Source organism: Mustela lutreola, chromosome 1 (genome assembly GCF_030435805.1).
Source record: "Mustela lutreola isolate mMusLut2 chromosome 1, mMusLut2.pri, whole genome shotgun sequence".
Classification (NCBI taxonomy): Eukaryota; Metazoa; Chordata; class Mammalia; order Carnivora; family Mustelidae; genus Mustela; species Mustela lutreola.
Window position 1 is genome coordinate 159,287,088 of NC_081290.1, and position 72,089 is coordinate 159,359,176.

Below are 72,089 nucleotides of genomic sequence, written 5' to 3' on the forward strand. Positions count from 1 at the left end.
GTGAAGATAAAAAAGGGACAAGGCTAATATAATAAAAATCAACAAATTTTCTTCCTTTTTTTGTTGAAGTATAGTTGATGTACAATTTTATTTTATTTAATTAATTAATTAATTAATTACAGATTTTATTTGTTTCACAGAGAGAGATCACAAGTAGGCAGAGAGGCAGGAAGAAAGGGGGAAGCAGCCTCCTTGTTAACAGAGAGCATGATGTAGGGCTCAATCCCAGAACCCTGAGATTGTGATCTGAGCTGAAGGCAGATGCTCTAACCTACTGAACCAGCCAGGCACCCGCTACAATTTAATTTTAGTGTCACGTGTACAACTTAGTGATTTAAGAATTCTATAGATTATGCTATGCCCACCATGATAAGCATTGTTACCATCTGTTACCATACAATGTTATTGCAATATATTAAATATATTCCTTATGGTATACTTGCCATCCTCTTGATTATTTATAACTATAAGTTTGTACATCTCAATCCCCTTCACCTATTTCTCCCCTTCTCCCAGCCCTCTCTCCCCTCTGACAATAACCAGTTTGTTCTCTATATTTATGATTCTGTTTTTGGTTTTTGTTTATTTGCATATGTTCTTTTGTTTTGTTTTTAGATCCTACATTTAAGTAGAATCATGTAGTATTTGTTTTTATCTGTATGACTTATTAAATCAATAGGGTTTTTTAGTAGAGTTTATAGAGTTTTCTATATATAATATCATGTTACCTGCAAATAGTGGTAGTTTTACTACTTCTTTACCAATTTGGATGTCTTTTATTTATTTATCCTATCTTATAGCTGCAGCTAGAACTTTCAGGACTATGTTGATTAAAAGTGGTTAGAGTTGGGGCACCTGGGTGGCTCAGTGAGTTAAGCCTCTGCCTTTGCCTCAGGTCATGATTCCAGCGTCCTAGGATTGAACCCCGCATTGGGCTCTCTAATCAGCAGGGAGCCTGCTTCCACTCCTATCTCTGCCTGCCTCTCTGCCTACTGTGATCTTTCTCTGTCAAATAAATAAATAAAATATCTAATCTTAGAGGTTTTTCACCATGGAATATGATGTTAGCTGCAGGTTTATTATATATGGTCTTCATTATGTTGAAGTATGTTTCCTCTGAAAACAGTTTCTTACGAATTTTTATTAACATACTGAATTTTGTCAAATGCTTTTTCTGCATCTATTGAGATGCTCATATGGTTCATATTATCCTTCATTTTGTTAATATGATGAATCATAATAATTAATTTGCAGATATTGAAACAACCTTTCATTCTCAAAATAAACCCTACTTGATCAGTGAATGATTATTTTAATGTATCACTGAATTCAGTCCGTTAATATTTTGTTAGAATTTTTACATTTATGGTGACCAGAAATATTAGCTTGTAGTTTTCTATTTTTTGTAGTGTCTTTGTTTTGGTATCAGGTTAATGCTGACCTCATAGATTAAATATGTAAGATTTTCTTTTCTCTCCTCTTCCTTTTCTTTTTTTTTTTTTCTCCTCCCTCCCTTCCTCCCTCCCTCCCTTCCTTCCTTCCTACCTTCCTTCCTTTCCTCCTTCCCGGAATAGTTTGAGGAGAATAGATATTTCATTCTTTCCGTGTTTGGTAGAATTCATCTGTGAACCCATGTGGTCCTGGGCTTTTGGAGTTCCTTGATTACCGATTCAATTTTGTTACCAGTAATTGATCTGCTCAGATTTTCTGTTTATTTCTATTTGGAAGAGTGTATGATTCTAAGAATTTATCCATTTCTTGTAGGTTGTCCAGTTGTTGGTATATATTTTTTTGTAGTTGTCTCTCATAATCCTTTGTGTTCTGTGATATCAGTTTTTACATCTTCTACTTAATTTCTGATTTTATATATTGAGTTCTCTTTTTTCTTTTGGTCTGGCCAAAGGTCCTTTTAAAGAATCAGCTCTTGGATTCATTGATATTTTCCATTTTTACTTTTTTTCAGTCTCTATTTCATTTATTTTCACTCTGATCTTTATTATTTTATGCCTTCTATTAACTTTGGGCTTTGTTTGTCCTTCTTTTTCTAGTTAATTTAGGTGTAATGTTAGATTGTTATTTGAAACTGAGATTTTATGTATAGTTTAGAAACTGACCATTTATTATTTAGATTGGCAATACAATTTTACATTCTTGTCAAAAATGTGTGAGTGATCCAGTTTCTCCACATCTTTGCCAACACTGTTAATGTCACTTTTTAAATATGTTTTCAATCTGATAGAAGTGTAGTAATATATCATTATGACCTCAAATTATATTTCTCTTATAGTTAATGATGATGAACATCTTTTGACATGCTTACTTTTAATTGGTGTATTCTCTTCAGTAAAAGAAGGCATGCTTCTGTCTTTTGCCAATTTTTAGTTAGATTGTTTATTTTGTTAATGATCAGGTTTGAGAATTCTTTATATATTTTGGATTCTAGACCTGTGTCAGATATATAATTTTTTAAAAGATTTTTTAAAATTTACTTGACAGAGAGAGACACAGTGAGAGAAGGAACATAACAAGGTGAGTGGGAGATGGAAAAGCAGATTTCCCGCTGAGCAAGGAGCCCAATGGTGGGGCTCCATCCCAAGACCCTGAGATTATGACCTGAGCCAAATGCAGATGCTTAATGACTGAGCCACCCAGGTGCCCCAGAAATATAATTTTTAAATGTGTTTCTCCTAGTCTGTAGTTTGTCATTTCATCCCTTTACTAGTCTTTTGCACAGAAAAGTCTTTAGTTTTAATGGTGTTCAATGACCTCTTTTTCAACAAAATGTTGACCATTTCTTTATTGAGTGTTAGAGTTCTTTAGGGATGAATCTAAAGTATATTTTTTCTGAAAATTTTCCTAAAAGTTTTAGTTTTACACTTAAGTCCATGATCCATTTTGAATTAATGTTTATGTAATATACGAGATTTGGGTTGATTTTATTCATTAATTAATTTTTTGTTATGGATGTTCAATTGTGTCAGCATATTTTTTTTTTAAAGTTTATACTTCTTTCATTGAATTGCTCTTACTCTTTTGCCAAAAATAATTTGGGTATACTCTGTGAATGTATTTCTGGATTCTCTATTCTGTACCATTGGTTTATGTGTCTATCCCCCTGCCAATACCATACTACCACAACTATTATACTATATATGACCATGTATATACTATACATTACTATAGTATGTGATTATATACAATTCTATTATAAGCCATAAGTTTGGGTAGAGTGACACTTCCCACTTTTTCTTTTCAATAATATTTTGACATTAGGGATAATGCTTTTCTATATACATTGTAGAATAAGCTTGTCTATGTCAACATAAAACATAATAGTAATTACTTTATACTTACAGATGAATTTGCAGGAAATTGATATTTTTACTATGTTGAGTCTTCAATCCATGAACATATTATTTATTTTCATTCATTTAGGTCTTCTTTCATTTTTTTAATGAATACTTTATAAATTTCAGTATTAAGTCCTATACATTTCTTGTTAAGTATACATCTAAGTATTTCATTTGCATGAGAACACTTGTACCTGATATGTGTTTTTTTTTAATTTAATTTAATTTAATTTTTTTCAGTATTCCAAAATTCATCGTTTATGTACCACACCCAGTGCTCCATGCAGTACATACCCTCCATATATCCCCCACCAGGCTCACCCAACCCCCTCCCCAATCCCCTCCCAAACCTTCAGTTTATTTCTCAGAGTCCACAGTCTCTCATGGTTAGTCTCCCCCTCTGATTTCCCCCAATTCTCTTCTCCTCTTCATCTCCCAATGTCCTCTGTATTATTCCTTATGCTCCACAAGTAAGTGAAACCATATGATACTTGACTCTCTCTGCTTGACTTATTTCACTCAGCATAATCTCTTCCATTTCATCCATGTTGATATAAAAGTTGGGTATTCATCCTTTCTGATGGAAGCATAATACTCCATTATATATATAGATCATATCTTCTTTATCCATTTGTCCATTGAAGGGCATCTTGGTTCTTTCCACAGTTTGGCGACTGTGGCCATTGAATCAACAACAAAGTAAGCCAACCCCATACACAAGCAGGGAAATAATCAGGATTAGAGCAGAGTTCAATGAGTGAGAAACTAAATATATGTTAGAACACATCAATGAAACTAGAAACTGGTTTTTTAAAGAATCAGTAAAATCAATAAACCTTTGGTCAAATTAATCCAAAGAAAAGAGAGAGGGCCCAAATTAATAAAATTATGAATAAAAAGGAAGAGATCACAACTAACACCAAGGAAATAGAAACAATCATCAAAAATTATTACCAACAGTTATATGCCAATAAGTTAAGCAACCTAGATGAAATGGATGCATTCCTGGAAACCTATAGATTTCCAAAACTGAATCAGGAGGAAACTGACAACCTGAATAGACCAATATCTAATAATGAGAGTGAAGCAGTGATTAAAATCCTCCCAAAAAACAAGAACCCAGGACCTGACAGATTCCCTGAAGAATTCTACCAATATCCCAAGAAGAAATAATACCTATTCTCCTGAAGCCATTTCAAAAAATAGAAACAGAAGGAAAACTTCCAGACTCTTTTTATGAAGCCAGCATTACCCTGATCCCCAAACCAGGCACAGACCCTATCAAAAAGGAGAAATTCAGACCAACACCACTGATGAATATGGATGCAAAGATTCTCAACAAGATCCTAGCTAATAGGACCCAACAGTGCATTAAAAAGATTGTCCACCATGACCAGGTGGCATTTATCCATAGGATGCAATGGTGATTCAGCATTCACAAATCAATGTGATAGAACAAATCAGTAAGAGAAGAGAAGAACCACATGGTCCTCTCAATGGATGCAGAAAAAGTATTTGACAAGATACAGCATCTGTTCCTGATTAAAACCCTTCAAAGTACAGGGATAGAGGGAACATTCCTCAAATTCATAAAATCTATCTATGAAAACCCCACAGCAAATATCATTCTCAATAGAGAAAGGCTGACAGTCTTCCCTTTGAGATCAGGAATGTTACAAGGATGTCCACTCTTGCCACGGTTGTTCAACATAGTACTAGAAGTCCTAGCAACAGCAATCAGACAACAAAAAGAAATAAAAGGTATTCAAATTGGCAGTGAAGAAGTCAAACTCTCTCTCTTTGCAGACGACATGATACTTTTTGGAAAACCCAAAAGACTCCACCACCAAAGTACTAGAACTCAGAGAGCAATTCAGTAATGTGGCAGGATACAAAATCAATATACAGTAATCAGTTGCTTTCTTATACACTAATGATGAAAAAATATAGAAAAGGAAAATAGAGAATTGAATCCATTTACTATAGCACCAAGAATGATAAGATACCTGGGAATAAACCTAACCAAAGAGGTAAAGGGTCTGTACTCAAGGAGCTACAGAATACTCATGAAGGAAATTGAAGAAGACACAAAAAGATGGAAGACCATTCCATGCTCATGGATTGGAAGAATAAACATTGTTAAAATGTCTATACTGCCTAGAGCCATCTATAGTTTCCATGTCATCCCAATCAAAATTCCACCAGCATTTTTCAAAGTTCTGGAACAAATAACCCTAAAATTTGTATGGAACCAGAAGAGACCCTGAATTGCTAAGGAAATGTTGAAAAAGAAAAACAAAATTGGGGGCATCAGGTTGCCTGATTTCAATCCTTACTACAAAGCTGTGATCACCAAGACAGCATGGTACTAGTATTGTGTTTTTAAATCAGTTTCCATGTTTTCTTTTGGTATATAGTAATAAAATCGATTTATTTGTGTTGATCTTTTATCCTGCAACCTGGTGGTCTTGTTTCTTAGTTCTGGACTTTTGTTGTTGTTGTTATTGATTCTTTAGTCTATTATATTCCTTAGCATGTTTCATACTTGACCATGAAGACATCTGCAAATAGGGACATTTTCATTTCTGTTTTTCAAAACTGCATGACTTTTATTTCTTCATGTCTATTATAATGAATAAGACTTTTAGTTCTATGTTGAATAAATATGTGAGAGTGGACATATCATAGGACTGAGTTACACAGTTTTCTACCATTACAATGATGTTAGCTACAGAATTTTTGTGAGTGCCTTTTATTAAGTTTAGGTAATTCTCTTTTATTCCTAACTTGTCGAGATTTATTTATTTTTTTAAATCATGATGGGTTTTACATTTTGCCAAATATTTCTTATGCATGAACTAATTTGTTCGAGTTTTTCTTTCTTAGCTTGCTAGAAATGACATGATGTTCATATCATTAACAGTAAGGTGATAGTTGGCGTGATTGATTTAAAATACTAATGTAGACCTGAATACCTGTAATAATTGCATTTGACTTGAGTACATAATTATTTATATACATTTTGATTGTTATTGGAGTATTTTGTTGGGGATGTTTGTGCCTAAGCATATGAAAGATACTACTCTATAATATTTTCTTTTTACATTCATTGTCTGAATTTGGTATTAGATTAAAACTGACCGCATAAATTGAATTGTATGGTTTCTCTCACCTTAAAGAGATTGTGTAAAATTGGTGTAAATTTTTCTTCACATATTTTGTAGAAATCACCAATGAAATGATCTAAGCCTGAATCTCTTAAATTGTATTAAATTTAATTAATGGGTGTTGGAACTATTCTCTTAGATTGTCTCTTCCATATTGGCTGAATTTTGGTAGTGTGGTTTTCAAAGATTTATTAGTTTATGAGTATAAAGATGTTCATTAAATTTCTTTTTTATCCTTTTGACCATTGTGGTGTCTGTAATGATATCACCTCTTTAATTCTTGATATAGATCATTTCTGTTTTCTCTTTTATATTGTTGTCATACTTGCTAAAGATTCATTAATTTTATTGATAGTTTTCAAGACCAAGCTTTTATTTCATTGATTTTCCTTAATTGTTTTTTTCTGTTTTTAATTTTTTTTTTTTCTGCCACTGTCTCCATTATTTTTTTCCTTCTGCTTTCTTTGGATGTATTTATTTATTTATTTTTTTCCCCTAGGTTCTTGGGATAGGAACTTAAATTTAACACAGTTTTTGTACTAATGTATAAACTTAGTGCTACTGTTTTCCTTTTAGCACTATTCTAGCTATGATTAGCTACCTCATATGTTTTGATAGGGTACATTTTTATACGTATTTAGTTCTATACTTTTTTTTTTTTTTTTGAGACATTCTCTTAGACTCATGACTCAATTATTTAGTTTTCTCATTTGGAGATTTTGTTATTGCCTTTCTCTTACTGGTTTCTTATTTGATTCCACTAGGCTCAGAGAACACACTTAGTATGATTCTGACTTTTATAAACTTGTTATTTGTATTATGGCCTAAGATATGATTTTCTTGGTGACTATTATATAAGAACTTATTTTTTTTTCTTCTGCCTTTGTTTGATTAAGTACTCTATATGTGTCAATTAGATCTTGTTGCCTGGTTGTGTTATTCAGATCTTTTATATCTGCTTTTTTGTGTGTAGTAATTCTATCAGTTGCTGAGAGGCAAATATTCATATTCAATCATAATTGTACATTTATATATTTCTCCTTTCAGCTCTACTTTTTTTTTTTTTTTTCCGTTTGAACCTTGAGACTATTGTTTAATGTGTCCACACTCAGGATTGTATAACTTTCTGGTGAACTGATTCTTTCATCATTATTTCATTTTCCACTTTGTGAATATAAATGTTCTTTCCTCTAAACTCTACTTCATCGGTTAGTAATAAGACTGCTTCTTTTATTTTTTTATTAATATTAATATTATTTTTTCCAGACTTTTATTTCAACATACCTATGCTATTGAGTATGAAGTGAATTTTTACCAACATAGAGTTGGATCATATTTTTGTACCTATTCTGCCAATCTCTGTCTTTGGTGTATGTAGAGTTTTACATTTAAGGTAATTATTGGTATTATAGTACTTAAAGTCTGCCATTTTTATTAGTATTGTTTTCTATTTGCTTCTTCTCTATTTTTGTTCCTCTGTTAGTGGGATTCTCTATCTATTGCCCTTGACAATGGTGCCAAACTCATCTTATGATTTTCAGAGTACTCCCATTTAGTCTGAGGAGGAATGAACCTATCTGTGATGCATTCCAATCCTAGGATGGGAAATGCCAGACCTGGGTCATGTTCTTTTGTTCAGTGGGGAAATTTAAGACATGTAGCTGCAATGATGTTCCTCTCTTCCTGGCTTCTCTAGTCAATTTACTTCCTCTTCCTACCTTTACAAGCTTCCCTTTTGCTGTCTCTTGTGTTGTTCTATGGTTTTTAGAGACACTTAATAAGGAAGAGCAGCAAGAAAAGAAGAGAAGCAAAGAATATCTTGTCTCGATTAGAATTTTTCCTTGGTCTCTTCTAATTTACTTTTCGCACAAATATTTCTTGAGAAATCTGCTGTGAATTATATATTTTGTTAGACATTAAAAATACATAAATTAAGCCAACTCTCTTCCTTTAAAGAATTTTTAAATTCTTTAAAGGAAGAATTTCTAATATAAAGAGACCCAGATATAATATATTCATTTTACCCTGCTGATATGAAGAAATATTAAAGTCACCCATCTCAGGTCAAAAGTTTTTAATAGATGAATTTGAAACATAGACATATGTAATCCTTTATAAGTTTAATATGATATTAAAGTGAATGAATAGCTAAAGCTGAGGAAATCATTAGTGTCGAAATAAGTCAGTCCTTGAGAGAGCTTGACATATTTGAGGTGTAAAAATGAGCTCAGTATGGCCAAGTACAAAGCAAGTGGGACATTCTGCTAATTGAGAGTGAGCAGATGCTAGGACCAGTTTATGAATAGCCAGAGGGATATTTTAAACTGTAAAGTAGCATTAATTCATTAGTACAATAATGTGGAACACTTTATGATATATGAATGTATGTTCCGTTATAGTAAGCTGGTTTCCAATCCTGTACCCTCTTTATCATTTAGTCCCCAGTGCTTCAAGGTGTGTGACTGCTAGCTTTTTGGGAGAAACAGTCCTTCTTTGTGGGACGGTCTTGATCAATAAACAGTGAATTGCATCTTTAGACACTGCACAGAAAAAATGCCAGTATTTCAAATCAGTTACTGTGACAACAACTGAAAAGGTCCCTAATATAACCAAATGTCTCCTGGGGAGATAATACAGCTTGCAGTTGAGAATGATTTACAATAAGCCATGGGCTGGTGGTTGGTAAAATCAGGACTTTCACAAAAATCCCTAGATGGCAGAAACTAGAGTAAAAAGAAATAATATCCTATCATTGAAAGCCAAGGAAATGGAAAGGATGACTGGAGAGATTTCAGAAAGTCAGCAATGAGACATAGTTTATGGAATATGGAATATATTTTCTACCTCAAGCCCAATTCATAAGACTGAGAGGAATTTGAAGAGAAAAAGGCTTTTCTCTCCTTAAGTTTTAGATTCTGAAACTTCTCAATGTATTTCTATCAAACCAACATGTCTTATGAAATTTGTAGCAGGAATCAGGAGAAAGAGTTGCTATTTAGTTACACTGATTGCCTCCAGTTCCTGTGTAGGAGAGGGCCCAGAAATTCCATCATGCCCTTGTAGCAAGGCAAATTTAATTGTGAATCTGGCCAGAGAGCTTGTCAGAAAAGTAAAAGTTGCTTTCCATTTCAAAAGGTTTTATAAGAAGTAAATGTATTAATAAAGTTTAAATTTAAAAAAAACTCTGCTCATAATATATATAATGCATATTATTTCTCATTACTATTGACTATCTACTTTGTGTTTAACATTCTTGTAAATATCTATACAAAAAATATATTTCTTAGAGAACCTAAATTGAATCTAGTTTAAAGTTGTGTAAGAAAGAATTGTCTTGGGGCCCCTGGGTTGCTCATTGGATGAAGCCTCTGGCTTTGGCTCAGGTCATGATCTCAGGGTCCTAGAATGGAGCCCCACATTGGGCTCTCTGCTCATAGGTAGCCTGCTTCCCTCTCTCTCTGCCTTACTCTCTGCCTACTCATGATCTCTCTCTCTACCAAATAAATAAATAAAATCTTTAAAAAAAGAAAGAATTGTCTTTCTCCTTTCAATTATATAAATAATTCATAATGCTTCCATATATTGCAAACAGACTAGATATTTACTTTCATTTCAATTACAGTCCTAGAGACTTGGCTTGGTAGATATTAATATCAGTCATCATTGATAATTCTTGTTAACTTTACAGTTACCACATCAGTTAGACTTAGCCTATGCTGTGCATTAGATAAACCCTAAAATAAGAATAATTATAGAATATATTTGTTCATGTAGAAGTATGGAAATAGGCATACTGGAGCAGGCTAATCAGCTCTGTTCCAAGAAATCCTCAACTCTAGGCTTCTTTCCCCTTTCATTAGATCCTTTCTAATGTGTGGCATTTATCCTCATGGCCCAGTGTAACAGCATTCATGTTCTAGAAAATAGAACAAAGAAAGAGGAAGAAGAAGAAAGACTTCTGCCAAATACAACTGATGGAAGGCTCAATGACAAAACCACATGAGATCCTATTGGCCAAGACTTAGTCACATGGACATACTTACCTGAAAAAGAGGCTGCAAAATGCTAACTGACCATGTGCCCCCCAAGAATGATATTCCTATAGAGAAAAGAAACAAATGACATTGAGAGGCAATGAGAAGTCCTTACAAGACTTAACAAAGTTTTTATTGAAAAAAAATATATGAAGAATAAACCTTTAACTTCAAAGTATTAAAGAATGATTTAAAAATATTATCCTTGGGGTGCCTGGGTGGCTCAGTGGGTGCCTGGGATGGAGCCCCACATCAGGCTCTCTGCTCAGTGGGGAGCCTGCTTCCCCCTCTCTCTCTGCCTACTTGTGATCTCTCTCTGTCAAATAAATAAATAAAATCTTAAAAATATTATCCTCAAAGTTATATATAAATTATATATTTCCCAGATTTTTGCATATTGTTTCTAATTCAGGTCAAGGGAATTTGGAACTCAGAAAACATTTTAAGGCAGATTGTCCCTTGGATCATCTTATCCTGGTGATCCTTTATCATTCACAAATTACAGTGGGTAAAGTGAAAATTGAGCCTCATAAAAGTAATTTTATATATTGACTAGAAAAGTCAACCCTAATTTCATTCATGAACCCTAAGTTCATTCAACGAAGACACAAAAGTTTACAGGCATAAAGGTATGAAATAAAGTAAATAAGATTGTTATTAAATTTAACTCATAGAAATTAATCAATATCTGCCCTTAATAAACATGGACTAGAGATTTTTAGTATTAAAAATGATTTTTAGTTCACATGTAGAATCTTAGAAATGAATTATTTTGTTAACTATTGCACATAAGTGTACCTTTCAGCCTAATCATCTTTAAGTCCTGAAAGTGTAAGGGCCTGCTTCCATTTTGTTGTTTATGCAGTAAACTTAGATTGACCCTGCCCCTCCAAAGGAGCTTACTTAGAAACAAGTCTGGGAAACCAATAAAATATGACTGACCAGCCCGTGATAACAGAGCCCATATACCAGGATGTGTCAGGTCAGGGGGAGGTAACAGAGCCCAAAATACAAGGATGAGTCAAGCCAGATGGAGACATCCAATCAGGAAAATACCTCCCTAACCACCCAAGAATGTGGGCCCTGCTTTTTGGGTGCCAATTCTGACCAGAGTGATAGGTTAGTTCAAATAACTACTATAGGGTAAATTGTAATTCAATTGGCCAACTGTGTGTGGCCAGGCTCAACCACAAGGCCTTTTTTCTATAAAAGTTAGTCTGTGAGACTGGGAGGGGTCGCCTCTTTGCAAGAGATGGCCCTTGCCCCTCAGTTTGATTCTCAATGCTTGGCGCAAAATAAAGCTTTGCTTGACCTTTGCTTTGTATCAGTCTCGCTCCTTTGACCATGGACCCAATAAAAGGAAATGAATTTATTTTTCTATTGCAAAGATCTTGCATTTCTTAAGATAATAATGTTTATAAAACAATTTCTAAAAGAAATTGTAGATTATTACATCATTAAAGAATTGACATTCTTTACTTGCTATTGGGATTTGAGAAACTGGCAGATTGACTTACTAACATTCCATATAAATAAGTCAAGGATTTTAAGTAAAATATAAAGCTATTGACAATGTGAAAATGCTACTGATAAGATTGGAGAATATTTTATGACAGGAATAGTACCCTAAGATAACTATTTGCTGATAAATTCCAGAAAGATTCCTTCTGAAAATCTAAGACCATGAAAACAATTGACTAAGAAACAGCATTTTGGTGAGATTACAGCTTTTAAGTCAAACATATATTACATACAATGGGGATATTATGTCAGTTAATATAACATACAAAATTGGTCACTCAGAACAAAAATGGGGTTAACTGCCCAATAAAGAAGTTTCTCAATCATTTGAGAGACCAAAATCACCTAGATGCAGGCAGATTATAGCTACCAGAAGTACATCGAGGAAAGATAAACGTTTTAAGTGACTATTTAATTTAATATGAAAATCTTTACAGTGTTGCATGAAAAATAATAAAGAGCTCTTATGCCCAGAGCAACATTTCTTAATTTGTTAATGAGTAGTATCTAGTAGAGAGCTATTTGGACTACCGAATATGTGGTGGTGCAACACAGATGTTAGCAGTAGTAACACATTTCCTTTTAGTCATCTTTACATAAAAAACTAAAAGGAAGGACTCAGTCTGCGGAAAGTGCTATTGTCATGCTATTGTTAATGGACAGGAAAATACATGTTTCTTCCCCTCCTCACTGTAAATATTCACTCTGTTGAAGTTCGAATCTTAGCCATGGATCATTGTATGGAAACTATGGAATATATTATTTAGGGTTCAATTGGGAAGTAAAACTACTGTGAAGAATGGTGAATACAAAACTTAATTGTGAGATTGGACCTAACACAACTATGGGAGCTGATAAAGACTTGGCAAAGCTGAAGCAAGACCTTCTGCTCCAGGAGCAAGAGCTGCTGTGCCATGCCTACAAAGTGAGCCAGTAGAACAGCAGAAACCGCAAGTGAGCTGTAGCACTCATGTTCTACCCTGGATTCCACAGGGAGGTGGTTGTTGCTCCAGTGTCACCTTCCAAATCTCATACTCCTTTCTTCAGTGGCCAAGCCCAAGAACCACAAAGGAAAGGAAATGTTGGCAGTCTCAGCTTAGCCAAGTTCAACCAGTATAAAATCACTGCATCATTATATTTTCTGAGCCTCCATTTTGTATTGTCTAAAAAAAAGTGGGAAAAATATTTCCCTGAGTTAATGTGTGTTTGAAAATACATATGTTGAAAAGTATGCTAGTTCAACTCACTACCATATGGTTATGTGTCTTTCTTCCTCTGCCAGAACTACCACACCTGTGAAAAGCACTTTGTCATAAAAGGTAGAATTACAAAGACCATAAGAAGTCCTCCTCCTGCTTCTCTCAGAAGTACATCAATTTGCAACTCTTATTTCGAGAAACAGCCACATGGAGACGTGCTGAAATGTTTTTTCAATCTTCCAGGCTGTGTGTTCAAAGCATATTCCCAGAGAAATAATGCTATAAAAGATGGGTTAGGACAAAATCACAGATTTTTGATTCAGAAAGATTTGTAAAAGGACTCTGCTTCCTATTTAAAGTATCTTGATTTTCCACTAAATAGATAATAATATCAATATGTAATAATTATTGCCACCTACAGTTCTTTTCTGAGGACTAATAAAATTCCTAGAACATCTAAAACAATGCTATGAACAGTGTGCTTTTAACAACCAATATTTTGTTGTCTTTTCCATCCCCATGGACCAAACAGATGTTGGTAGACCTGCATGGAATGAACTCCCATTTATTTCATTGCTCTTATAGAAGACCTGCTCATTGAGTTGAAAATAATCTACTGCCAAGTAAATTTTTAAAGGTAAAAGTAAAGAAAATATCTGCTTATATTTAAAGGTTAAGAGGAAATAGAACAGACTTCTCCAAAAGATGCAAATGAACAACATGGATGGAACTAGAGCGTATCATGCTTAGCGAAATAAGTCAAGCAGAGAAAGACAACTATCATATGATCTCCCTGATATGAGGAAGTGGTGATGCAACATGGGGGCTTAAGTGGGTAGAAGAAGAATCAATGAAACAAGATGGAATTGGGAGGGAGACAAACCATAACTGACTCTTAATCTCACAAAACAAACTGAGGGTTGCTGGGGGAAGGGGGGTTGAGAGAAGGGGGTGGGATTATGGACATTGGGGAGGGTATGTGCTTTGGTGAGTGCTGTGAAGTGTGTAAACCTGGTGATTCACAGACCTGTACCCCTGGGGATAAAAATGTATGTTTATAAAAAATAAAAAATAAAAAAAAAAGAAAGATGCAAATGAGCTAGTTAGAAAATCAGAAAAGAAAAAACAAAACTAAAAAGACTTTTATAGTCTTTTATATGATTCATTCTTCTGCTTGTCAAGAAATGGTATCAGTCTTTGAGATAATTCTTTATCTCCATATCTAGCTTCCATTTGTAATGTTATAATTAGAATTTGAATCCTTCACTCTTCTTTCAAAATGGGGAGCAAGTAAGTGATTTTATAACAAGCTATCAGGTATTAGAGGTAAGCACTAAAAGCAGTATAATGGATTACACCTCATGGAATATTACAAAATCATTTTTGAACAGAAAACTATTTTAGCTAGTACTCATAAAGATTTAGACAAACAGATAGTATAGCTTTTAAATTAAGTACAAGAAGTGAAATTTTATGCTAATAGGTCATTAACTGGAACTAGCCTGAAATACTTACATGTAAAGAAATGACTTCAGGAGCAGATAAGCGGTGTAAAAAATTTCTTCTAAAAACAAATTTTAGGGCGCCTGGGTGGCTCAGTGGGTTAAGCCGCTGCCTTCGGCTCAGGTCATGATCTCAGGGTCCTGGGATCGAGTCCCGCATCGGGCTCTCTGCTCAGCAGGGAGCCTGCTTCCTTCTCTCTCTGCCTGCCTCTCAGTGTACTTGTAATTTCTCTCTGTCAAATAAATAAATAAAATCTTTAAAAAAAAAAAAAAAAAAAAAAAACAAATTTTATATCCTATGAAAGATAAATGAAACTTATAGAGTAGGTTTGGTATAATCAAATAATTAATAATTTCTCTTGGCTTAAGAGGATTGAAAATTATTATTAAAATTTATAGTCAGAGCTGATAAAGCTGGGTCAAAGGGAAATTAATTTCATGCTATCTTTTTCTTAAATCACCTATTTCAATGTCTCTTCCAAGAGAACTAGCATGCCTATTTATATCAGGGACCTAGTTTCTCTCTTGGATTATAACTTGTTGTTAAGCTACAGTGTTGGATCAGTTATTTGTATCATATTCAGTTCTTAATTTAAAGTTTTAAACCTTAGCTTACTATTATTTATACTTCATTTGTTGAATAGTTTTGACCATTGCTATGAGTTAGAGCTTTTTTCTTTTTCTCTTTTCTTTTCTTTCCTTTCCTTTCTATTCTGTTATTTCTTCTTTTCTTTCCTTTTCTTTTCTTTTCTTTTTTTGGCACATTGTTTTCCCAAGATTAAACACACAGTGTCACATAGTTAAGAGCTTGGTGTTTGGAAAGTTCTTTGCCACATTCAGATTGTGACATCCAGGGTCAGTTATGTAACTTTTCTCAGCCTGTCTCCCCACCTGTAAAAGGAGGATGAAAACACTTAACCTTATAGAATTGTAAAGATTAAACAACATCATGTACATAAGATTATGTAGTATGGTGCTTGGTATATATTGAACTGTGATATCATTATTATTTCTAGATTGCATGAAATTTCAACAGCACTTCATTCTGATTTATAAAATCAACTCTGTTTAAAGTGACTTTCTGCAAGGTATTTTATCTGTGTCTTCTTTTCTCAATGGAGTAACAGGGGACTGTACTTCACATCTCCTTTAAAACTGTCCTTTACTGCACTTAGCCTAGTACTAAGTGCACCTTGAACAAGTCTTGCCCCTTATAGATATTCAAACTTTTTCCCAAATGCCTGATGACAACTAGTATCCTTTCTCCCCTTATACTCATCTTGTATATTTAGCGCAACATAACAATAGCAATGCCCCCCTATAAACCACCAGGCAAGACAACTGACAAACTATTTTCTTCATTCATATCACAGCTGAGTTGATTGCACTAATATTCCTCCTGAGTATCCAGTACAGTAAGAATCTAGGGAAAAAACAGAATATTATTTGGCACATTGATGAAAACTGGAAGAACGAACATTAGTGACATTTTACTAAATACCTATCTTCAAGAGATAGTAGGTAAGATGGCAACAGCTTTGTAGTTTTTCAAAACCATTCACAAAATCTGGTTAAGAAACAACCCAGAAACACACAGAAAACATTTAAAACAAAACTAAATGTCAAGGAGACATCTTGAAGCCCAAAATATGACAAACCACCAAAAGCAGCAATAATACACTCTGAGAAAGTCTGCACAAAAACAACAACAAACAAACAAACAAAAAAGGAGGTGAGGGGATGCACTAAAAGCCTGAGAATCCTGAACTTGCCAAAATTTACTAACAAGAAATGTCATCAGGGCAATCCAAGCACAGCAGCTAAAATTAGGAGCAATGATTTTTTCAGGCACAAATTTACAGGTGAATGTAATTGTATTTCTATGTTTGATTATGCTCAAGTAGCTTGGACCCCACAAATTCTAGAAATTAACCATCTGAAACCCTGATTAGAACTAGAGTGGAGGGGCATCTGAGTGGCGTAGTTGGCTAAGTGTCCAACTTTTGGTTTCAGCTCAGGTCATGATTCAGAGTCATGGGCTCAAGCCCCAAGTGGGGCTCTGTGCTCAGTGCAGAGTCTGCTTGGAATTCTCTCCCCTTCTTCCTCTTCCCCTTCTGTTTGTGTGCTCTCTCTCTCTATATATATCTGATATAAATATATAAATCTTAAAAAAAAAAACTAAAGTGGAATGTATAAGCCAACGTAATCTAAAACCATCATAAATTAAACAAATCTACATGAGAAAGTAGTGATTCCAGTTCTAGGGTGAATGGGGAACAATTTATTATACCACAAAACTAGGAAATTATGTTACTACTGGGGTCATGGCAAAAGCAATCTAAGGCTAATTTGAAGAATCATTCATTGGCTAAACATAAAATAATTTGAGCAACAGAAAGAATAGTAATTTCAGTGGTTTGTAGCACATCAAATTCATGAAAATCCATGAGTTCAAAAGAAAATCACCACCCTCATACCACCACCATGAGTATACTCCTGATTTAAAAAAATAATTCACTTCATACCTTTAGAAGACGTTAATGAAAAGTAATCATTATTTGAAAAGTGGGAAGTAATGGAAAAGAATCCAGTTTCAGCCTGATTGTCCTGTAAATACTTTATCATTGTGTCTTATTTAATCAATATCTTGATGAGAGAAATTTATCTCCACAGAAGTATTCCAGCTAGTAATTGAAGAAGGAATGCTTACCAGAAACTATTAGAGACATCACTTATTTAAAACCCCCTAATGAAATATTAGACCTGGGCTTGTAAAACCATTGACTGATAACATCTAGAAAATAAGAGAGAGAGCCAAAAACGAGGGAAGGAGAGAAGGGAGAAAGGAAGGAAAGAAGGAGAAAAGATAGGAAAGAGACCACACACACACACACACACACACACGATGGATGTACACATTTATTATAAAGTAACCTTACTTTTTTTTAGAAGATTTTATTTATTTATTTTAGAGGCAGAGAGAGAGAGAATATGGGAGTGGAGAGAGGGGGAGAGGGAGAGGGAGAGAGAATTTCAAGCAGACTCCCTGCTGAGTGGTGAGCCAGACATTGTGATCTGTCTCATGACCTCAAAACCAGGAGTTGGATGTGCAATCAACCGAGCCACCCAAGTGCTCCCAAAGTAGTCAACATAAGAACTTGAAAAAGAAATAGATGAAAACTTGACATATAACATGCAGAGTACAGGAAATATAGGGACCAGAGAAATATATTAAATGCTAGCACAGGAATGCATCCGTGAAATGCAAACTGTGAAACACCCTATAAGAAACAAAGGACAAAATAACTGATTTCTTTTGAAAATAAATTACAAGGAAAAAAAAAAAAAAGAGGGTTATCTATACATTCAAAGAGACCCAAAAGTCATAGCAACAAAATGCAATGTATGAATCTTTAAATTCTGATTTAAACAACCCAACTGTTATGAGAAAATCAGAGAGAGATGATTAGTGTTTAGAGATAAGATGATTATAGCATTGCCAAATATCAGGTATGATATTGTGGTTACAATTTTTAGGAAGAGTCCTTGTGTTTTATATATTTGTGCTGATATATTTGTAGGGTATTACAGAAGTGCTGATAACACTAACTTCATTTTTGGCCCTCCATCTTGCTCAAGCCCAAACAATGACCTCCTCAGGGTTCCAGGCCCCATAGAGGTTAATATATGTGCTAACTAGAACTCAGGAAGGCTTGTTTTGATTTTCCCTAGAGTAGTACAGTTTAAGTAACTAGTAGAGGTGACTGGTACACAGGAGGCCTCACTTTAAATACCTACCCTGTGAACGCACCACCATGCCTCTCTTGCTCCATAAAAGCTGGGGATTAAGGTCCTGACTGGGTATAGAAGTGGGGCAGAGAACAGCTGCAGGCTGACTGGATTATCTGTCTTCCCTCATCCATCACCCCCCCACCCCTGCCACCTCATCAATAAGTTACTCTGAGTAAGTCTCTGTAAAAGGGCTTACTTTGTTTTTTGATCTTAAACTTCTCAGTCTATAGCATACTTTACTGACTCTCTTCCATCTTCTAACAGATATAGCTAACAGATATAGTTTAATATATGTAATTGCTTCAAAATCATCCATTGATGATAGAGGGAATAGATGGGGATACTGATGAAACAAAATTAACATGAACTAGTCATTGCTGACACTATGTGGTAAGTATACAGGAGGTCATTTTACTATTATCCTTACATGTTTTTCCATAATGTAAGGTAAAAATATATAAATAGTTATTGATCCCACTATCTGTTATAATATTTTAGGGTATCATCATTGATAGAAAACCATATTTCAGATCTTTCCATGTTCTTTTTCAAAATACTAAGGAAATACAGTAAGTGCTCATCCTCAGAAGAATTGAATGAAAGTAGAAAAGTGATAATGACTTTTAGAATCTGCATCTCTCTTTCACTAATACATAGTCATAAATCTTACTCTCTCTCCCTCATTGTAAACTATTTATTCCTCACCACCATCCATATATAAGAAATAATGCTTCTCTGGGCTGGAAATAAGATTTAAAGTAAATGTTGAACAACTTATCTTGGGACTCCTTAAGTTTCTATTTGGATTACTTTATTTGAATATTTCTTACGAAGTATAAGAATTTAGATATAAAATTTTAAAATTATATTATGCTAATAATTGTATTGTAATACAGGCAGAGAAATGCATTGTATTTCATGTTTAAGTTAAATGAGAGTAAATATAGGATATGTAGACAGGTACATCTTACTTGATGTAATAAATATCTTCCTGAAAACTATGTTTATTTGTCTGATTAAAAACAAATTGTCATTTAAGTTATTAAAATGGCAAGTCATTTTCATAGTATCCCATAATTTCTTCTAGATTTTCTTAGTTTTTGATCTTTGTTGTTACAGTTTTTGCATTAAACTTTTATTATATTCAAAACAGTAGGATATAAAGATCAAAGTTATTAAATCTATACTAATTTTATGAACAAGTTTCATTCCCTTTCTTTATTCTATAAGCAAAACAACTTCTAGTAGTAGTTTTACAGAAGAACTTATATGCAAGATTTGTTCTTTTAGCCTATATACCTTCTTCCTTTCCTCAGACTTAGAGTCTGCTACTCTTACTCCTGATTCTTTTACCTTAGAAATAGCAGAAGTCACATATCTTTATTTCAAGCCATACTGGTCATGTTTCATCATTCAATTGAAAGGTGATAGACCATTTTAGTTCATGTTTGGTAACATTTTATTATTACAGGAAATATTTAAAGTGATAGTCTCAAATATCATTTTTCTGGATGTATTGATCAAAGCTAGAGATCACAGCTCTAATAGCCATGTCATATTTTCTGTTAAGAACAGGAAAATTTAAATAAGATACACAGGTAATAATATAGTTTAGAACATGTTAGGGTTTGATAATTATCAGTGTTCTCTCAATTTCTTTAGCTTTTAATATTTGATAATTAAATTGAGTCATGCTTTAAAATGTCAGCATCATTTAATATGGTTACAACATAGGAAATATCATAAGACAGCTCCAAACATTGTCCAACTTCTTACATCATGTATCATCTTTTGTACATATTGCTGAATTCAAAATGGAATTTTTGTACCTATGTTCTTTAGCAGAGTATTGGTGTCAGGGTTCTACTGGGATAAGTATAAATGAAATGGGACTGATTATCTTTTAATTCTTATTCTTTAGAAAGAATTTATATAATACTGAATAATATGTCCCTTGGAAGTTAGGTAGAACTTACCTGTCATATCACTAGGGTTTATTTATTTATTTTATATAAATCAGGTATATTATTTGATTTATAATAACCAAATGTGTTACTGATTAAAAGATCATTTAAAATTTTTAATTTTTCTCATGTCAGTTTTTTCTTCTTCTTCTTCTTCTTCTTCTTCTTTTTTTTTTTTAATATTTTGTTTATTTATTTGACAGAGAGAGGTCACAAGTAGGCAGAGAGGCAGACAGAGAGAGAAGAGGAAGCAAGCTCCCTGCTGAGCAGAGAGCCCAATGCGGGGCTTGATCCCAGGAACCTAAGATCATGACCTGAGCTGAAGGCAGAGGCTTTAACCCACTGAGCCACCCAGGCACCCATCATGTCAGTTTTTTCAATTAAGTTTTCTTCTAAGAAATCTGTCCTTTTTATCTTTTTATCTTATATGCATAAAGTTCCTCATAGATACTTATCAAGTTTGTAATTCCCACTCTATTTACAATTATGCCCGCTTTTAATTTCCTTATAATATTTTAAACTTTTTTATTCTTTCTTGTTCAATCTGACCAGAATTTTTTTTTAATTTAATAAGTTCAGTTTGTTTTGTTGATCTGTTTATAGTTTCCTACTTCATGAAATTTTACTCTCATCTTGATTATTACCTTAATTCTACTTTGGATTTATTCTGTTCTTTTTCTACTCTGGGAGAGAAGCATACATCATTAATCATCAGCATTTTTCTTTCTTAAAAAAATGTATATCCACACATTTTCTTGGAAATATGATTTTGCTGCACTCTAGAAATGTTGATGTATTTACTTCTTCTGTTTTTCAAATGTCAAAATTTCATATTCATATCATATTTTAAAAATATAAGGTATTTAAACTAAAAATATTATCTTCTTTTATAATTAATTAATTCAAAAAATTTAAAGACTTTATTTATTTTATTAGAGAGAATGAGTCTGGGGGAGGGAGAGGGAGAGAATCTCAAGCAAACTCCATCCTGAGCACAGAGCCAGATGCAGGGCTTTGTCTCATGACTCTGACTGAAACCAAGAGCTGGATTTGGAGCTTAACTGCCTGAGTCACCCTGGAACCCCTAAAATAAATTTATTTTTAATTGAAGCCATTTCTGATAGGAAATTTTTTCATATATTCAGATATGAGACTTATTTTAGAGCTGAGCACTGTTTTGTAAAAATTTTGTTCTTAATTTTTATTAGCAGAGTTCATATATATCCCTTGAGTTAAGCTTGTTAATTATGTTGAATAATTTTTTTTTCATACTTCACAAGGTACTGCTTCTTAACAATCAAGCATTGTGGAAGGTATATTGAAATATCCTATCATGATAATAGACTTGTCAACTTCCTCCTGTAGTTTATCAATTTTTAGTTTCCACATTTTATGCAATCTTAGACATCCCATAATATAACACACCATTTTATGTACCACTTTGTACAAAACAAATACTGCTAATTATTATACATCAATAATTGATTAGTTAATAATTACTGTTAATCAATGATTGTATATCACACGTGTATAAGTAAAAGTGAAAATATAAACTGATAAATTAAGTGAATTAAGTGTGACAAAGTGTTAGTATTTGAAATCTCAGTTATGGATGACTTTTAAGCATCATCAATGTTTATTTTTCCATTTCATATCATCTCTCTGTATTGTACAGTATTATACAATATGGTAATAAAATATTTATTAGAAGAGTAAAACATTAATGTCTACAGAAACTTTTCTTAACCACTAACACTCTGCAAGCTGGGATAATGAGAATTTATTCTGACAAAAGGTTTTCAGACAATCATGACTTGTGTTCCTTCTAGGAATAGTGCTTAGAGGGCTTCTAAACTGGAACATCAAGGGGTCTCAAGGTGTCCATTTATGCCAACAGATTAAGGATTAAATTTACACACAGTCTAACAATAAAACTTTTTCATATTTGTTGCCAGGCTAGCAGCAATTGTAAAATTCTCTAGATGTGAATACCCATCCTTATTCTAGAGATGTTAAAAATATACTTTCAAAATGTACTTTTTGGGGGCATCTGGGAGGCTCAGTGGGTTAAAGCCTCTTCCTTCAGCTCAGGTCATGATCCCGGGATCCTAGAATTGAGCCCCGCATCAGGCTCTCTGCTCAGCAGGTATAGAGGCAGGCAGAGAGAGAGGGGCCTGCTTCCCCCCCACCCACCCACCCCCGTCTGCCTGCCTCTATGCCTACCTGTGAACTCTGTCAAATAAATAGATAAAATCTTTAAAAATATTTTTTTAAATGTACCTTTTGAATTATTAAAATATGGTATTCAAGGCTATTTTATTAGGTACATTTAAAGTTATAAGTATAGCTTCCCAGTGAATTTAAAGGTTTATCATTATGAAGTGATCCATTCTGTCTTCACTCAAGTTTTCTTTCTTTAGGTTACAGGGTATATTTTTTTCTCTCCCTTCTTTTGAACATTTCTGTCTATAGCTGAGGTTAAGGTTTATCAATTAGGTCCTGTAGGCCAGATTTGCCCTACCTTTTTTTTTTTTTTTTTTTAAGATTTTATTTATTTATTTGACAGATGGAGATCACAAGTAGGCAGAGAAACAGGCAGAGAGAGAGGAGGAAGCAGTCTCCCCACTGAGCAAAGGCCCGATGTGGGACTAATTCCAGGACCCTGGGATCATGACCTCAGCTGAAAGCAGAGGCTTTAACCCACTGAGCCACCCAGGCGCCCCTGGCCTATCGTCTGTAAAGTTGCTCCTGCTGGTGATGGTAAAAAAAGAGGCTAAAAGGCAAATGGACCCCAGAGATGAACTTTACTGCAAGCACCCCACGACTCACAGAAAGGGAGAGAGAGGGGGATAGTGAGTTGGAGAAGTCGCACTGGGAGGGAGTTGTGAGGTCCTTTTATCAGGTTGAGGTAGGACATACCCTTGCACCCATTGGGTATGTGGTGATTGGTGGGTATGGGGCAGGGGTGGTCTGTGATGGCCAGTTTCCAATTTGGAAGCTCCTGAGTGGAGAGTTTCAGTCTCCTGATGGTGACATGGAGGCTGCAGTGAGGGTTGCGGGAAAGTCCGCCATCTTGGAGAGGGTTGGCGGGAAGATCCGCCATTTTGGAGTCCCGGTTTCCCAGCCGGCCCATCATTCCGACCTCTTTATGTTTATATTGGTGTCAGGGGGCATCGACTTTGCTCTGGCTGCTTCCTGCTCGCAGTGGGAGGTCATTGTAGAGGCCATCGGATGTGGGCAGGCAGCAATACGGCTGTAGGAGGAGTTGGTTGACTGATACTCTGGTTGTTTCCTGCAGGCGCTCCTGTAGGCAGCATATAAAGCAGGGTGCAATAGAGATTAACAGGAGGAGTACACAGAAGGGCCCTGCCAAAGGGAGGAGCCAGGGTACCTAGGCTTGGGGGTTTAAGCCCCAAGTAGAGTCATCTTGATGCCTTGCTCGGACCTTGGCTTGAAGGTGACTATGCCCGACTGGTTGACGAAGTAGCAGCACTCCTCGTTCAAGTAGAGGCACGTTCCCCATTTCTCGGCGGTGAGGAGATCCAGGGCGTGTTGGTTTTGCAGGGTGACAGTGGCTAAGCTGGTGATTTGAGTCTGTAGGGTGGTGAGGGAGTCTGCTATTCCTTCCATGTCCTCTTGAGTGACTGGGAGAGCTTATAATAGAAGTTAATGGAGGTTCCCAGCCCTGCTGCCCCAGTTTAGTCCTGGGGAGGACTATTAAGAAGGGAAGGAAGGCAGCACTCCTCTTCCGAGAGTTAGGGAACAGCCAAGATAAGAGTTGTTCAGGTGAATAGATGTTGGTGGTTGGAGACAGAAGGATGAGAGTACAATCCAAGGAATCATTGGCAGTTAGGCAGCAATAGATCCCTTTTGGGCAGGAGAGAAAGATTCCCGAGGGGGTGCAGTAGGGGAGAGTGGAGATGTTGTGGGTGGTGTGAGGTGTGGAGGAGGTGACATTCAGGATTGGTATGGGAGCGCTGATAGGTCCGATGTGGACCGTCTTAGTGGAGGAACTGGGTATAGGCCAGGAGTTAGGAATCGGTATCCCGATGATGTTAGTGTGGGAGGAAAAAGGAAAACAGATCCAGCAGTCTTGCCCCCTGGAGACATTTTTCCAGAGGTTGTAGCTGGAATTTAGGAGGGTTAGTGTGAGTGGTTCAGTGGAGGGTCCCCCACCCCACCCCGTATGGAATCAAGGTTGATCCCTTTATATTTGGGTTGTGCTTGTACCAGATTTAGAAGTTGTTGTACTTTCTTGAGGGAGTTGTTGCGGGTGGCCTGGTCCTAGAACGCCCCCCCCACCCCAAATCAGAGAGTCCTATTTGGACCAAATAGGTCCAGCAGACTTTTCCAGATTTGGGGTAATTAGTACGGGGGTTGGGAGGCCTGAGAGAGTTCAGAGGTCCAAAAGGTCTTTCCCAGGGCATGGGTCGACGTGCAGAGGGTTGGTGTTTTTCTCTGGTAGCAGGACTTGGGCAAAGAGTTATAGGCCGAGAAATAGCATGAGGTAGCTGAGCCCCTCATGCAGTCACATGACTCTGCCAGGATCTGGGGACTCAGTAGGAGTACGAGAAGAAGCCCTAACCAAGCGGAGTTTGGTGGGGCCCACCATCTGGGAGGCCCACTTACTGTCAGTGGCGACCTGTTTAAGGTTGTTGATGTGCACCCGCGGCTGGTAGCCCAGTAACTTTGCTGCAGTTGGGGTGGTGAGGATGACAGTGTGGGGTCCTGTCCACCACGTCTGTAAGGGACCGAGGTTGCAACTCCTGAGGAGAACCTGTTCACCCCGGAGTAGTTTCCGGGGAGGAGTCTCATCATCCTTGGGGTCGTTTGGGGCCGGGATGACTGAGATGAGCTCTCAGGAGGGCCCGAAGCAGTGTGAGGTAAAGCAGATACAAGAGAAGGGGTAGAGGAACAGCCGGGAGATTGTGATCTATGAGGAAGGGACAACCGTAGAGGAGTTCGAATGGGCTTAATCCCAAGGGTCCAAGGGGGGCCACCCTAAGCATGGTGAGGGCTAGGGGCAAGAGGGTAAGCCAAGAAAGACGGGTTTCCAGCATAAGTTTGGTGAGTTGGGCTTTAAGTAGACCGTTGGCCTTTTCTACTTTACCCGATGACTGAGGATGGTAAGAGATTTATAGTCTCTAGAAGATACTGAGACTTTCAGCCACTTGCTGGGTTATGCTGGATATGAAGACTGGCCCATTGTCTAACTGGAGGGTTTGGGGCAGTCCGAATGTGTTCAATAAGACTGCAGCCATGATGTCCACCATCTCTTGGGCCATGGGAAAGGCCTCTATGAAGCCTATAAATGTGTCAACCAGGGTTAGTAGGTAGTGGAGGGTTTTATGATGGGGCATGTGGGTGAAGTCCAGTTGCCAATCTTGTCCCGGCTGGCGGCCCCACAATTGGTGGTTAGGTCCTGGCCTGTAGATCCCACCCTGTACATTGACAGCTGAACAGACAGAACATGCCCTGTGAACGGTTTCAATGACCTTGGACAGGGAAGGGTGATAGAAGAGAGGTTGTAAGAACTGAAGCAATGCCTTGGGGCCGATATGGAGTGACTGGTGAATTTCTGTGACTAAGGTGTGAGCCAGGTTTTCAGGTATGGCAATGCGGTTCTGGATGTGGATCCACCCTTTGTCCCCCAGTTTGCCTCCCAACTTTTGGAGTGCTAGCATCTCCTCCTTGGTGTAACAAGGTTGGTGCGCAGTGTTGAGGAAGAGTACAGGGGCGGGAGGTGCTAAGGGCCATCTGCCTGGCCACCATATCAACCTTGTTGTTGCCTAGGGAGATCAGGTCAGGGATAGTTTGGTGTCCCCGGCAGTGGACAATGGCGACCTCAGTGGGTAGGCACAGGGCCTTGAGGAGCCTGGCGATGAGCGGCCCATTTATGATAGGGGTGCCTTTGATAGTCAGGAATCCCCTATCTTGCCAAATAACCGAGTGAGTGTGGGATATGAGATAAGCATATATGGAATCAGTGTAAATAGTGACTCGCTGTCCCTTGTACAGGTGGAGCACCCAGGTTAGAGCTATCAGCTCTGCCTTCTGGGAGGTAGTCCCAAGAGGAAGGGGGACTGCTTCGACAACTGCCTCAGAGGTAACTACGGTGTAGGCGGTGTGACGCAGGACATCTGGGGTCAGAAGGGAGCTGCCATCCACAAACAGGATGTGGTCAGGGTTAGTCAGGGGTTGATTAGAGAGTCCAGGGTAAGAGGGGGTAAAGTCCTCCAGAAGTTGAGGGCAAGAGTGAGAGGGGTCAGAGGTAGGAGAGGGTGCAGGCACTAAAGTCACAGGGTTTAAGCTAGGGGAGACAGACAAAGATATCTGAGGGTTTTCGACAAATAGCAAATGGAACAGCTGCACCCGGGAGGGAGTCAACTGGGCCAGAGACCGATGGCCAAGGAGCTCTGTGAGTCGGTGGGGGGAGTAGACTGTAAGAAGCTGTCCTAGGGTCAATTTTAAGGCCTCCTTAGTGAGGGAGTCTGCGGCAGCCAGCACCCTGAGAAAGGGTTGCCAACCCTGGGTGGTGGGGTCTAACCGTTTAGACAGGTAGGCCACTGCCCTATATGTAGGCCCAGTGGGCTGGACGAGAAGTCCGGTGGCCAACCCAGAACGTTCATCTGTGAAGAGATGGAACGGTTTAGTAGGGTCCGGAAGGGCCAGAACTGGACCCTTGATGAGGCAGTCTTGGAGCTTTGAAAATCCATGCTGTATTGAGGTAGGATCAGTTAAGGGACCCTGGGGGGTTTCCTTGGCTGCTTGGTACAAAGGCCGGGCCAGGATAGAGAAGTTTGGATTCCAGTGTCTAAAAAACCCCACGAGTTCCAGGAAGGAGAGTATCTCATCTGCACCCTGGGGGGGGGGGGGGGTGCAGTTCTCAGAGGAGGTGAATGCGGTCCCCAGTAAGGGATTTAGAGGTAGGAGTCAGAAAGATCCCTAGATATGTGACTGATGGGGTACATAGCTGGGCCTTAGGTGGGTTTACTCCATACCCCCTAGCTCCCAGGAAGTTTAGTAGGGTAGAGGTATCTTCCTGGGAGGTGAGGAGGGAAGGGCTACAGAGAAGCAGGTCATCTACATACTGCAGCAGGGTACTGGTCTCCAGAAGGCATTCCTGGAGGTCGGCCGCCAGGGCCTGGCTGAAAATGTGGGGGCTGTCTCGAAACCCTTGTGGTAGGACTGTCCAGGTAAGTTGCCCAGAAACATGGGTGTCAGGATGTTACCAGGTAAAAGCGAACAGGAAATAGGATTCAGGATGCATGGGGAATAGTAAAGAATGCATCCTTTAGGTCAGGTACTGTGAAATGAGAAGTGCCAGGAGGGATGTGAGACAGCAGGGCATAGGGGTTGGGGATGACAGGGTGGAGGGGGGCGACAGGATGGAGTGGGATGATGGCTTCATTAATGAGCCATAGGTCCTCTACCAGCTGATGGCTCTACCATCCCCTGATGGCTTTTGTACAGGCAGGATGGAGGTATTGCAGGGAGAGCTGGTAGGAATGAGAAGGCCCTGCTGCTTTAGGTGTTCCATTATAGGTTTGAGATCCCGACGATGGATAAGGGAGGTGGGGAACTGAGCCCCAGAGGGGTATGTGGTGATATCCTTTAACTGGATATGAACTGGACTGTGGTGGGAGGCGACGGTGGGTTTGGATGTGTCCTAAACTTGGAGATTAACGGCGGGTAGGTTTGTTGGCATAGGAGTTGGAAGAGAGGGGAGGAGTGGCAGTAGGAGACACTCCAAGGCTGAAGGAGGAGAGAGGCGGATGGTGGCCCACAGTTTTTGGAGGATATCTCTTCCCAAGAGAGGCACTGGGCAGGTGGGGATTAGGAGGAATGAATGAGAAAAAAGGGAAACCATCCAGGCTGCAAGTAAGATGTTGGGTCATCCTAGGGGAAGAGGAGGTACCGTCGATCCCCATCACTGCCACTGGTGAGGCATGTGTGGGTCCCGAGTAGGATGGCAGGACTCAGTAGGTAGCCCCTGTGTCCAGCAAAAAGGAGATGAACTTACCCCCTACCTAGAGCATTACCCTGGGCTTGGCTTGGGCGAGGGGGTATCCGAGTCTGGGCTCCATCAGTCGTCCTCCAGCCCCAGTAGCTGGAAAGCAGGACTTGCCGGTTCAGGGTTTCCCCCGTGTAGTGGCGCCGAGGATTCCCCTGAGGCTAGGATAGTCCGACTTCCAGTGTCCCATCTGGTGACACTGAGGGCGCTGCTTTATGGTGCCTTTGGGTTAGGGCATTGACGGGCCCAGTGCCCTTCTGCACCACATTTAAAGCATGCCCCAGGAGGGGTACCGGTTGCCCCGTGTTGCTGATTCCCGGAACCAGCTGGCCACAGGGCCGCCAACAAAGCCTGGGTTTGTAATTGGACCTTCTGCAGGAGTCTGGCTTGCTGTTTGAGTTTGGCTACCTCCTCTCGGGAGTTAAAACCTTAAAGGCCATTTTCACCAAGTCAGAGATGGAGGTCTGGGGGCCCTCCTTTGCCTTTTTAAATTTCTTTCTGATGTCCGGCGTGGATTGAGAAATAAAGTGGGTCAGGACTGTGGTTCTGGACTGTGGCTCCCGCCAGGGAGGCCGGGTCTAATCTGGTGTACTGTGTTACTCAGTCAGCCGGTTAAGGAACAGGGCCAGGTTTTCATCTGGGGCTTGGATAACCTCCCTGATTTTACCATAGTTAACCGCTTTATTGGAGCTGCCCTCATGGCGGCGATAAGGCTTTGAACCATGCGGTCTCGCCACTGGCGGCCATCTTGGCCATTCTGATAGTCCCATCCGGGCTCTACAGCGGGTGGCGTCCGTGAGATGGACTTGATCGGCATGTTCTCGGGCAGCAACCTGGATGCGTTCCCTCTCCTGGGTGGTGAGGGTAGTGGTCTGAACCACGTGTAAGTCATGCCAGGTAAGATCATAGGCTTGGGCCAGGTATTGGAACTCTTTTATGAAAAGTTGGCTCGGGTTGGCCGAGAAGGAACCCAGGCATTTCTCAATTTGGGAGAGGTCATGTAGGGAGAAGGGTGCATGCACTGGGACGACCCCTTCGGCTCCAGCCACCTCCCTTAAGGGGCAGATTAAGCTGGAGGGAGGATCTCAGGAGCGCGTCTGGGCCGAAATGGGAGGGGGGGATGGGAAGTCCGGCAGAGACTCGGCTTGTGCCGGGGGTGGGGGCTCGACCTCTGAAAAGGCTTTTGGGGCCTACGGGGGTGCTGGGGTCGCCGATTCCCTGGAGGGCTCAGGAGGCGTGGAGGTTGAGGAGGGGGCTATAAGGAGGAGAAGAGGGTAAGGTGGGAGCTCGAGTGGGGGGTACAGAAAGGTCTTGGGGCGGTTCAGAGAGGACTGAAGAGGAGGGTCTGGTTCCGCGGGTGCGGTAGGGGACATGCGTGGAGTGCGGGGAGGGGCGCGAGCAGGAGGACTTGAGAGGTCGAACACCGGGAGCACAAGGACGGCCGAGACCGAAGGGTCCAGAAAGCTTGGACATAGGGAATTTCGGACCATTTGCCTTGATGCCTACATATGTTGTCGAAATCTGTGAGCACCTAATATTCAGATGTGCGATTGGTTGTCCAATTTGTATTGAGGCCAGGCAACGGTACAACAATGCATAAGGCGTCGGCGTCGCCTGTGTAAGCCCTGGTACGGAGGTTGGCCAGGAGGCAGCCCAGGGGCGTTTGGGGGTCGAATTTGGATTGGGAGGCTCCCATGGTCCCCTTCACCGACCGACTCAGATTACGGAGGAGAGCGTCCCCTCGTCCGTGCCCTGGGTCACCGGAGGAACAGCAGTTCCCGCGGAATGAGGACGTCTCCCAATTCCTTGGGACTGGCGGGGCCCCCAGGTGCCTGGAGGTCTGCTCAGATGCGGCCACAGCTAGGACAGGGCGACCTGGAAGTGGATCAGGGGCCAGGGAACACTCACCACAGCAGGCTCCGAAGTAAGCCTTCTCGAGGTGGGCGGCGGGAGGTTGGGGTCTGTAGGTGAGGAGGAGGGAGCCTCTGTGCCGGACAAGGGCTCAACCTCCATCCCAGGTGCCGGCACCAAATGTAAAGTTTCTCCCACTGGTGATAGTAAGAAAAGAGGCTACGAGGCAAATGGATCCGAGAGATAAACTTTATTGCAAGCATCCTCGGGTGAGGTTTGGTGACTCACAGAAAGAGAGAGAGGGGGATAGAGAGTCGGGGAAGTCACACTGGGAGAGAGTTGGCGAGGTCATTTTATTGGGTTGAGGTAGGGCATAGCTTTGCACCCATTGGGTATGTGGTGATCGGAGGGTATGGGGCGGGGGTGGTCTGTGATGGCCAGTTTCCAATTTGGAAGCTCCTGGGTGGAAAGTTTGTCTCCTGACGGTGATGTGGAGGCCGCAGTGAGGGTGGCCGGAAAGTCCGCCATCTTGGAGAGGGTTGGTGGGAAGATCCGCCATTTTGGAGTCCTGGTTTTCCAGACGGCCCATCACCGTCTGTTTGTAAAATTTTACAAGAGCGCAGTTGGGTTAGATGGTGGTGGTAAACTCAGGATCTCTGTTTTATTTTTCACCCTCATATTTGTATCCCACTCTAGTTCCTGTCAGGCAGAATCTGCAGGACATTTTAATTCTCAACTGACACTTATTTTCCTTTATCCTCTTAAATTCTTATTGTTGCTTCTGAGATGCATCCTTCCAGGTATTCATTTGTAAATTATGCAGCTTTCCTTGCAGTCTACTTTAAAACCTTCTCCATGTCCTTGGTAATTTAGCATTTTACTCCAAGTACACAGATTTAGGTTGAATTTTTTATGAAGCCTTATTAGTTATACTCAATTTATTGTAATAAGGAGTCACTCTTCTGTCAATTCTGAGGTTCTTACTCGTTATCTTGCCATGTATTGGTTCTCCAATATATATTGTTAATATAACATGTTTAGTGCTCATACATAGTTCTGAGTTCCAAATTCCTGAAACTTAAGCTAGAGGTATGTTGGAACCTTTTATTTTAGCTATCATATATATTTTTTTAACCTTTCCCTCAAAGATCTAATTTTTTGGATCTCTCTTTTCCATACTGGTTGTCTTCAGACCTAACTTCTAGTCCACTAACTCTCATGGTTCTCTAATATGCTGTTGAAAAAACTCCATTACAAAATTTTTGAGAATAGGGGCCCCTGGGTGGCTCAGTGGGTTAAGCCTCAGCCTTCGCCTCAGGTCATGATCCCAGGGTCCTGGGATTGAGCCCCGCATCCGGCTCTCTGCTCAGTGGGGAGCCTGCTTCCCCCTCTCTCTCTCTGCCTGCCTCTCTGCCTACTTGTGGTCTCTGTCTGTCAAATAAATAAAAAATTAAAAAAAAAATTTTAAGAATAAAAATTTATTTTTCTATTACACATCTTTTTGTTTGCTCTTTGAAAAACAATGCCATGATACTCACTTTTAAGATATCAATCATGTTTTCAAAGTTCGCATTTGTTACTCCATATTATATATCAGGTAATTCTAATATATGAAATCCTTTGTGTTCTAAAAATAATGTTTCCAGTTTATACTTTCACACACAGTAGCTTGTTTCCTTGTTGTCTTAATAATCTTTGCTCATGAGATAATATTCTTTGATCTTAATCTATGGAAATTCTGAGGAGTAGAATTATGACTGCTTTCTTCCAGGGTGAAATTACATTTGGGACTATGGGTATTATTAAACTTTGACCTACTAGAGACTTGTGGGACCTCTTATTCTTCTGCCAAGGTTTATGCTTCAATACAAAGTTGAAAGTTAAGCTCTCCAAATCTGCCAATAGTTGTAGGTTCTTTGTGAGAATTTGGACATTTGCATCCAGAGTTTGTTTCAGGTACTGATGGTGGTAGAGATCTCACTTAGGGAAAGACCAACAGTACATTCCAGAGTATGTTTTCTCCAGGATTTAAGTAATAATCCTTTAATGAATGTGTGCCATACTACTGCTAGAATTAGAAATCTTATCATCATTACCAAACCTACATTTCCTGTTTTCAAAGACAAAATTAATATTACCTATTGTTTGTTTCTTTTACATAAGAAGAAATAAATAATTATAGTACCTTAGTAGCATCCCATCTATCACACTCACTCTCTAACTGTGGTCTCTGAATTGTCAGACCTCTGCCAACTCTGATGCAGTAGAATCATGCCAGGCCATGTTCTTCCTGATATTTGCTTTTTTAAAAAAAACTTTTTTTTTTTTTTGGTGTTCCAAGATTCATTGTTTATACACCACACCCAGTGTGCCATGCAGTACATGTCCTCCTTAACATCAACCACCACGCTCACCCATCCTCCCACCCCCTTCCTCTCTAAAACCCTTAGTTTGTTTCTCAGAGTCCATAGTCTCTCATGCTGTCTCCCCCTCCGATTTACCCCAATTCACTTTTCTTTTCCTTCTCTTATGTCCTCCATGTTATTTCTTATACTCCACAAGTAAGTGAAACCATATGATAATTGTCTTTCTCTGCTTGACTTATTTCATTCAGTATAATCTTCTACAGAACCTTCCGTGTTGATACAAAAGTTGTGTCTTCATCCTTTCTGATGGCTGTGCAATATTCCTTTGTATATATGGACCATATCTTCTTTATTCATTCTTATATCAAAAGGCATCTTTTCTCTTTCCACAGTTTGGCTATTATGACCATTGCTGCTATGAACAATGGGGTACAGAATGACCCTTCTTTTGAGCTGTAATTCCCAGTACCTGAGAGAGATGAGTAGAGAACATAAACAGTGATTTGAGCCTGAGAAATGTGCTAACTGAACAGAGAAGAGTCAACTTCACAGTTTGTTTTGCTGTTGGTTTTTTTTTAAATTATTTTTTAATTGACTGGTGACTATGGCTTTATGACATAGTAGGGAGAGATTTTAAGAAAGTGGACAGGGTTATAATGTTAGCTAAGATGAATTCTTGTTACATTAGATAAAAGTGTTTTCTTGGTTCATTTTACTAATTTTTGATTAGTTGATTTTTAATATATATTTAACCAACTCCTTGTAGTAATCTACCCATCAATATTTTTGCTAGCATAAGTGTTCTTGTTTTCTGGGATATCGTATTATTTCAGTTGAAGCGTCCATTACTATCAGATATAATCTTAACATATATATTATTTAAATTATTATTATTATTACTTTTTACATTTAAAACACTGATTTTATTCAAATACTACCTATATATACATTAAAAAGAGAAGCAGATTAAAAATAATTGTTTTATTCTTCCAATTAAATTCCAGTACTATAAGGGCAGTAAAACAGTGATATCCTGGAAAACATGCAGCAACAAACAAGCCCTCTTTCTTCACTATTCCACAGGAAGCACTATAGGCCATTTGCTTAATGTACCAGGTATCTAAGTTAATTTTATCTCCATTTTACATATAACATCTCTTTGACAATTAGACTTGTAATACTAATCAAGTGACATTATCTGTAGAATTGTAGGGTGTATGAATTGATAGAGCCTAAGAGCTAATTAGAGAAAAGTCATCACATGCATTATCTCTCTAAGCCTATGATTCCTGTAAGATTTTTTATATAGAAACTGTGGAAGTGACTAACTTGAATGATTTCATAATATCACTTCATATTATTTTTTTCCACTGAAATAACAGCTTGCAATAATTCAAATGGCTCTTCTAGTGAAGAGGTAGAAAAAATGTTTGGAGAGATTAGAAATCTCGTTCCTGGAATGATTGACATTTCACTTTTTATCTCTAGACAAACATGCATTTTAGAATATTATACTCCAAAATAAATGGTTGAAATAAAAAATGATCTTAGTCATTTTCTTGAAAACCAGTCAAAATAGCTGCTCTTTTTATTTTATTGATTAAGATTGATGTGAATTACTCTTGTGTTTAGAGAACTAAGCCAGTGGGAGTGGTGGTTGTCTTTTTAGTTTAGATTGGTCTAGATCAATGCAGTACCATCCAGAGTTACATAACTCCTTATTCCTATTGGTGCGAATAATTTTAAATTTTGCTAGAATACTTAACCTGACTGAACTAGTGTTGGGAAAAGGCAGATGTGAGACCAAAGTCATGCTTGTTTTTTTATTTTTATTTTTATTATTATGTTCAGTTAGCCACCATCATCATTAGTTTTTGATGTAGTGTTCAATGATTCATTAGTTATGTATAACACCCAATGCTCATCATATCATGTGCCCTCCTTTATGTCCATCACCCAGTTACTCTATCCCCTCACAGATCACCCCTTCCACAGCCCTCAATTTGTTTCCCAGAATTAAGAGTCTCTCATGGTTTGTTTCCCTCTCTGATTTCTTCCCATTCAGTTTTCCCTTCCTTTCCCTATGATATTCTGCACTATTTCTTATTTTCCAAATATGAGTAAAACCATCTGGTAATTGTCTTTCTCTGATTGACTTATTTTACTTAGCATAATATCCTCCAATTCCATCCATGTCAATGTAAATGGTAGGTATTCATCCTTTCTGATGGTTGGGTAATATTCCATTGTATATATGAACTACATCTTCTATATCTATTCTTCTGTTAAAATGCATTTTAACTCCTGCCAGTTTGGCTATTGTGGACGTTGCTGCTATGAACATTGGGGTGCGGGTGCCCCTTCTTTTCACTAACTCTGTATCTTTGGTATTTACCTAGTGGTGGAATTGCTGGGTTGTAGGGTAGCTCTATTTTTAACGTCTTGGGGAATCTCCCTACTATTTTCCAGAATGGCCATACCAACTTGCATTCCAACCAACCGTGTAAGACGATTCTTCTTTCTCCCCATCCTCACCAACATTTGTTGTTCTCTGCCGTGGTAATTTTAGCCATTCCAACTGCTATATGGTGGTATCTCATTGTGGCCTTGATTTGTATTTCCCTGATGACAAAGGGAAATACATATGTCTGTTGGCCATTTGTATGTCTTCGTTGGAGAAGTGTCTGTTCATGTCTTCTCATTTCTTGACTGAAATTTTTTTTTTTTTTTTTTTTTTTTTTGGTGTGATGTTTGATAAGTTCTTTACAGATCTTGGATACCAGCCTTATATTTGTTATGTCATTTGCAAATATCTTCTCCCATTTCTTAGGTTTCCTTTTAGTTTTTTGACTGTTTCTACTGCCATGCAGAAGCTTTTCATCCTGAGGAATTGCCAATAGTTCATTTTTGTTTTTGTTTCCCTTACCTTTAGAGACGTGTCTTGCAAGATTTGCTGCAGCCAAGGTCAAAGGGGTTACTGCCTGTATTCTCCTCTAGGATTTTGATGGGTTCCTATCTCACATTTAGGTCTTTCATCCATTCTGAGTGTATCTGTGTGTATTGTGTAAGAGAATTGTTCTCCTACTTATGGCTGTACAATTTTCCCAACACCATTTATTAAAGAGACTATCCTTTTTCCATTGAATATTCTTCCCTGCTTTGTTGAAGATTAGTTGCCTATATAGTTGTGGGTCCATTTCTGAGTTTTCTATCCTGTTCCATTGATCTATGTGTCTGTTTTGTGCCAGTACCATTCTGTCTTGATGATCACAGCTTTGTTATAGCTTGTAGTCGGGCATTGTGATGCCCTAGGCTTGGTAAGCACTAGTTTATTTTGAAAGTTTCTACTTCCTGTAAGCACACTCTGCCTTCTCTCAAAGAGTTTCCTGCTCTCTATTTTCCCATGATGTTGTCTGTCTTCAGAAGCAAGCATATTTATCTCCATAGTGGTATTTTTTTTTTTAAGATTTTATTTATTTGACAGAGAGAAATCACAAGTAGGCAGAGAGGCAGGCAGAGAGAGAGAGGAGGAAGCAGACTCCCTGCTGAGCAGAGAGCCCGATGTGGGACTCGATCCCAGGACCCTGAGATCATGACCTGAGCCGAAGGCAGCGGCTTAACCCACTGAGCCACCCAGGCGCCCCATAGTGGTATTTTTTATAGGTCTCATCTCATCCTTGCAGTCCCTAAGTTGTTGTATGCCAATGTGTACCTTATCTGTTCTGCCTCTTGAACATCCAATTCTGGTGTACAGTGAGGTGTCACTGGTTCTTTGTGCTTCCTTTGGATCTGATAAATATGATACTTGCCATACTCTGCACCTATGAAATGCGCCTGAACTGCTCCATAGCCTCCCCTTCCCTCTTGACTTTTTCTCCCCACCAGTCTTTAAGCATTTTTGAAAAGCTGAGGGAAACTGGCCTGTTTTTGTTTGTTTGTTTGTCATGATATTGCAGTATGCAGTGTCTAGGGCATCTTCTCTCCTAGATATCTTCCCATTATGGCTGCCTTATCATGGGAATGTGCCTGCTGTGTTGGATATAGCACCACATGAAATGTGTGAGATCATTGAATATTATGCTTTTCCATAGGCAGACATGGAAGTGGGACACTAGTCCTGATTTTCTTAAGTCCTTCAAATTATTATGTTTCCTACTAGGGATTCTTCTGTCTTTCTCCTCCACACCCTAGGCTCTGACACAAGGGAATAGTAAGTGCTGATTTCATTAAAAGAGACTGAGACAGGAATTTCATATTTATTTCTCATCCAATGTCTCTCTGGCTTGTCAGAAAGTACTTTCCTAGAGTAAAGACTTTTTCTTGACATTGTTTTAACAATTTTCTTCATATCTGAGGTGGTAAACTGCATGGGTTGCTCTTAAGAAAAGAAAAGGGAAAATTAAATGAACAAATAATCAAAACAGAAAACTGACAGACTGATAGAATATTGACTGTATTTGTTGACTTATTTAGTTTGAGCCCCAGCTAAACTCTTATGCTAGATGAAGAATATATAGCATTTAAGGTCAGGGACTCTGGAATCAGATAGGCTTGGATATCAGCACCAACACTATATATTATAGCTATGTGACTTTCAAAAACCATTTGATTTATTTTAAACTGTTACTTCAGTGGAAATATTACAATGATAATAGTTCTTACCTCATGAGTACAGTGACAGGATTAAGTAAAATAATGTAATGGGACTAATAACGCAGTCCCTGCTTTAGAGTAAATGTTGAGTAATTCAGTGAGGGATTGCTGTCATTATAGTAATAGTAATAATTATAATTGTAATAATACAAGTAGCAGAAGAAGGAGGAAAAAAAGAATGACAAAGTATAATAAGAGTCAAGGAGAAGGACAAGTAGAAGAAAACAGCTAAGATGACAGAAAATTCATATTTCAATTGCCTTAACCAAATCAAATAATAATTTATAAGAGAAAGTTATAGAGATCTTTCTACTTTACCTACAAACTTTGCTTATTCTAGATTCATATATTTCATTGATTGTCTTTATTTCTGTCATTTCTCATTTACTATCTCCAGTGAGTTTACTTTATAATTTTTTCAACATGAATAAAATAAAAAAAAATTGTAGAATTTTGGGTTTCATTTATTATTCTTTTCTAAGTCATCATCAAACCAACATTTGTACTTATTAAAATCTGTGACTTGTTAAAATCATCATCGTCAAAGAGTACATGTACATCATAAGATGTCAGTACCACTCATTTATCAGAAAATATGTAACTCATCAGAACATTTATATGCATTTGGGGCACGTAGAGTATATTAACCTAAACCACTGCAATATAGTTTTTTTTTTCCCCAAAGATTTTTATTTAGTTAGTTAAGAGAGGAAGAGAGAAATTACAAACAGGGAGAGGGGCAGAGGGAGAAATAAAGGGAGAAGTGGACACCTGCTGATCAGGGAGCCCAATAGGGCTAGATCCCAAGCCCCTAGGAACATGACCTGAGCTGAAGGCAGACACTTAAGCAACTAAGCCACCCAGATGCCCCTGCAATAAAGTTTTACTAGTGATCTGGAAAGAATTATCATGGGTCCTGTCTTGCTCAAAAACTTATAAACAGTATAGACACTTGGGGATCTGATAAACATTATGCACAGTTAGCTTATATATTATTAGTCTGAATCAGAACCCCATTGATTTTGACCAAGAGTGATTTTCATTTGGCAGCTGTTCAGTAGTCCTTGTGAAATAATTTGGATTATTTAGTTCATTTTGGGTAGAAAATTCCCCACACTATAATAAGATATGTATGCTATTTATTTTCCTCCATCCAATAAACTGAGGATTTATTAACATCACAATTGAAATATGACAATTACAAACATATTTTATGTAAATGTGTATCCATGTGTTGGACATAGATTTATGGGGAAATATCATTATGAATAATATGATACCTGTAAAATACATAAAATTGATTTTATCTATGATCATATCTATAACCCTTTAAAATTTGGTTTTGTGGGTGAAGCTAAGTTCTTGTAAATAATATTTAGTAAAGTTTCTCTTTCCTCCTCTTTCTCTCCCTCTTCTGCTCTCCCTCTCATTCTTTTCTCTTTTTCTTTTTGACCCAGTTATAGAATAAATATTTTTATTAAAATTCAGTTTAGATGTTCTTGTTGCTGCTGGAGATTTTACTGGAACTTTTATTGATTTCTCTAAGTGTGATGTCTATTTTTAATGATATCCACAGTGATATTAACATGAAACACAGTTGGAGACTAAGACGTTAAGCTCTGGATTTGTTTTTTCATCTTCAATTCAATCTTCACATTGCAGTCAGGATGATCTTACTACAACACTGTAATAGTTTTGTTACTCATCTGCTTAAAACCTTTATTGGCTTCCTATTGCCTTCCTATTTGCCATTCATCATAGCTTAAAATATTCTTTTCCTAGTCAATCCTCACTATTTATTTTATCTCTTGTTTTGCTATCCTTATTCCCATATCTCATGTGTATATAGTTTTAGATTGTTTCAGTCTCTCCAGTTAATCAAGTCCCCTTCTCATATCCAGGCTCTGTATGTGCTCTTCCTTTTCCTATAAACACTTTCTCTGCAATTGCAAATGGTTAACTCTGACTCATCCCATTAGGTTTCAGATGAAATTGTATTAAGTTTTCCTGTTGCTTCTATTCACAGTACATTTCATTAACTCAATCTTATTAGGCACTTTTTGTATTAGTTGGATTATTGCCTTCACTAATAAATTATAAGCTCCATGAAAACACAGGGCTTGTCTATGAATTTTACTCTTATCTTTGTGCTTTAATTATTACAGTTTAATTATTATAGTTTAATTATTACAGTAGCTTAGAACATATTAGATGTTCAATAATTTGTTCTTAATTGGTGAATTAATGGATAGATGGATGAATGGGTGGGACCTAGTAAGACCCCTGGGTACGTACTCAAGCATCATCTGAATTCATTTGTAACTGAATTGATGTAAAAATATTAATATTAGTAACTTTAAAATCATGATTCTGTTTGATATTAATTTATTCTTTCATTCAAGTTATTTGCTGAATTCCAAACAGTTGTAAGGTGCCATAACAAGCATCTCCAGTTAAGAAATAAGAAATTAATAAACATAAAATCTCATGGATTTCACAGTCTAGTTAACAACCAGGATCATATCCAAGTGAAATGTTCAATTAATTGAAAACATGATAATAACTGTATGTTTTAGTTATTTAGTTTTTAACCCTATGGATCTAATGAGGTATTTTTCTTTGCTTTTTTTCTTTTCTTTTTTTTTTTTTAACATTTCTTTTACTTGTCATAGCTTTCTCTACAAATTTTCCCACATGGTTTGTATTCTAGAGAAATTTTATTTAAAAAAAAAGACAAATATATTTCTTATTTATAGTGGCAAATTCTTGAAGTAAGAATAGTATTTGCTTCATGGAAAGGAGCTAGGAGAAGAAGGTCAATTGGCCAGTTTTCATGATGTCCTATAATAGCAGGTATGTTTTGGCTGCCTAGTAGTATCATGGCTTGATTTCCCTCTTCCAAAAGACAGCTTAAAAACATTGAGCTGAATGTGAAAATCAGTCTTTTCTTTTTTAATTGCTTCAAGTGTCTTTGGTTTATTAAGCTCCATTCTCTTTGTATCCTTCATGAAATATAATACCTTTATGTTGCCTTATGGCTTTACCTAGCTTCAATGTTCTCTGCAATTTTAGCTTTATTTGGCATATACTTCAAATATTATTATAACCTCTGTGACTCTTTTACTCCTTTATATTATATTATTTTATATTTTAATGTTATATGAAGAATAGAAAGCAGTAATGCAAAAAAAAAAAAAAAAGTTTGTTGAACATCATATGAAAAGAAAACGAAAATCCAAGTGTCTTTTTTCCATTGTTTACTCCTTGGGAATATTTTTTCAGTCACAAGCAGATCATCCAAATAAGGGTCTCTTGATTAAAACATTAAAGGTAGAGTAACCTTTAGTGGTACTGAGTAAGGAAATATAGTAGATATGTAAGATATGTATAACTTCTTGAATGCATAATTTTAATCAAGTTAACTGTATATAAATCTTATTCCATATTGTAACTTGTGGTATTTTCCATGAATCATTTCTGCTGACTTTATAAAAGCATTAGTTTAAAATAACTTTGGATACCATTATAAGTATATGAATCTAGTGGCAATAATTGAGCATTGCACTTAAGAAATTAGTATCAAAGGTAGATAGATCAAATGGATAGTACATCTTCTGGACATAGTGGCAGAATGTGGCTTAATCATGGCAGGCAAAGTTTCAGGTTCTTGGAGTCCTTTGTTCTTGTTCTTCATCAACACATTATATTAATGCATATGTGGGTATTCAGTTAATTAACTCAGGGGAAGCATCCTGTAGAGAACAATTACAACATAACTTGGGCACATGGTTTTTTTCATTATCTACAAAAACAGTGAGGGGAAGATTTAGGTAGCCTGAGAATTTTAGGTCTCAGTTTCTTTCTCTTCACTCCCCCCACTCTGTCTCACACACACACACACACACACACACACGCACGCGCACGCACTTGCTCATTCACTCTTATTGTATGTGGTCTTCCAGTACTGGTTCCGTGAGATAACAGATCTACAGTGTGGATGCTTTTTTTTTTGGTTTGTTAAAATTAAAACTTTGTGTTTATGGAGAAGAGGAAAATAAGACATAACTATAATTCTGCCACAATTATTTCAAAACTATATTAATACACATAAAAACTATATTAATATGCATAAACAGAGCCAACCTCTTGGAATAGTTAAGTTGTATCAGAACAAGGTAGAAATACATCTTTTTCCTTAAGAACTTTGTATATTGTAAAATATTTCACACACTTTTCACTGAGATTCTAGGAATGTGGTGACATTTAGATGGGAAAAGACTATTATGCTGAAAAAAATTATTTAGGCTTGATACCATTGCTTGTCAAAAATTATCTCAAAATATCCTGTGTGGTACATTTCATTTCACAGAGAAATGCATCTTCCAGGAGAGTTTGTGAAAAGCACAATCTAAATTACTTACTTGACTTGACATTTTAGTTGCTATTACTTTGTCCTCTATATTTCAGTATAGAAGAAAACTCACATTAACAAAGATTTTGTGTGTGTGTGTGTGCTTCTTTCAAAATTGAGCTTAAAAAAAAAATCTGTTTATTTTGGACATATTAACTTGGAAGAAAGCCAGTAAACCTAAAACAAATTGCTTAGTGTCAGTTAATTAATGCTCAGTTTGCTCTAAAATTCTATTAATCATATTTGCACTTCACATATAGAAAGGTAGTTTTAATCTCTCCACAACTATTAATATAACTTTCAAAGCCAAATTTCAAAATTTTCATGTATTTTAGCCATTTTTTCAAATTTCACTTATAAATTAGTTCCCTACCTAAAATTCAAGCTTTATTTTCCACGCTTTCAAACTTGTATAAAATAAAACATTTATATTCTTTAAACACACAATCATCCCAAAGAAAATATCTTTTTTTCTTGTCTTTTAAGATTCCTCTGAACCTTGCAGTTGCTCGTAAACACTTCCTAGGGTCTGACACTCTTTTCTAGTTTGGGGTCTTAGCATAGTATAGAGTCCAGGACAGAATAGCAATAAATTCACAAACAGAAAATAACTTGTAATAAATAATATATTTTATTTCTATTTTATTATAAATGAGTGATTGCTACTTCATCTTTTTCTATTTTTTGCATATGCCCAATTTTTCAATAGCTTCATTTTTTTAGTATAGTAACATGAAATTTTTTTTTCTAAAATTAAAAGAAAAGTATCCTTAGGAGAAAACACTTAACTGTCTAAATGATGTAAAAATACAATAAAATATTAAAAAATCAAACAAAAATTTATATATAAAATAAAAGTAATTTAATTTATAAAAATTTCATGTCATTTTAACCCAATGGAGAATGACTTTAGGTTATTTGGCATGAATTTATATTAGTTAGTAAAGTCTGTAAGATGTTCAAATAGAAATTTTCAATGCACCTTTTATGTATTGGTGTTTCTGTGTTGGATATATATGTATGTGGGATCAATTATTATATAGTTAGAATTTTAGGTAAATACTACTAGATTTAATCAGCCAAAGAGAGTATATAGAATCAAACCATCACCTTTACAAGATACAGATATTTATGATTGTGGAATTTTAGGGGTATAATAGTGATTTAAGACAGATAATACTTGACAGGAGGATTTTGAGACCACTTTTTGGCTCCTTGTATCTCTCACATTATGAAAGTTAAAAAAAATAGCCTTGACTGAAATATGAAGTCAGAATCATATATTTTTTCAAATGTCACATAAATTCTATAACAAAATTTAGTCAACTCCCAAGAGTTCTCTATCACTTACCACCCATGCAACAAAATGGATAAGGGAGTTACTGGTGCTATATTTCTGAGGGATTTACCTTCTTCTTTACTATTTTAGTATTTATTGTATTTTGAGTTTTGGGGTTATGATTTGAAAAATTGTTATGTAATCTCTTATTCATGGTATTATTTTCTATCAGGTGATAATAAAATTCTATAAGAATTTGCCTTGTCTGTCAAGTTATTTAGGCTTAAAGCTTCTTGGGAAAGAAAGGGACATAAAAATACAATCAAAGTTTGTATTCTATGTCCCCCATTTATGAAATTACTTAACTGTCATATGCTTATTCATATTATTTCTAAATTGAGAGTTGGCTCCATAGCTCAGGAGTTAGAGCCTAGTATTTCTAAATTGGTCTTGTATTTCTAAATTGAGGGGAATATGAACTTATATATAATAAGTGAGAAACATCAGCCTTCTGACTCTATGTTATGGCTTGAGCATTTAGAGACCTTATATATAAAAAAATCTGTATTAAAGTATTCCTGCATTTTATACAAAAAAGTAAATGAGTTTATTTTCCAGCAGATTCCTTATTTATCTATAAATTTTCTAATTTATAGTTTTTGTAAACACATGTGAGAGATTTATCTTTGTTCCCAGGAAATGTTTATCTTTAGATTATTTGATTTGTTTGTATATCAGAATATGAAATTTAAATATGCCAAAGCCAATCAATGTTAATTTTTATTAATACACTAAAAACCTTATGATAACACTTAGCTACTTATTTCTTTTTGGTAGTCTCTATCCTGTATTTATTAGATATTTTAGTATTATAATTAATATTAAGCTGCCTCAAATTATTTTTAAAACAAGTTGAATATGCTTTCTAAATTATTATAACTTGAAGCCACATATAATACATTATTAAATGTATGATAGCTTTTAGAAATGTTAATTCTTTAGATTATGAAGTTAAAAATTTTTATCAAGTAATTATTAGTTATAGACTATTATTTTAAGCTATTATTAATCTAAATTATTTTGATTGGATAATAAGTTCAAAAGTTAAATTCATTAAGCCTATCATTAATCATATTTATATTTTTATTTTAAGATTTTTTTTTAACAGAGAGAGAGATCACAAGTAGGCAAAAAGATCTCTGAGCACAGAGCCTGATGCAGGGCTTGATCCCAGGACCCCGGGATCATGACCTGAGCAGAAGGCAGAGGATTAACCAATGAGCCACCCAGGCACCCCTATTTTTATTTTAATATTGATTTAAATTTTTGTTAAAATGATATGTATAATTTACAGAGTATTCTATCGAATAAACTATAGAATAATGGAAAAGTTATCATCCCAAATCCCATCTTCCAGAATGAATATAAGTAAACATTGATTAAATTTCAATTAATAGAAATGCCTGGATAAAATCAGCATTTAGTATATAGCTATATAAATTCTTTTGAAGTGTTATATTACCTTGATTTAAGTTTTAAGAAGTATTACAGGTTAAAATGAAGGAATTATTGAACCTTGGTAAAGAAGTCAAAGCACTAGGTGCTTTGTATGGAAATGCTGAATCACTATACCATTCACCTGAAAATAATATTACATTGTATGTTAACTAACTGGAATTTAAATAAAAATTAAAAAATAAATGCCCACTTAAACTTGAAAAAGGACATCAAAGTAAACTCAAAGTAGGCAGATGGAATGATTTCATAAAATAGATGAAATGAAAAAGTGAAATAGAAAAACTATGGACATAATTAATGACACCAAAAGTTAGTCTTTTGCAAAGATCAATAAAGTTGATGTCCCTCATACCCACTCACTTCTTACATTAAATTCACTCTTAACTGGTATGTCTTCTTAAAATTATTGCTGGTAACTAATTTGGCTGGAAACATAATAAGAAGGGTAGTGGGATAAATTACTGTCTAGGCTTCCGCAATTTGTCCTAAGATTTTAACTGATTATTCATTATCTTCCCTCTCTGCAAAACATTCCAGATTAGCCCTGTCCCCCAGAAGCAGTGCTTCTGTTAGTCCAGACAAATTTTCTGAGGAGATGGGATCATAAACCAGCGATTTCCCCTAATTATCATGCCTGGTCAGATTATTGTTATAATATTTGTCTCCACAGTTAAAACTGGGCATTCCAATATACCCTTGGATTTCAGACCTTACCCAATGGATCATTAATTCTATCTCATGAGGATCAGTCCCAGCCTGTACAGCAGCTCTTTTTCTTGCTTTCTGGCCCACAGAAACAAGGAGCTCAAATGACCAGGTGGTGGCCATAATTTATGATTAGTGAAACTTTTGCTGTGTTCTTGATGGAAGTGCCCTGATCCGAGAACCAGGACTTCTAGATCCAATAAATCTAAAGCTGTATTATTGGGAACCATTAGATGGGTTTCTGGATGTGATGGTGGCTGGAACAACACCTACTTTCCCCATGCATTCTAACAGATTACAGCCAAGATTTTAAGGACTATATCACATTTTGAATGATACTGCCTGTCCGAAATGGTGCCCTACTAGTGACTGCAAAAAGTGCTGTCAGTGTTCTGTCAGGAATGAGACTTTGGGTATTATTACATATAGTAAGACTAGTGAATACCATGTTCATGTGTCCATAGATCTGGAGTAACTTTTGAAGTACAAGGGTCTTGCCAAGGCATCCAGAGTACCTGCCTTTATCTGCTCATTAGGTCCAATTAACATGATCTCAACAATAAAGTGGGTCAAAATTATAGTCTCCAAAATGTCAAGAACATAAGTTTCTTTTCAGATTATATTGTAACAGAGGACAAGACTGTCACAATATAGCATAACATAATGCCCTGGTGCATGACTTTGAATATATTCTGTTTTCCAGGTGAACATGAATTATTCTTACTTTTCCTTCATGATCAGTATTGAAAACATATCTGTCAGATTAATAGCCATGTGAAAATCACAAAAGGTTATGCTGAAATATTATAGTCAAATAACCATATCTAGCACAGCAGCTGTTGTTGAGGCTACCATGTTAAGTCAATGGTAGTCTATTGACATCTACCATAATACATTGGTTTTTCTCATAGTCTATAATGTTGAAATAATTGGGGAAATGATGAGGCCCACAACCCCAGCATCCATGATATCTTTAATTTTTTTAAAGATTTCATTTATTTAACAGACAGAGATTACAAGTAGGCAGAGAGGCAGGCAGAGAGAGAAGAAGGGAAGCAGGCTCCTAGCTGAGCAGAGAGCCCAGTGCTGGGCTCGATCCCAGAACCCCAGAATCTTAGGATCATGACCTGAGCTGAAGGCAGAGGCTTTGACCCACTGAGCCACCCAGGCGCCCCTGCGATATCTTTAAAAGTGAACTAATCTCACTTGCAATTAGGTATTGTGATTTTTATTTATTACCTTGAGGGAGAAATTTTCTACCTGGCTTATCCTATTGGCTCTTAACTCCACTTGTCAGAGACCAGTATGAGCATTTTTCCAGCTTCCAAATGTATCCAGACAGACTGTGTATTCTGGAACTAGAACATAATTACTTTGTGTGTGTGTGAACCTATTAGACTCACTGTGAGATAGACTAGCCCAAGACTCCATTTATCACCTACCTTCATTATTCTGTTTTAACAAGGGGCCACAATATTGCTTTGGACCCCTAGGTGTCAGTATCAATTCAGACTCTGCATCTCATAGTCCTTGAAAGATATGAGAAATAGTGGTAACCATCTCTTGAAAAGACAAAAGCAGTCACTAGAGAAATCACTTATTGAGGTATTATCGCTCTTTCATTTAATGGATTTTGGTTCTGAAAGTTTTTGCATGTCTGGAGTCTGAGTAAGGGGCAACTGACTTTAATATTCTGCTCATCCCCTCTTGATATTTTTTGATTATCTGTACTAGCAATAATATTGTCAACTGCCCATCTAACCTGAAACTAGGGATATTGCACACTCTATTAGTCATAGCTTAATTTCCCTGTGGTTCAGGACACCATAGTTCCTATTCTGACCTTATTGCTGATTAAGGTAAGCATGTTCATTTAGCTTTTGATGAATAATCACCTAAGTCTCCACTATTCTGAAATGCTATGATACTTGTTAGTATCAGAGAGCACAGTTTCATTAGAATATCTCCTAGTGTCAGCCCTAGCTTATCTAATTCATCTGGCACCATCCCTCCCTATATTCAAATCTTGGCATGACCTAATTGGGTAATGCTGTCCTTACTAAGAGAGCAAAAGGAGGGATTATTCACCAGAAGAGATGTAGAAACCAATAAAACACACCTAATTTGAAGAGATCTGGGCAGGGCTCTGAGTATTCACTACTGGTCTTCAGATATTAGTGAATCAAAAAATAATTAACAAATGTCCATCTTGAAGCTCCCATTATACATTCAACAATGATTAGCACTTCCCTAAGTCTGCAATTAAAATTTGGGGAAATAGCATAATGTAAACAACATAGCTTATAATTCATAAAGACTGAGCTTTGATACCAAAGTTGCCATCTATGAACTATGTTACCTTATAAAAGTCATTTAGTCATTCTGATTCTATTTGGTTATCTCTTGACTAGGAATATTAATATCTTATTCAATTATTTACTAACATTACATGAAATAATAGTTCTAAATGATGTTTGCATTTGTAGAACCCAAATAGAAAGTTAATAGACATTCTTTTTCTTCCCTTGTCTTTACCTCTATTTTTGAATGAGTGAAGACAGTCAAGGAGGTAATTCTCTCCCTTGAAAACACTGGAGAATTATTGTGACATGTAAATAATATCTAATGGATATTACAGTAAATCATTCTAGGCCAGTGGTCTTATCATTGGTTGCAATGCATAATACCCTTACAAGAAAGTATAGTAAGCACTCAATAAAGATTTTTAATATAACAGTAGCTCTTCTTAGGATTAATGAGTGTGCCAACTCAGATGTTTTCTCTTGAAAACATTCTGGGTTACGCTTTCTCATAAGTTTCTCTGATTTGAAACTTTTCACCAATGAACAACTCCAAAGAGATGTTAATACATTAGTGAATAAGTGTTAGTAACCAAAATGAGCAAGGGAATATTGTGGGTTAGACAAATCTACAGCTCATTCATTTCAGTTGCTGAATTACTATAATCTACAGAGGTTGGTTAATGAACACACCCTCATGTCATAATACACGACTTTGTTCTCTGTTTGTTTTGTTGAACAGCTTGATCAATGACCTGAGTGGAAATACAATAAAGATGCTTATCAAATTTACCAAAACTCACAATATGTGATGACAAGATAAATACTCAAACAGAAAGTAGGCCCTTCAGGATTGCTTAAAGTGAATTGTTCAAGTCTTCTCCATTTTTGAAAGTTATGCTATTCAATTTATCTAGCAATCATTTTTAGTAACTTTATTTTATTCTGGAGCCTTCTACACACAGCTAACCATTTATATATATGCCTTGCTCTCTTTTGTTCTTTTCTAAGATTTCTTATTTTTCTTCTCTTCCACCTGTACTATTACTTTAGAGAATTTAGTGGTAACTTGTTAAGACAAAATCTTTATTTTGCTCAAGTCAGCACTATAAACTAGTCATCTACTATTTTCAGCAACATGTTGAATTTAGGAAGTAGAAAGTCCTCAATAGTTCTGACATATCTAATGAATCATACTTGGGAGTTGAGCAGTAATTAAATATATTTTGATGCAAACTCATAGATAACTCACTCTCTGAATCTTATGTAAATTCCCTAAGGAGAAAGATATGTATTTTATCTCTAGATCAACAGCATCTAAAATAATATTAACAATAGCAGCTAACATATTTAGAACTTATTATCTGTGTCTTAACTCATTTATCCTCATAATGCTATAAAGTATATGCTATTATCATCTACATTGTAGATGATAGAGATAAGATTGAACATTCAGTAATAGTTTGTTTAAATCATTAATCTAATGCCATTAAGAAAGGCTTATCTATATTCATCAGTACAATAAAAAAACATTTTTATGATTTAATTTGGAAGCAACTGGGAATACCTTCCCCCTAGTCTAAAGCTGTCACATTTGGCAATATATTTCTTGTAAAGCCATTCAGTTGGATTCATGTTTAAGAAGAAAATATTCAATGGTGTGGATAATTATGGGTCATAATTTACTATTGGGACTTAGTTATGGCAGATGATCTTATGATATTATAATATTTATGCATCAAAAAGAAGGAAAATGGATTTGATAGAAGGTAAAAATGCATGATTTGTGGGAACACCTCTGTTAGAAAGAACTGAATTTTATAATCTATAGAAAAGTCTTCCTTTTTAATACAAGGAAAACATAGATATTTCTATCAGTTTCTTAATACTTTCCTTTTAGAAGGGCACTGACTCAGACTCTCTGGGAATTTCCAGTTGGATGACTGATGTTTGCAGGGACATGTCTGTCTCTTGCTGAAAGTGTTATAGTAATTACACATTCCACTGTGATTCCAGCTGGAAAGAGAATTGACAGGTTCCACAGAGGCTTAGCCAGATGTCGCAGACATTTAGCTGTTCAATTCGAACACCTGCATTTCCAAAGCATCCACCTGCATCCTCATTATTAACATAAAATTCATTTTTATTTGATTATTAGTAAGTAGAGTTGATAGACAATCTAGGAAAAGCCAAATTAAGTGCATTTACTTGTATATCTAAGCAAAACAAATGCATTTGAAAAATAAAAGAATAATTGTGTGTGAATTTGCTATGTCTTTGATCTTCTGCATTCATATTACTTTAATCTTAGAATAATTGTTCATGTTAACTTTGAAGTTTATAGCCTGGTGATGTCATTTTTCAAATATATTTATCATTGAGAACTTAAGAATTGTACTTCTAAATTGCAAGTGGAATATATTTTCAGTTATCCGAAATATAATTGACAGATGAAATTTATCAAAGTGCTTTCCTCTGTTTTGCTTTTTTCTTATAGTTAACATTTTTAATTTTAAAATAATTTTTAATAGTTTATTTTATCACTGCCAATTTTTTACTTCATTTTCTCCTTTAGATATTCCTGTTTAGGAAACATTTGTGAGAAAAATACAAACTTGATATTGCATGATCCCTAGATACTGCAGTGTGAATCTGCCAAGGAAAAGAACATTGGCTAGATACTCATTATACGAGCCACCAAAGCTGGGAATCAATGCTAAAACCACAACTACTAATAATCAAAAAATGGCATTCAAATCTCACCCAATAATATCTCTTTTCTTTTATGGTCCAGGATCCTATCCAAGGAAGGGTGCTGCATTTAATTGCAATGTCTCTTCAAGTCTCTTCAGGCTATATTTTCAGTTTTTCCATATCCCTCCTATTTTTACAGTTTGAAAAATTGTGATTCTCAACCAATATCCATCCCATATTTCCAGACTCAGGTCATTTATTCTCATGATGTTATAAGTTATCATTTTTTCCATTACAATCAACCCAACACAATGTGAGAAGATACCGAGAGGCATTGTAAGTACTATGACCTTCATCAAATATCCAACTTGAGAATTCATTGATGACTTCTGTGTGAGTCAATCACCACTCTGTTGTTTGCCATTGAGGATTTACTATATTTCTTCTGAATTTATTAGTGGTAGTTTACTAAAAGAAACAAGTTTCCCTTATTTCCCATTTATACTCATTCATCTACTTATTTGCTTTCATATGGATTCATGAATTCCTATTTCATGTAATGTATTTCTGAATGCTCAAATTATGCAAATTTTGTCATTAGGGGTCACATTTAGTTGGCTTCTGTATCATCTTAACACATCCCAATCATTTTTTGAACAGTCTTTGCTCCTTGCTTTTGGAACAAGTTGATGCTCCAGATTATTTCAATTTGATTTTTTTTTTTTTTGGCCACACCTCCAGAATCATCCAGTATACATATGTAAAAAATATGACTATTAGTATAATTATCTCAATGTACTTATGTATATGTAACTGTATATGTATTTATGTATGTATGCATATTCCCATGTTTAATAATCCCTCTCCACAGTGAGAATCATATTACCTCAACATATTTACTTATTTGCACAATTAATTTATTGTTTATTCAACATAAACAATATCTCAACCATGCCAGAATGATAGCCACTCTCTCACTTGGCTTCCTGCCAATCAATACCTTCACAGCCTCCCTTGCACCACTCAATCCCATCAGATTTCTTTTGTCACCAGGGATGATTCCAACTTCTCTTTACCAGAAGAAGAAGGGTCAAGGATGTTTTTATATTTATTTTTAAAATTTTTTTTTAATTTCAAGATTCATTGTCACCCAGTGCTCCATGAAATATATGTGCCCTCCTTAATACCCACCACCAGACTTACCCATCCTTCCATCCCCTACTCTTCAAAACCTTCAGTTTGTTTCTCAGAGACCACAGTGTCTCATGCTTTGTGTCCCCCCTCCACCAATTTACCCCAATTCACTTTTCCTTTCCTTTTCCTAATGTACTCCATGTTATTCCTTGTGCTCCACAAGTAAGTGAAACCATATAATAATTGACTTTCTCTCCTTAAATTATTTCACTCAGCATAATCTCCTCCAGTCCTGTCCAAGTTGATACGAAAGTTGGGTATTCATGCTTTTTGATGGAGGTGGAATATTTCAGTGTGTGTGTGTGTGTGTATACACACACTACTTCTTCTTTATCCATTCCTCTATTGAGGGGCATCTTGGCTCTTTCCACAATTTGGCATCTGTGGCCAATGCTACTATGAACATTGGGGTAAGACATCTATATATTTGGGTAAATACACAGTAGTACAATTTAAGGGTCATAGGGAAGCTGTATTTTTAATTTCTTAAGGAAACTACACACTGTTTTCCAAAATGGATGCTCCTATTTGCATTCTCACCAACAGTGTAAGAGGGTACCCCTTTCTCCACATCCTCTCCAAAACTTGTTTCCTGTCTTGTTAATTTGGGCCATTCTAATTGGCATAAAGTAGTATCTGTGTGTTTTTTTATTTGAGTTTCCATGATGACTAATGATGATGAACATTTCTTCATGTTTCTGTTAGCCATTTGTGTTCTTTGGAGAAGTGTCTGCTTGTGTCTTCTTCCCATTTTTTTGACATGATTATCTGTTTTTGGGTGTTGAGTTTGAGGAGTCCTTTGTCTGTAGTGTCATTTGTGAATATCTTCTCCCATTCTGTGGGTTGCCTCTTTGTTTCTTTGACTGTTTCCTTTGCTGCACAGAAGCTTTTGATCTTGATGAAGTCCAAAAAGTTCATTTTCACTTTTATTTCCTTTGGCTTTGGAGACATGTCTTGAAAGAAGTTGCTGTGGTCAGTGTTGAAGAGGTTACTGCCTATGTTCTCCTAAAGGATTTTGGTAGATTCCTGCCTCACATTGAGGTCTTTTTTCCATTTCAACTTTATTTTTTTGTGTATGGTGTGAAAGAATGGACAAACTTCATTCTTCTTTGCATAGCTGTCCAATTTTCCCAGCACCATTTATTGAAGAGACTTTCTTCCACTCGATATTTTTTCCTGCTTTGTTGAGGATTATTTGAACATAGAGTTGTGGGTCCATATCTGGACTCTCTACTATGTTCAACGGGTCCATGTGTCTGTTTTTATGCCAATACCATGCTGTCTTGGTTATCACAGCTTTATAGTGAAGCTTAAAATCAGGCAATGTGGTGCCCCCAGCTTTGTTTTTCGTTTTTAAAATTTCCGTAGCAACTCACGGTCTGTTCTGGTTCCAAACGAATTTTAGGATTGTTTGTTCCAGCACCTTGAAAAATTCCAGTGGGATTTTGACCAGGATGGCATTGAAAGTACAGATTGTGTTAGTTTCTGATCAGTTCCTTTCCTGCTTTTGGGGGTCAGCTGGAGTTTACCTTCCCCATTCCAGGGACAGCTTCTCCTTGAGGTTCCTGCTGCAGCACCTTTGAGGGGCTCATGACTCCATTTCTCCTCTTGTCCTCTGTTTCTCCTTCTCTGCACGAAACCCAGGTGTGGAGGAGTCTGTCAAACATCCAAAGGTCAATGAAGCTTTGCAGTTTCTCCAGATGGCCACCTCTGACCTTGCTCTGGCTGGCGGAGGAGTCAAGATGGCAGAGAAGTAGCAGGCTGAGATGACATCAGGTAGCCGGAGATCAGCTAGGTAGCTTATCAAACCATTGCGAACACCTACCAAATCCAACAGTAGATCAAAGAGAAGAGGAGCAACAATTCAAGAAACAGAAAAAAGACTACTTTCTGAAAGGTAGGAATGGTGGAGAAGTGAATCCAAAGGGATGGGAAGATAGACTGCAGGGGGGATGTCAGCTCTCAGCAAGCGGCGGAACAATGGAGCACAAAATCAGGACTTTTAAAAGTCTGCTCCACTGAGGGACATTGCTCCAGAGGCTAAACCAGGGCGAAGCCCACGCAGGGTCAGCATGTCCCAGGTCCCGTGGGGTCACAGAAGAATCGAGGGTGTCTGAGTGTCACAGAGCTCACAGGTAATAAAAGAAGGGAAGCCAGCTAGGGACAGAACCAACTTGGGGTTACCTTGAACTATAATGTGTGGCACAGGTCACTGCTCAGGTCACTCACTCAGGTCACCCTGTGAGTGAGGTCCCCACAAGATCCAGGGAGACACCCCCTGGGGGAGCTCAGGGATCTGTAGGGTTTGGAGACTCCAGGTGGAGCTGTGTGCCAGAGACAGAGACACTTGGACACAGGCTGGGTGAGCTCGGAGTGCGGCCAGAGGCCAGGGAGATGGGAGCGATTGAGCGCTTTTCTCCAAGCTCGGCCAGAAGTCAGGGAGACAGGAGTGATTGAACACTTTTTTCTGAGGGCACACTAAGGAGTGGGACCCTGAGCTCTTGGCTCCTCCAGGCTGGAGGTTGGGAGGCCGCTATTCTCATTCCCGTCCTCCAGAACTCTATGGAAAGCGTTCAGGGAACAAAAGCACCTGAAAGCGAACCCAAGCACATTACATAGCCTGGCCCCTGATAAGGGCGGTACAGTTCCGCCTCGGGCACAGACACTTGAGAATCACTATAACAGGCCCCTCCCCCAGAAGATCAACAAGAAATCCAGCCAAGACCAAGTTCATTTAGCAAGGAGAATAGCAGAATTCCAGAGGAGGGGAAAGCAAAGCATGGAATTCATGGCTTTCTCCCCATGATTCTTTAGTCTTGCAGGTAATTAATTTTTTTTAATTTAATTTTTTTCTTCTACTAGATTATTTTTAACTTTTATCTTTTCCTCTTCTAACGTTTTTTAACTAGTTAATCTTAATAATACCTTTCAAAAAATAATAATCTTTTTTGAACCCTAATTATTATAGTCATATTTTATCCTTCATTGTATTTAACTTTATTTCTTGTATACACATAGAGATTTTGCTTCTAAAAAATTGGGGGTACAACTTCTTCTAATAGATCAAAATATACCCTAAATCTAGCTCCGGGCTTGTTCTAGTCTCCAGCCCGAGCAAATTCCCTGCACTTTCTTTTTCTTTATTCTACCAACCAACTTACTTTATCAACTCCTTTTTTATAAATCAAAAAAAAAAAATGTTTTTCATCTATATAGGCATATTCCATCCCTTTATTGTGTTTACCCTTATATATGTTTTTCATTCTTCCAAAATTTTGGGAGGTAGTTTCTTCTAAGAGACCAAAATACTCCCAAAATTAAGTGGATGACCATGTTCTAATCACCAGTCTAATATATATATATATATATATATATATATATATACACACACACATACATATGTATATATATATTTTTTTCTTTTTTATACTTTTTGATTATTTGTTTTCTTTTTCTATTTTTCTTTTCCTGAACTTTGTTTTATTCCCTTTATCCACCCCCAATTTGGGGTCTCTTCTGATTTGGTTAAAGCACATTTTCCTGGGGTCTTTGCCACCCTTTGATTATTTTATTTGCTCCTTCATATATTTTTATCTGGACAAAATGACAAGGCAGGAAAACTCACTACAAAAAAAAAGTAAGGCAGTACCGAAGGCTGGGGACCTAATCAATATGGACATTGGTAATATGTCAGATCTAGAGTTCAGAATGATAATTCTCAAGGTTCTAGCCGGGCTCAAAGAAGGCATGGAAGATATTAGAGAAACCCTCTCTGGAGAGATAAAACCCCTTTCTGGAGAAATTAAAGAACTAAAATTTAACCAAGTTGAAATAAAAAAAATGAATGAGGTGCAATAAAAAATGGAGGCTCTTACTGCTAGGATAAATGAGGCAGAAGAAAGAATTAGTGACATAGACCAAATGACAGAGAATAAAGAAGCTGAGTAAAAGACAAACAAACTGGACCAAGATTGGAGAATTTTAGAGATAAGTGACACCATAAGATGAAACAATATTAGAATAATTGGGATTCCAGAAGAAGAGAGAGGGGGAGCAGAAGGTATATTAGAGAGAATTATTGTACAGAATTTCCCTAATATGGCAAAGGAAACAAAGCATCAAAATCCAGGAGGTGCAGAGAACCCCCCCCCAAAATCATTAAGAATAGGTCCACACCCTGGCACATAATAGTAAAATTTACAAGTCTTAGTGACAAAGAGAAAATCCTGAAAGCAGTGCGGGAAAAGAAGTCTGTAATATACAATGGTGAAAATATTAGATTGGCAGCAGACTTATCCACAGAGACCGGGCAGGCCAGAAAGAACTGGCATGATATATTCAGAGCACTAAACGAGAAAAACATGCAACCAAGAGTACTATATCCAGCTAGGCTACCACTGAAAATAGGAGAGATAAAAAGCTTCCAGGACAAACAAAAACTGAAAGAATTTGCAAACACCAAACCAGCCCTACAGGAAATATTGAAGGTCTTTTAAGCAAAGAGAGACCCTAAAAGTAGTAGATCAGAAAGGTTCAGAGACAATATACAGTAACAGTCACCTTATAAGCAATACAATCACACTAAATTCATATCTCCCAATAGTTACCCTGAATGTAAATGGGCTAAATGCCCCAATCAAAAGACACAGGGTGTCAGAATGGATAAAAAAAAAAAAAAAAAAACCATCAATATGCTGCCTGTGAGAAACTAATTTTAGACCTGAAGACACCTCCAGATTTAAAGTGAGGGGGTGGAAAACAATTTTCCATGCTAATGGACATCCAAAAAAAGCTGGGGTGGCAATCCTTATGGCAGATCAATTAGATTTTAAGCCAAAGACTATAATAAGAGATGAGGAAGGGCACTATATCATACTCAAAGGGTCTGTCCAACAAGAAGATCTAACAGTTTTAAATATCTATGCCCCTAACATGGGATCAGCCAACTATATAAACCAATTAATAACAAAATCAAAGAAACACATCAACAATAATATAATAATAGTAGGGGACTTTAACACTCCCCTCACTGAAATGGACAGATCATCCAAGCAAAAGATCAACAAGGAAATAAAGGCCTTAAATGACACACTGGACCAGATGGACATCCCAGATATATTCAGAACATTCCATCCCAAAGCAACAGAATACACATTCTTCTCTAGTGCACTTGGAACATTCTCTAGAATAGATCACATCCTGGGCCATAAATCAGGTCTCAACCAGTATCAAAGATTGGGATCATTCCCTGCACATTTTCAGACCACAATGCTCTGAAGCTAGAACTCAATCACAAGAGGAAATTTGGAAAGAACCCAAACACATGGAGACTAAACAGCATCCTTCTAAAGAATGAGTGTGTCAATCTGGAAATTAAAGAAGAATTGAAAAAAAATCATGGAAACAAAGGATAATGAAGACACAATGCTTCAAAATCTGTTGGACACAGCAAAGGCAATCCTGAGAGGAAAATATATAGCAGTACAAGCCTTTCTCAAGAAACAAGAAAGGTCTCAAATACACAACCTACCCCTACATCTAAAGGAGCTGGAGAAAGAACAACAAAGAAAACCTAAACCTAGCAGGAGAAGAGAAATCATAAAGAACAGAACAGAAATCTAGGAAGTAGAAGCCAAACAAAACAAAACAAAACAAAAAACAATAGAACAAATTAATGAAACTAGAAGCTGGTTCTTTGAAAGAATTAATAAGATTGATAAACCCCTGGCCAGACTTATCAAAAAGAAAAGAGAAAGGACCCAAATAAATAAAATCATGAATGAAAGAGGAGAGATCACAACTAACACCAAAGAAATACAGACAATTATACGAACATACTATGAGCAACTCTACATCAACAAATTTGACAATCTGGAAGAAATGGATGCATTCCTAGAGACATATAAACGACCACAACGGAACCAGGAAGAAATAGAAAGCCTGAACAGACCCATAACCAGTAAGGAGATTGAAATAGTAATCAAAAAACCTCCAAACAAACAAAAGCCCAAGGCCAGATGCCCTCCCAGGGGAATTCTACCAAACATTTAAAGAAGAATTAATTCCTATTCTCCTGAAACTGTTCCAAAAAATAGATATGGAAGGAAAACTTCCAAACTCATTTTATGAGGCCAGCATCACCTTGATTCCAAAACCAGACAAGGATCCCATCAAAAAAGAGAATTACAGACCAATATTCTTGATGAACACAAATGTGAAAATTCCCACCAAAATACTAGCCAATAGGATCCAACAGTACATTAAAAGGATTATTCACCATGACCAAGTGGGATTTATTTATTCCAGGGCTTCAAGGTTGGTTCAACATCTGCAAATCAATCAATGTGATACAATACATTAATAAGAGAAAGAACAAGAACCATATGATACTCTCAAGAGATGCTGAAAGAGCATTTGACAAAGTACAGCATCCCTTCCTGATCAAAACTCTTCAAAGTGGAGTGATAGAGGGAACATACCTCAATATTATCAAAGCCATCTATGATAAAATCACCGCACATATCATTCTCAATGGAGAAAAACCGAGAGCTTTTCCACTAAGGTCAGGAACACAGCAGGGATGTCCATTATCACCACTGCTATTCAACATAGTACTAGAAGTCCTAGTCTCAGAAATCAGACAACAAAAATTAATGGCATCCAAATCAGCAAAAAAGAAGTCAAACTATCACTCTTTGCAGATGATATCATACTATATGTGGAAAACCTAAAAGATTCCACTCCAAAACTGCTAAAACTTGTAAAGTAAAGTAAAGTGTCAGGATATAAAAGCAATGCACAGAAATTGGTTGCATTTCTTTACACCAAAAACAAGACAGAAGAAAGAGAAATTAAGGAGTCAATCCCATTTACAATTGCACCCAAAACCATAAGATACCTAGGAATAAACCTAACCAAAGAGGCAAGAATCTATACTCAGAAAACTATAAAGTACTCCTGAAAGAAATTGAGGAAAACATAAAGAAATGGAAAAATGTTCCATGCCCCTGGATTGGAAGAAAAAATGTGAAAAATGTCTATGCTACCTACAACAATCTACACATTTAATGCAATCCCTATCAAAATCCCATCCATTTTTTTTTCAAAGAAATTGAACAAATAATTCTACAATTTATATGAACCAGAAAAGACCTCGAATCGCAAAGGAATATTGAAAAAAGAAAGAAAGAAAGAAAGAAAGAAAGAAAGAAAAGAGAAGAGAAGAAAGCAAGCCAAAGTTGGTGGCATCACAATTCCAGACTTCAAGCTCTATTACAAAGCTGTCATCATCAAGACAGTATGGTACTGGCACAAAAACAGACATATAGATCATTGGAAAAAATAGCCCAGAAATAGACCCTCAACTCTGTGGTTAACTATTCTTTGACAAAGCAGGAAAGAATGTTCAATGCAAAATAGACAACAAATGGTGTTGGGAAAATTGGACAGCCACATGCAGAAAAATGAAATTGGACCATTTCCTTACACCACACATGAAAATAGACTCAAAATGGATGAAGGACCTCAATGTGAGAAATAAATCCATCAAAATCTTTGAGGAGTACACAGGAAGCAACCTCTTTGACCTGAGCTGCAGCAACTTCTTCCTAGGAACATTGCCAAAGGCAAGGGAAGCAAGGGCAAAAGTGAACTATTCAGATTTCATCAAGATTAAAATTTTTTACAGAGCAAAGGAAACAGTGAACAAAACTAAAAAGACTAAAAAACTAAAAACTAAAAGACAACTGACAGAATGGGAGAAGAGAAGATATTTGCAAACGACATATCAGATAAAGGGCTAGTATCCGAAATCCATAAGGAGCTTACCAAACTCAACACCCAAAGAACAAATAATCCAATCAAGAAATGGGCAGAGGACATGAACAGACATTTCTGCAAAGAAGACATCCAGATGGCCAACAGACACATGAAAAAATGCTCCACATCACTCGGCATCAGGAAATACAAATCAAAACCACTATGAGACACCACCTCACACCAGTCAGAATGGCTAAAATTAACAAGTCAGGAAATGACAAATGCTGGCAAGGATGCGGAGAAAGGGAAATTCTCCTACACTGTTGGTGGGAATGCAAGCTGGTACAACCACTCTGGAAAATAGTGTGGAGGTTCCTCAAAAAGTTGAAAATGTGCACAGTAGTGCACAGCAATTGCACTACTGGGTATTAATCCTAGAGATACAAATGTAATGATCCAAAGGGGCACATGCACCCAAGTGTTTATAGCAGCAATGTCCACAATAGCTAAACCATGGAAAGAACTTAGATGTCTGTCAACAGATGAATGGATAAAGAAGTGGTGTATATCTACAATGGAATACTATGTGGCCATCAAAAGAAATGAAATCTTGCCATTTGTAACGACATGGATGGAACTAGAGGGTATTATGCTTAGTGAAATAAGTCAGTCAGAGAACAACAGCTATCATATGATCTCCCTGATATGAGGAAGTGGAGATGCAATGTGGGGGGGTTGGGGAGGTAGGAAAAGAATAAATAAAACAAGATGGGATAGGGAGGGAGACAAACCATAAGAGACTCTTAATCTTGCAGAAAAAAAAATCTAAGGGTTGCTGGGGGGAGGGGGTTTGGGAAAGGGTGGTGAGATTATGGACTTTGGAGGGGGTGTGTGTGTGCTGTGTGAGTGTTGTGAAGTTTGTAAATCTGGTGATTCACAGACCTGTACCCCTGGGGCTAAAAATACATTATATATTTATATAAATTTTTTTTTTTAAATTAAAGAAAATACAGATTGTTTGGGTTGCTTGGGGCAGTATAGACATTTAGCAATGCTTATTCTTTTCACCCATGAGTGTGGAATGCTTTTTCATCTTTTTGTATCCGTTTCAATTTCTTTCATGTGTGTTCTGTAGTTCCTCAAATACAGATAATATTCCTCTTTGGTTAGGTTTATTCCCAGGTATTTTATGGTTCTTGGTGCTATACTAAATGGAATCAATTCTCTAATTTCCATTTTTATACTTTCATTGTTAGTGTATAAGAAGCAGCTAATTTCTATGCATTTTGTATCCTGCCACATTACAGAATTGTTGTATGAGCTCTAGTAGTTTGGGAGTGTAGTCTTTTGGGATTTCCATATGAATTATCATGTCATCTGCAAAGAGAGAGAGTTTGATTTCTTCATTGCCAATTTGAATACATTTTATTTCTTTTTGTTGTCTGATTGCTGTTGCTAGGACTGCTAGTATTATGTTGAACAACAGTGGCGAGAGTGAACATCTTTGTTGTATTCCTGATCTCAAAAGGAAGGCTGTCCACTTTTCCCTATTGAGAATGATATTTGCTGTGTGTTTTTCATAGATAGATTTTATAAAGTTGAGGAATGTTCCCTCTATTCCTATATTTCGAAGGATTTTAATCAGGAATGGATGCTGGATTTTGTCAAATGCTTCTTCTGCATCCATTGAGAGGACCATGTGGCTCTTCTCTCTTCTCTTACTGATTTGTTCTATCACATTGATTTGCAGATGTTGTACCACCCTTGCATCGCATGGATAAATCTGACCTGGTCATGGTGGAAAATCTTTTTAATGCACTGTTTGATCCTATTAACTAGGATCTTGTTGAGAATCTTGGTGTCCATATTCACCAGGATTATTAGTCTGAAATTCTCCTTTGTGGTGGGGTCCTTACCTGGTTTGGGGATCAAAGTAATGGTGGCTTCATAGAAAGAGTCTGGAGGATTTCTTTCTATTTCTAGCTTTTGAAATAGCTTCAGGAGAATAGGTATTATTTCTTTGAATGTTTGATAGAATTCCCCTGGGAATCTATCAGGTCCTGGGCTCTTGGTTTTTTGGGAGGTTTATGATCACTGCTTCACTTTTTTTTACTAGGTATTGGTCTATTCAGGTTGTCAATTTCTTTCTATTTCAGTCTTGGAAGTTTATAGATTTCCAGGAAATCATCTATTTCATCTAGGTTGCTTAACTTACTGGCATATAACTGTTGGTAATAATAATCTGATGATTTTTTCTATTTCCTTGGTGTTAGTCATGATCTCTCTCCCTTTTCATTCATAATTTTATTAATTTAGGTCCTCACTCTTTTCTTCTGGATTAGTTTGGTCAATAGTTTATCAATTTTACTGATTCTTAAAAAAAAAAGCTAATTTTCTTGATGTGTTCTACTGTATCTCTAGTTTCTATCTCTTTGATTTCTGCTCTGATCTTGATTATATCCCTTCTTGTGTGTGGGGTTGGCTTAATTTGTTGTTGATTCTCCAGTTCTTTAAGGTGTAAAGACAGTTGGTATATTCTGGATTTTTCATTATTTTTGAGGAAGACTTGGGTGTCTATGTATTTCCTCCTGAGGACTGCCTTTGCTGTCTCCCATAGGTTTTGGACTGAAGTGTCTTCATTATCATTGGTTTCCATGAATTGTTTAAGTTCTTCTTTGATTTTCTGGTTGATCCAAACATTCTCAAGCAGGATGGTCTTTAGCTTCTAAGTGTTTGAATTCTTTCCCTACTTTTTCCTATGGTTGAGTTCCAGTTTCAAAACATTGTTGTCTGAGAATATGCAGGGAATAATCTCAATCTTTTAGTATTGGTTGAGCCCTGATTTTTAACCCAGTATGTGGTCTATTCTGGAAAAAGTTCCATGTGTGCTAGAGAAGAATGAGTATTCTGTTGTTTTAGGGTGGAATGTTTTGTATATATCTATGAGGTCCATCTGGCCCGATGTGTCATGGAAAGCCTTGTTTTTTTGTTGATTTTCTGCTTACATGACCTTTCTATTGCTAGAGTGGCATGTTAAGATCCCCTACAATTAACGTGTTCATATCAATATGACTCTTTATTTTGTTAAACAGTTGGCTTGTGTTGTTGGCTGCTCCCGTGTTGGGGACATAAATACTTAAAATTGTTAGATGTTTTTGGTGGATAGACCTTTTAAGAATTATGTAGTTTCCTTATGTATCTCTGACTACAGTCTAACTTAAAATCTAATTTATCTGATATGAAAATCGCTACCCCAGGTTTCTTTTGAGGCCCATTGGCATGAAAGATGGCTCTCCGCCCCTTCAATTTCAGTCTGGACATACCTTTAGGTTCAAAATGTGTCTCTTGTAGACAGCATCTGGACAGTTCCTGTCGTTTTATCTAGTCTGCAACACTGTGCTGTTTTATGGGAGCATTTAGGCTGTTCATAATGAGAGTGATTATTGAAAGATAAGTTTTTATTGACATCTTATTACCTGTGAAGTCCTTGGTTCTATGGATTGTCTCTGTAAATTTCTGTTCTATGTCGCTTTTGGGTTCTTTCTTCTTTTACAGAACCTCCCTTAACATTTCTTGTAGTGCCAGCTTAGTGGTCACATACTTTTTAAAAACTTGTGCGTCTTGGAAGCTCTTTATCTCTCCATCCACTCTGAATGTCACCCTTGCCTGATTAAGTATTCTTGGTTGCATGTTCTTCTCATTTAGTGCCCTGAATATGTCTTGCCAGCCCTTTCTGGCTTGCCAGGTTTCTGTGGACAGATCTGACATTATTCTAATGGTCCTTCCTCTGTACATAAGTAATCTCTTCCCCCTAGCTGCCCTTAAGACCTTCTGTCTGAATTTATGATTCATGGATTTCACAATTAACTGTCTGGAGGTCTTTTTAGACTCATTGATCTGAGGGTTATCTGCTCTGCCTTTAGGACACAAACACTTTTTCCATTCCCAGATTAGGAAAATTTTCATCCAGTATTTGTTCAACTATATCTTCTATTCTTCTCTCTTTCTCTACCCCTTCAGGGATCCCAATAATTCTGATGTTGGAATATTTATTTATTTTTTTTTTTAGATTTTATTTATTTGACAGACAAGAGATCACAACTAGGCAGAGAGACAGGCAGAGAGAGAGAGAGGAGGAAGAGGTTCCCCGCTGAGCAGAGAGCCCGATGCGGGGCTCGATCCCAGGACCCGGGACCATAACCTGAGCCGAAGGCAGAGGCTTTAACCCACTGAGCCACCCAGGCACCCCAATGTTGGAATATTTCATGGTATCATTTATTTCCATAATTCTGTTTTCATGGCTTCTAAGCTATTTGTTCCGGGCATCCTACTGATCCTTCTTTTCTATCAGTTTGTCTTCTAGATCACTAATATGATCTGCCTCGTTTTTGCAGCTGTTAGAGATTTGGATTAGTTTGGATATCATTGATAGCATTTTTAACTTCTGCCAGATCAGCTCTCACTGCTCTCAGGGATTCTATGTTGCCACTAACGGTCTTCTCCAACCTAGCCATTGCTTGGATAATTGTTACCCTGAATTCCATTTCCAACATATTGTTTATGTCTATATCCAATAGTTCTGTGGCAGAGGTCACCGTCTCTGAATTTTTCCTTTGTTGGGTATTCCTCCTCCTAGTCATTTTGTTGGGAGGTGGTTGAGTGGATGTATAGCTGAATATATCATTCATGATCCAGTCAAGGTGCACCTCTCTATTGATGATCTCCCACCACCATAGAGATCCAGAAGTATTTACTCTTATATCTCAGGCTGATTTTATGGGTGTTCAGAGTGTTCTGGTAGTTATGTAGCTCAATTCAGGGGATCAGTTGAAACAGGGTCTCCACTTCTCTGCCATCTTACCCCTCCTCTCCCATGTATGTTTTTAAAACACAGTGAAGCAGAAAAGATCACATAAGTAGTGAGAGGAATTTATATTTTATAAGTGTTTTTAAGGAAGATGACAGAGTTTGCTGATAAATTAAGTGCATGTTGAGAGAGAATAGACAAGGATAATTCAGAAATTTTGGCCTGAATAAATATCATTAAACTACCACTGATTGATATCATGAATAATAAGGGAGAAAAATATTGGGGTGGATTGGAAATTAATATATCTTTAGGTATATAGAGATTAAGATGCCTATTAAACATTCAGATGGAATAATAATTGGGGCAGTTGGTTAAGTCTGAACTTTAGGATGGAGTTCTGGTAAAAAGATATAAATTGAGATTCAACAACATACATATGACATTTAACACCATGGACTGGATGATTTCATCAAGGGAATAATTGAATGCAAACAGAAAAAATAAATATACACTACCAAATACTAGTGAGGATTGAGAATTACATTTTGGATTGTATCTCTAATCTGTTTTTTGTTGTGGTTAGGATGAAAGCTTGGTTAAGTGGTAACAAGAGAATAAAATGTGAGAAATTTAGGACAGCAAGTAGAAACAAGTCTTGTAAGATGGTTTAATATAATGAAGAACAGGCAAGGGGTGTGAGCTGTAAATAAAATGGGTATACTTTTTTCTTTTTTTAAATAATACTATCACAATATATTTGTATGCTTATGAGCCAATATGTCCACTTGAAGCTGGAAAAATAATGAAACTGGAGGAAGATAATGGAATTAATCCCTTTTATAGAAAGGAGTGCATGACACATGGAGTTTTAGCTTTATATTGGAATAAGGGATGTGCATCTATTAAAATAAAGTAGCTGGACAGGGCACATGTATATAAATGCAGGTAAGTTGTTAGATTTATAGATATGATGATGAAATTCTCTTGTTATTTTTCAATTTTCTTAGAGGCAAAGATCAGCTGAGAGTGAGGAAGAAAAGAACATGTTGAATATTAACAGGGAGATAAAAATTTTAAAATAACTTTCTACAAGAGTGGGTGAGTAAATGATCTATGAAAATATAACAATATTTTAGGATAGAACTGAGGGCACACTTAAAGTTGTGGTGATGAATTTAAAGTAAGAAAAGCATTATATATTTGTTCAGGTTTAGAAGCAGAGAAGGCAGAAAGTTGAATAAACAAGAGAGTGGGTCTTGACATATAAATTCCATGGGAAGAAAGGTGTAGGGACTAAAAATGTGTTCAAGAGTATGATTTTAATTTTGAACCCTAAGCCATGTAAAAAAGAATATTGGCTAAATATGGTATATTCTAGACCACTAAAGTTTCAGTAGATTAGAGTGCCCATTTGAATTGAAAATTGTAGACATATGAGTTGTATGCAGAAATTTTGGAAATATAAGTTTTTCTAGAGAAAATTGTGCTGAAAAGATAGGTTATTTAAAATTTAAATTTTTGAAGTGATGCAACTATTGGTAATATCCAGATATGGTTATGACTGCAAGGTGGTGGCAGTGGAAGCATGGAGAACAAGTATGTTGGACAGGATGAGGGCAAATAACTGAGATGCTAAACTGTATCAGTTTCTAAGACTGACAAGAATGATGACTTGGATCCAGTCAAGGTTGACTTTTCTTCATTTAAATATAGATTCTGCAAACATTAAATGCAAAGGATATAAAAAAGGGAGTAAATTTCCTAATTCTTCAAAGTAGTGACTTGAAATTTAGTAGACACACTGCCTGACGGTACAAATGAGTCCAGAACTGCTACCTTCTATTTAAATAGAATGAAGACTGGCCTTGTCAACACTCAAGAGTATTTCACCATCTAAAAATGAGATTTCTTTACATGCTCTATATATGAGTTTACACATTTCTGATTTTTCATAGTTATCTTATTTATAGCAGATGTATATGTGCCTAACACAGAGGGTTTATGTGAATATTGAAATCACTAGGAATTTTTATATTAATCATAGTGGAAAAGGAAATGAAATTAGAAGCTGAAATGAAAAGTAGTAGCAGTTCAAATAAATAAGTTGTAGCAGATGGTAATATTTGATTGTCTGTACTTTTTTGGTGCTGGGAAATGGTGGTAGGCAATGAAGATCTAGAAGGAAACCTGCCTGCCATTCAGCTTTGGTAGAAAAGGGAAAATAGGAAAAAAAAAAAAAAAGTGCCTTACATGGGCAGTCTGTAGGAAGGGCAATGCTCTCAGTATAAAAGAACCATTTCAGGGGTGCCTGGGTGGCTCAGTGGCTTAAAGCCTCTGCCTTCGGCTCAGGTCATGATCCCAGGGTCCTGGGATCGAGCCCCGCATTGGACTTTCTGCCCAGCGGGGACCCTGCTTCCCTTCCTCTCTGCCTGCCTTTCTGCCTACTTGTGATCTCTGTCTGTCAAGTAAATAAATAAAATCTTAAAAAAAAAAAAAAAAAAGAACCAGTTTAGTTTTATTTGGAAGAGAACTTTTAGAGAGGTAGTCATTTTGTTGATGGCACACTGTTTAATGCCCATGAAGAAATTTGGAGTGATCAGAGAAGGATAAGGGAGTGGGTGAAATTAGGGAATTTAAAGAGATTTATGGGGATACAGGTATAGATGTTGAGGAATAAGCTTTATCATGACCCAGGTAGTTAAAGATGTAAATCCTAATGAGATTAGACATCATAATCTCTTAGATGGAGATAGAAAATCAGATCTAATCACATCATTTTACTTAAGAATAGTCTCTGGACAGATGTTCTGGTGATATGAGGAATGTTGGGGTAAGTTAGAGGTCTCCTCATAAACAATGAGGGGGTTTGTGGGCCTCCTTCCCATTCCTACTAAAGGTAGCATTAGGGCTAAATGAAGGATTATCTTTTCAGGAGTACCATTTAAGGACTATGACTATACTTCATTTGATTCTTATAATACCTCCAGACTTCATTTTTCTACATTTCATCATCCTTCTGTATTTAATCATTCCTTCAATTAGAAAGAATACTACCCAGTTACGTAGTCTGAGTAGTAATTTTCTTAGTGACTTGAGTAACACTTAACATAGATTTCAAGGTATCTACCTCAGGTAAAGGAGAAGACATTCAAAAGATTGATTCAGTAACTATTAAACATTAAAGAAGTAGAAAAGAAGGGAAATTAAAAACAAAATTCCATGTCCACACTCTAGACATCACTACAAAATATGACTTTCTATATTTAGCTTTTGCATTTAGAGACAATAGAGATTTTATTCTAATAAGAGATGATACATTATAAAAGAACGAATCAACTCTGAACTGTAACAAATAGTATTTGCCAAAGCAAAACATACCTAGAATCATTTCACTTTTTCTCAGGTTGTCAAATCAGTGTTTGTGACGAATGATTTAAGTATTTATTTCATGTGTAATTTTCAATTTTGGTAAATGCATCTTTCCATCTTCACTATGAAATATGAATTTTTAAAAATATATACAAACACATGAAGTAATGACAACAAAATAAATATCCAATTAATTAGATAGTTGTTTGTCTTACACAAGTATCTAATCCAAGAACATTGCAATTAGTTGTGACGAGTCAAAGAAAGTCAGTTGCAAATTACTATGTCTTTTTATATAAATGAATGTGACACATAGTCACATTACTTTATCTTGCCTTACAAAAGCACTTCATAACCATTTTGCTGGTCTTAGATGTTTTCTACTTTTCAGAACTTACATTTTAACTTACTATGTTTATTATTTTCTGCTAACTTTACTAATCTTTTAAAATTCTGGTTTTTTAAAAAGATTCTATGTATTTATTTGACAGAGATCACAAGTAGGCAGAGAGGGAGGCAGAGAGAAAGGAGGAAGCAGGCTCCCCACTGAGCAGAGAGCCCAATGTGGGGCTCTATCCCAGGGCCCTGGGATCATGACCTGAGTCGAAGGCAGAGGCTTTAATCCACTGAGCCACCCAAAATTTTGTTTTATTCAGTTTTATTCAGATATAAAGAATATCAATGTGTGTGTGTGTGTGTGAATTTACAAAACTGGCTAGAAAAGTCATTTGATTTTAAAAGCTAAAACAAATTGGCTGTACCTATTTCTTTTGCAGTTAATTGCAGGGATATTTTGGTGTACTTTTTGAGGCTGAGTGAAGAGTTTTTATTTCTTGCTATACTGATCTCTCTTTATTGAACTTTAGCAAGGAACAATGCTGGACACTACAAATACACAATTCTTATACTATATATTTGCTATATAGCTGAGAAATGTCTGAGTGTGCATGTGTGTGCCCATTTATTTATGAGGATGTAATGAGACAGTTATAAGTGTTTAATAAGGCAGACAAAAGAACATATCATCACAAAGGATGAAGAGTTTCATTGGGTTTATCTTCCAAGTTTTAAATCTTGTAAAATGTTTTTCCCTTTGCCTTTATATTCATTTTACTGTAAATAAATCTAGATTAGATTTTATGAACTATTTTCTGTGAACAAGGACATTCTGTTAGTTCTTAAAAATATTCTGTCAAATTACGGAAATAAGAATTCCATTTAAATGTGTTAACAAAATAATAGATTAAGTGAAGTTGCTTTTAACTAAGTATCACATAATCTACTTTCCCTGGATTAGTTCTCTTTTTGGAACTTTTCATCAGAACAAGGTATTGGCAAAGAACATCAAGCAATTTTTAGCATAGTAATACTACTCATGTGAGACTTAGTCCAATAATGTGTAATCTATGTGAAGAAGTGTAAGATTCTAGGTATATAGAAAAATTTATATTAATTAGAAGTTGAATTTAAAGTATTAGTTAAACTTCTCCTTGATGTTCTGCGACAAACTTGTATCTATAGTTTTGTAAGGAAGTCTCAAGGACACTGATGGTCATCGAGTTACTTCCTCTGACAAGGTTTTATGTATTTAAAGAAATAATGATTATGAAGAGTTTTCACAGTATGAGAATATCCCTTTGGGGGAACACATGTAAGTGAAACTAGATTTAAGAAAAGGAAGAGAAAAACATTGTTCCTTGTGTTACATAGTATATAAGGTTATACAGATAGCATATTATATAGGATAATATGGAAGGAAGATCCTCCTGCTTTTATTCATTTACGTATTTTATTTTATTTTATTTTATTTTTATTTTTCAGAAGATTATATTTATTTGACACAGAGAGAAAGAGCACAAGTAGGAAGAAAGGCAGGCAGAGTGAGAGGAAGAAGCAGGCTCTCTGCTAAGCAGGGAGCCCAATGTGGGACTGGATCCCAGAACCTTGGGATCATGACCTGAGTCAAAGGCAGACACTTAACTGACTGAACCACCCAGGTCCCCCTCATTTATGTATTTTTTAAAAATGGAACAGAGGGTCTTCCTGCTTTTAGACTAGGATGCAGAAAGCTAGAAAGCTCAAAGGTTTTGTTTCCATTCTAACAAAGAGAAAAGGATGGATAATATATAAAATCATAACTTCTTTTGTGCCTATTGCAGAGTTATTTATAAGACCACAAACTAGCCTGAAATCTAAACAAGGAAATGTTAACAGGTGCCTTATGGAAGAGGAAAGGTATAAATACTGGATCATCTGTGACAGTGATAAGAAAAAGAAGCTGGGACCTCAACAGGAATAGATAAGAAGAATTCGAGTAAAATGTCAATGAATTGGTAAAGACTGAGTGTTGCCTTGTGTGACAGTATAAAGCTTTGGACATCATAGGCACAGAGGAAGGTCACCCTCAATTTCTGGTTTTTCTCTGTGGCCCTCACTGTATACTCATGAGAAAGATTGTGGGTAGGGTAAAAGATTAGAGTCTTCCTTACATTACAAGCCTGGAGGAAAGGGGTGTCCATTACAAGGGGAAAGGCATGAAGCCCCATCTGTAAAGATCAAAAGCCTTTAGATGCTGGAGAAAGGGTGAAAAACGTACGTTGCCCTAGAGCGCAGGGACAACACTTTGCCTGAGAAAAGATGAATAAGGGACGCCTGGGTGGCTCAGTTGGTTAAGCAGCTGCCTTCAGCTCAGGTCATGATCCCAGCGTCCTGGGATCGAGTCCCACATTGGGCTCCTTGCTCTGCAAGGAACCTGCTTCTCCCTCTGACTCTGCCTGCCACTCTGTCTGCTTGTGCTTGTGCTCACTCTACCTCTCTCTCTGACAAAAAAATAAATAAAAATAAAATCTTAAAAAAAAAATAAAAGAAAAGATGAATAAGAAAAACAAAATACCTTTTAGATAATAAAGGAGATGAGAAGGTCACAATCCTATACTTAGCAGCTTGAGATTTCCTACAGGAGAGAGAGAGAGGATTATTGAAACAGCTTCACTCTTGAGACTATATAGATCTTGCCTAAATCTAAGGTTGAACCAGAACAACAGAAATGTCCCTGTCCACCACATCCAGTCTCAAAGCACTGAGCAAGAGCAATATCTGTCCACAGAGTTGACAGACCATATCTGAAGCTCAGAAACACACCAAGATTGTATTGTTGAGGGAGAAGGTGGATCATTGAGAAAAATCTTCTGGCAAGCAAAACCCTGTTCAAAGCATAAATTAATTTCAGAATAATTTAATCCAGTGGGAACCAAAGAAAATAAACAAAAACCCAGCTTAACTCCTGATGGAACTGACACATCCCCCCACACTGAAGGCCAAGCAGAAGAAGCATGCTCTTTTTCAGACATAAATACTACTCGACCGTTGTATACCCTAGGTCTGACAATCAGTTAAAAAATACAAGAGGGATGCCTGGGTGGCTCAGTTGGTTGGACGACTGCCTTCAGCTCAGGTCATGATCCCGGAGTCCTAGGATCAAGTCCCTCATTGGGCTCCCAGCTTCACAGGGAGTCTGCTTCTCCCTCTGACCTTCTCCTCACTCATGCTCTCTCTCACTGTCTCTCTCTCAAATAAATAAAATCTTTAAAAAAAAATACAAGAAACAACACACACATACAAAATAAAAAGAAATAAAATCCACTCTCAAGTGACAAAGCAATAAAATCAGAATCAGACATGTCTCAGACATCAAAACTATAAGAAAGGGATTATGAAATAATTATAATTGATACATTAAACAGAAGAGTTGAAAAGATGAACACAAATGAACAGATAGGAAATTTTAGCAGAGATGGAAACTAAAAGAAATTGTCATGTAGGGAATAAGAAAGTCTAGAAAGCATGCATTTGATGGTTTCATCAGTACTCAAAAGGAGAACCAACAAACTTGAATCTCAGTCAGTAGAAATTGCCCAAAGTAAAATTCACAGCAAAGAGGAATGTAAAAAGCAAAATGTAACATCCAAGATTTAGCAAGATCTAAAACCTCTTTGTGTCTGGATTCTGAGAACGAGAAAGACAGGCAAAAGAAATACTTGAAGAAATAATGTCCAAGAATTTTCCAAAGTAAAGCAAGACACCAAACCAGTGACAACACCAACAAAATAAAAACATATCTTCCCTCTCCACCATATTTGCAAGGCCAGTGAGTTCAAATTGATGAAAACCAAAGATAACTAGAATATCTTGAAGACAGCCATAAAGGGGGAAACTCATTATGTTCAGAGGAACAAATATAAAAATTACACATGAGAAAACCCAAAAGACTCCAGCAAACAATTGCTAGAAATGATACATGAATTCAGCAAAATAGCACACCACAAAATCACACACCACCAAAACTGTTGCATTTCTACACAGCAATAATGAAGCAGCAGAAAGAGACATCAAAGAATCTATCCCATTTACAATTGCACCAGAACCCATAAGATACCTAGGAATAAACCTAATCAAAGCAATAGAAGATTTGTACTCTGAAAACTATAGAACACCTATGAAAGAAATTGAAGATGACAGAAAGATATGGAAAGACATCCCATTCTCATGGACTGGAAGAACAATTCTTGTTAAAATTTCTAGACTACCTGAAGCAATCTGTACATTTAATGCAATCCCTATCAAAATACCATCAGCACT